This window comes from Gigantopelta aegis, chromosome 10, assembly GCF_016097555.1.
Source record: "Gigantopelta aegis isolate Gae_Host chromosome 10, Gae_host_genome, whole genome shotgun sequence".
NCBI classification, from domain to species: domain Eukaryota; kingdom Metazoa; phylum Mollusca; class Gastropoda; order Neomphalida; family Peltospiridae; genus Gigantopelta; species Gigantopelta aegis.
In genome coordinates this window covers 66,884,473-66,939,433 of record NC_054708.1, presented here as the reverse complement: position 1 = coordinate 66,939,433, position 54,961 = coordinate 66,884,473, and the positions used below count along the sequence as shown (strand labels likewise).

At 36.9% G+C, this 54,961-nt stretch overlaps 2 protein-coding genes across 7 annotated transcripts; one reads left to right on the top strand and one right to left on the bottom strand.

The window, feature by feature from the left end:
* Positions 1-6,117: 6,117 nt before the first annotated feature.
* Positions 6,118-28,812, bottom strand: LOC121384481 (transcription termination factor 1-like). Of its 2 annotated transcripts, XM_041514889.1 has the most exons (10): positions 27,203-28,812; positions 25,498-25,574; positions 24,997-25,111; positions 20,062-20,140; positions 14,760-14,896; positions 13,199-13,361; positions 12,303-12,386; positions 8,166-8,234; positions 7,118-7,203; positions 6,118-6,252 (listed from the first exon to the last, which is right to left on the bottom strand). In XM_041514889.1, exons 1-10 carry the CDS (start codon positions 28,635-28,637, stop codon positions 6,197-6,199), a joined length of 2,301 nt encoding a protein of 766 aa, XP_041370823.1. In that variant the 5' UTR covers positions 28,638-28,812; the 3' UTR covers positions 6,118-6,196. The 2 variants fall into 2 exon arrangements, 1 of the variants encoding a protein (XP_041370823.1); XR_005959393.1 differs by lacking the exons at positions 6,118-6,252; positions 7,118-7,203 and having other exon boundaries at positions 13,207-13,361.
* Positions 28,813-33,117: 4,305 nt separating this feature from the next.
* LOC121384373 (F-box/LRR-repeat protein 6-like) lies at positions 33,118-51,506 on the top strand. Of its 5 annotated transcripts, none has more exons than XM_041514744.1 (11): positions 33,118-33,314; positions 34,890-35,085; positions 39,932-40,171; positions 40,602-40,791; positions 41,761-41,892; positions 44,586-44,708; positions 45,308-45,466; positions 46,698-46,807; positions 47,686-47,857; positions 48,604-48,758; positions 49,149-51,506. In XM_041514744.1, exons 2-11 carry the CDS (start codon positions 34,907-34,909, stop codon positions 49,276-49,278), a joined length of 1,590 nt encoding a protein of 529 aa, XP_041370678.1. In that variant the 5' UTR covers positions 33,118-33,314; positions 34,890-34,906; the 3' UTR covers positions 49,279-51,506. The 5 variants fall into 5 exon arrangements, with proteins under 5 accessions (XP_041370678.1, XP_041370677.1, XP_041370679.1 ...); XM_041514743.1 differs by having other exon boundaries at positions 33,118-33,521; XM_041514745.1 differs by lacking the exon at positions 33,118-33,314 and adding an exon at positions 34,082-34,253.
* Positions 51,507-54,961: the final 3,455 nt, after the last annotated feature.

The following is a 54,961-nucleotide window of genomic DNA, read 5'->3' as shown; positions in this document are numbered from 1 at the left end:
GCCACGGTTACCTAGTAATAGTTCGTGACACACCTCCATCCCAAGTTGTTCCTATATGTGAGGTTTGATGGTCCTGCATGCAAGATATGGTCCGGACAAGGATTTACTGTTATGTACTGTAGACCGTGAAAAATAGGCCATGGTGACCTAGTAATAGTACGTGACACACCTCCATTCCAAGTTTTTCCTATATGTGAGGTTTGATGGTCCTGCATGCAAGATATGGTCCGGACAATGATTTACTGTTATGTACTGTAGACCGTGAAAAGTAGGCTACGGTTACCTAGTAATAGTACGTGACACACCTCCATCCCAAGTTGTTCCTATGTGTGAGGTTTGATGGTCCTGCATGCAAGATATGGTCCGGACAAGGATTTACTGTTGTGTACTGTAGACCGTGAAAAGTAGGCCATGGTGACCTAGTAATAGTATGTGACACATGGTGCCATCCCAAGTTGTTCCTATATGTGAGGTTTGATGGTCCTGCATGCAAGATATGGTCCGGACAATGATTTACTGTTATGTACTGTAGACCATGAAAAGTAGGCCACGGTGACCTAGTAATAGTACGTGACACACCTCCATCCCAAGTTGTTCCTATATGTGAGGTTTGATGGTCCTGCATGCAAGATATGGTCCGGACAAGGATTTACTGTTATGTACTGTAGACCGTGAAAAGTAGGCCATGGTGACCTAGTAATAGTACGTGACACACCTCCATTCCAAGTTTTTCCTATATGTGAGGTTTGATGGTCCTGCATGCAAGATATGGTCCGGACAAGGATTTACTGTTATGTACTGTAGACCGTGAAAAGTAGGCCACGGTGACCTAGTAATAGTATGTGACACATGGGGTGATCCCAAGTTGTTCCTATATGTGAGGTTTGATGGTCCTGCATGCAAGATATGGTCCGGACAAGGATTTACTGTTATATACTGTAGACCGTGAAAAGTAGGCCATGGTGACCTAGTAATAGTACGTGACACACCTCCATTCCAAGTTTTTCCTATATGTGAGGTTTGATGGTCCTGTATGCAAGATATGGTCCGGACAAGGATTTACTGTTATGTACTGTAGACCGTGAAAAGTAGGCCACAGTGACCTAGTAATAGTACGTGACACACCTCCATCCCAAGTTGTTCCTATATGTGAGGTTTGATGGTCCTGCATGCAAGATATGGTCTGGACAAGGATTTACTGTTATGTACTGTAGACCGTGAAAAGTAGGCCATGGTGACCTAGTAATAGTACGTGACACACCTCTATCCCAAGTTGTTCCTATATGTGAGGTTTGATGGTCCTGCATGCAAGATATGGTCCGGACAAGGATTTACTGTTATGTACTGTAGACCGTGAAAAGTAGGCCATGGTGACCTAGTAATAGTACGTGACACACCTCTATCCCAAGTTGTTCCTATATGTGAGGTTTGATGGTCCTGCATGCAAGATATGGTCCGGACAAGGATTTACTGTTATGTACTGTAGACCGTGAAAAGTAGGCCATGGTGACCTAGTAATAGTACGTGACACACCTCCATTCCAAGTTTTTCCTATATGCGAGGTTTGATGGTCCTGCATGCAAGATATGGTCCGGACAAGGATTTACTGTTATGTACTGTAGACCGTGAAAAGTAGGCCATGGTGACCTAGTAATAGTACGTGACACACCTCCATTCCAAGTTTTTCCTATATGTGAGGTTTGATGGTCCTGCATGCAAGATATGGTCCGGACAAGGATTTACTGTTATGTACTGTAGACCGTGAAAAGTAGGCCATGGTGACCTAGTAATAGTATGTGACACATGGTGTGATCCCAAGTTGTTCCTATATGTGAGGTTTGATGGTCCTGCATGCAAGATATGGTCCGGACAAGGATTTACTGTTATATACTGTAGACCGTGAAAAGTAGGCCATGGTGACCTAGTAATAGTACGTGACACACCTCCATTCCAAGTTTTTCCTATATGTGAGGTTTGATGGTCCTGCATGCAAGATATGGTCCGGACAAGGATTTACTGTTATGTACTGTAGACCATGAAAAGTAGGCCACGGTGACCTAGTAATAGTACGTGACACACCTCCATCCCAAGTTGTTCCTATATGTGAGGTTTGATGGTCCTGTATGCAAGATATGGTCAGGACAAGGATTTACTGTTATGTACTGTAGACTGAAAAGTAGGCCACAGTGACCTAGTAATAGTATGTGACACATGGTGCCATCCCAAGTTGTTCCTATATGTGAGGTTTGATGGTCCTGTATGCAAGATATGGTCCGGACAAGGATTTACTGTTATGTACTGTAGACCGTGAAAAGTAGGCCACAGTGACCTAGTAATAGTATGTGACACACCTCCATCCCAAGTTGTTCCTACGTGTGAGGTTTGATGGTCCTGCATGCAAGATATGGTCCGGACAAGGATTTACTGTTATGTACTGTAGACCGTGAAAAGTAGGCCACAGTGACCTAGTAATAGTACGTGACACACCTCCATCCCAAGTTGTTCCTATATGTGAGGTTTGATGGTCCTGCATGCAAGATATGGTCCGGACAAGGATTTACTGTTATGTACTGTAGACCGTGAAAAGTAGGCCATGGTGACCTAGTAATAGTACGTGACACACCTCCATCCCAAGTTGTTCCTATATGTGAGGTTTGATGGTCCTGCATGCAAGATATGGTCCGGACAAGGATTTACTGTTATGTACTGTAGACCGTGAAAAGTAGGCCACGGTGACCTAGTAATAGTACGTGACACACCTCCATCCCAAGTTGTTCCTATATGTGAGGTTTGATGGTCCTGCATGCAAGATATGGTCCGGACAAGGATTTACTGTTATGTACTGTAGACCGTGAAAAGTAGGCCACGGTGACCTAGTAATAGTACGTGACACACCTCCATCCCAAGTTGTTCCTACTTGCGAGGTTTGATGGTCCTGTATGCAAGATGTGATCTGGACAAGAAAAAGTTAACGGACAATGCCATACCATAATATGACCCATCATAAGACGGGCATATAAAAACCCTAATCCCTACAGAATTCAATAAAATTTGCAAAATATTTCATGGCAAAAATGTTTTTCAAAATATACAATATACTTTTGGACGTCAAGACAAAACACGAACATAAAATATATAATAGTCCAGCTACAGATTTTCAAAGCTATCTCAGATAGATCGTAAAACTGTCTTAAGCTATGTTGTCACCAACGCATCTAATAGCTTACGTCAGTTTTACAATATCCTAGTGCTAAGATAGCTTAGAAAATCTGACCCCTGGGGTCTAAAATATTTCAAAATAAAAAGGCAATATTTTAACTAGGCATTGAAAATATGATAACATCAGTTGCACAAATAAAAAAGATCATTTGATGAAAATGTCGGTGAGAAAAGTATAAAAGGAAATGGAATATCGGGGAACATTTTGTTCAGTATCGCATTACAATTCGCTACACACTTTTCAGAGATCATTACACAATTTTAAAACTTTAAAATTGACTAGAAATATCTCTAATCAAGATTTTGAAAACAAAATGTTTCCTGAATATAGCAGTCTAACAATCCGTAGGAATCCATCAATACTACAGATCGTTTTTTGTAACTGTGGTAAGAGAAATTCCACACAACTATAGTGTTTTCCCTAGAAATTTGGCAAGGCATGGTAGACACAACACGTTGGGGGCATTTTCACCATTTTCAGGGTACTTATTTTGCATTAAAAACAAAAAAATAATTGAATTAAACAAATGTAATTAATGTTGTTGCTTTAATAAATGAATGGCAAGTAAGTTTACAGGTGTTTCATCGGCGGAATTTTTCTCGGAAAAAAGCCATTTAGCCTCCGAGGTCAACTCCGGAGCGAGGGGGGGTAGTTTGAGGTGGGCGGAATTTGGATTTAGTAGACAGCTTCGCAACACTTGAAGTACACCGAGTGGGAGCCGTGTTCTGATTGGCTGAATTTCAATTCCTCGGTGAAGCCTGTTTTTTTACCTAAGTCTACAAAGAGTAACTGCCTCCAAAAACATGTCTGGACTCTAAAATTTGACCCAAAATAGTTAAGACTACTCGGCCAAAAGATTTTAAGGTGATTTTGAGCAATTGATCGGGCGCCAAAATAAAATGCGTTAGACTATTTATAAAAAAATAAACATAAGAATTTTGAACTGCTTCTAAAACGTTTAAAGTCTAACTAGCCCAAAAAGGAGGATACCTGTCCTAGGTAAAGTTGGCCTACTTCGGGGAGCTTGGAGTGTCTCGGAGTGACGGCAGCTGTTTCCTAAGTTGTTGGAGATGTTTGACCACCAGGGAATAGTCGGGGCCGCAGACCGCTTTGAGCATCCTGTGGATCGATCTGTTGTCAAGTTCCCAAAACAGGATGCACTGTCTGTAGGTCTGGTCCCTTCTGTGTGTGACGACTATTCCCTTGGTTCCACCGAAGATCTTGGAGTGGAGCTCAAAACTGCTGCCGTCCTCCATTGGTTTCCAGTTGGCGTTAAGAAATCCTCCCCGAAGTAGGCGTGGTTTGAGCGTGTCCCCCTGCATGTGGTGATGGAGGTGACGGCGAAGTCCACTGATGGCAATGGTCCATTCGTCGTCAGCAGGGGGAGCGGATTCCGGCGGCGGCTTTGTCTTGGCTGGCTGGGTGGTCGGTGATGTCGCCTTCCTTTTCGCCGTTGGAACAACAAGTCCATGGGGCGACTCGACGGGAGCGGTCGTTATTGACCGCTGCACCGGAGTCGTCGTCTTTGGGGTGGAGGTAGAAGTCGGTGGTGGCAAACTCGTCCGTTTGAACATCTGGATGTCCTGGGTGGTGTACGGCCGTTCCGGGGGTGCAGGGTCCACAAGTGGTTGCTTCCTCTCCGGAGGACTCGGTGGGGGCGGTGTCACAGAAGGGAGCGCCACTGGCGGTTGAGCCGCCAGCTTTGTACCCCCCTGGGCCGTCCCTAACACCGGTTTCTTCCTTCTTCTTCCTCTTCCAGTCCCCCCTTTCCTCTTCTGTGGAGGCGGGTCGCCGTACACCAAAGTCACGGTCGCCCGTGACCCGGTATACGTGACCCGAAACTCCAACATAAGGCCGAAGCTGGCAATCAGTCCCCCCAGGTGGGGGGGGGGGGGGGGGGCAGCTCGAGAGCGCAGGTAGATACGTCCACCTTCATTGATAGACAGCTGGAGGATGAGTGTTTCATCAAAGCAATTTTAGAATTAATTACTGAAAAAGGCTTTTTTTAATCTCAGTGCAGCATGGCACAGGTTAAGGCAAGATGGTGCTAGACTACTGAGGCATGGTGCAGCACCATGCTAAAACAAGCTAGGGAAAACACTAAACTGTCTCGGGTTGCAGTGAACTCAACTTAAAGGGACACGCCCTAGTTACGGCTAGTTGTTAACCATTATGGCGTTGTTTTTCGCTATTAAACCCATTTTTTCACAAATAAAATTGCACTTTACTTACATTTTATTATTTAGAATACACATTTCCATTCACCTGAAGTGCTTTTTGGTAATCCTGCTAATCCTGATGTTTGTAAAACCACGAAATGCATTTTTTGTACTTCTTAAAATGCCATGCGCACTCGAGAAAAAACAGTTAAGCGAGGTCCAAACTATTTTTAGAGGGAATCTTCCTGTGTAAACGTCACAGACGTTGGTATACCACGTGACCGTTATCATTTTGGTTCGGTTTGTTTTATCATGCACGGTTCGCGCAATCAACATCCGATTTGTTGTTGTTTGCTTGTTGTTCATTTGTGAGATATTTCTTCACAGTTCGTGAACATTTTCAGTAACAAAAAGTTCAGACAAGTAAGTGTCTCAATACAAAATGTTACAAAGCCTTAAAACCAATAATTTTGCTAAGTCTTACAATATCTGGAGAGGTAATACAACCAGGACAGAACAGTTGGAATTGTTGTGCTTTGAGCGTCCAGGAGAGTCAGAAAAACTCATTATGTGATTTGCCCAATGTAAAATTTGTAAAAACGTGATCAAGTCACAGGTTTACACATATTTTTTTCGCTGGATGATAGTAACTTGAAAACATATACTCTCATTATGTGATTTGCCCAATGTATTGCCCAATGTAACAGTTTATATTTTCACACTCAAATCCATGGATGATATGAAAATTTGTTTTTTTATCTGATTTTCACACTGACAAACATTCTGTTGAATGAATATGTAAATACACAATTTATTCTCAAACACACTTTGAAGATGATGCATGGAACTTGTTAAACAGGAATTCACGTAATTCTGTAAAAAAGATAAAATAAAATTTAAATAATGCATGTTATCAGGTTATTCTTCAAAAAAGAAACTATAATTACTATGGTAACTTTTTTTTCCCATTTTTTCTTTTCTTTTTTTAACAATTTAATGGTTTATGCCCTTTTTTTTGCCAAATTTGAGGCCTGTGCCTGTGCTTATAAAACTTTTAGAGTCCAGACATCACACGCATACAATTTAGTCTCGAATCTATACTCAAAAGGTTTTATAAGCACGGGGCCAGGTGTGCTTCCCCTCTAGCTCTAAGTGTCGTAACTACCATATGTTAGACACTTAATAAGACAGTTTAAAATATGCTGGAGTGATGTTAAACATTCCTTGTCCTTCCTCCACAATACAAATCAGACCCGGTGCTTATAAAACGTTTAGTACTCAAGACTGATAGTCCAAGACTATCGTCATGACAACACAAATTGTATGATGTCATTAAAGATTTGAGTCTAGACTAATTTTTTATATGGAAAGGGCTCTGATCCAAATTGTTAAAGGGGTTTATTACTATGGTTCAAAATATCTTAATACATATTAAAAATAATACATCCTAATGGGAAGTGATAAGTCACACTACACCTTTTTAAAATGTTGTTACCTGTCAGTTGACGTCAGTGGATCATATGTGACATAAACCTTTTCTTGTAATCATTTCACCATTTAAAACATAATTATTTTAATGACTGTCTTTTTATTTCTTTTACATTTATTGAGGCACGAATGAAAATAAAAAAACAACCCAAAGATATGTTAATTAGCAAAGCGTATTCTGTTTATAATGTACACTCAGTCTGGTGGAATCTAATTCACCTGGCAACATGTTGAAGAACAATATTCTTACCATCAAAGGACATGAAACTGTAATCAGGAACATAGGTTTTCTTCATCCTCGTCCAGTAATATTGAAGAAACTGTGGTGTCAGCTTGCTAAAAATTACATTTCCACTTTAGTCTTTTAATAAAAATACAGCTGAAACACAGCAGATAATAAATAATTCTAGTAATATTAAAATATTTAATGTTTAATATCAGCAAACTGTGCTTCATTAGGCCCGCTTTTCATCAGCGTGATTCTGTATGTGGAAATGTGTTTTTCCATATCTGCATTTTTGCAAGCAGATTACTATACAAATGTGACATCGTCGAAGTGTACTTTTGTTAGTTTTAAGCTCAAAGTAAATACTTCAAGTTATAACAGTTAAAGTTTGTTTTGTTTAACAACACCACCAAAGCACATTTATTAATCATTGGCTATTGGATGTCAAACATTTGGTAATTCTGACACAGCCATCGGAGGAAACCCACTACATTTTTCTTAATCCATCAAGGGATCTTTTATATGCACATTCCACGGCCTTTGACCAGTTGTGGTGCACTGGTTGGAATGAGAAAAAATCCAATCAGTTGAATGGATCCACCAATGTGGTTTGATTCTGCGATGCAAGCACCTCAACAGACTGACCTAAATCCTGACCCCTTCATGTTATAAATTCATCATGCTGAAAATCTTGTGCATGCTATCGCGTATATGGAAAAGATACTATGTAAATGTATTGTATTGATAAACTCGTACACTCATTGATAAACTCGTACATGAAATGTGCACACTATCACTTTAATGGAAAGCAGGCCTAATGAATAATCTAACATAGCTACTATATCTGTATAAAAAGCAAAAATAAAAACTTTGGAACTATTAAGTTTCAGCAGGTTTGATATAACTGAATTTTTTGACATTCGAGAATGCTGCCGAAATGTAGAGTGCAAATTGTATAAAAAAAAACAATTTCTGTTTGAATTTTGTACATTTGGATGTTAGTACCAATAATGGTGTGAATTGTTTACACTAATGACTAAGCATGGTAATAAAACAAAGTTACTTTACACACCTGCTAATTTGCTTTGCAATATTTGTCCAATTGATGTCATATTCATGAGCGATTTCAGCATTATATATTCTGAAAAACAAATAATTATAGACCTACACTGAATTAGAACTACAAGCTAATGATGTACATTTATCAATGTGTACATTTTATTTTTTCATGCAAATAATAAACAAACCTCACAGAATAATGAATTAAATGAATTGACCAGTGATACCTACCCGGTATGTAGATACACCTGAATCACAGCCATGTAACAAAACTAAATATTAGTTAACATTTTAAATATAGGTGGCTACACTCATTTATAGAGTTTAGGGAGTTATTGAATGAAAGAATGAAAGTAGAAATTTACAAATGTTTAACATATTCCAGCATAAAGCATAAACACTAACAGAGTATCAAATAAATTAAGACTGCAAAAATCAAAACGTAAATTGGTTAAAACTTGACTGTAAGTTTTGGTCATTACTTCCAGAAATGTTCATGGTCATGTTCATGTATCCAGAGACTAAAAACTGTTATTATATACTACTCAAAAGAATTTAAGGGTAAAAAATTTATAACCAAATAAGTTTCAGAGTGTATTAGATTGATGATATAAACTACACCAAATTTTTATTTTTATTGTTCCATATTTACAAAAAACCACAAATAAACGTCACTGTATACAAGAAAGTCACATGACATGCTGTCAAAATTGAAGGTTGTCAAACATGGATTTTACACATTAGAACATTCGTTTAATAGTGTGTGAATCCACCCCTGGCACGAATACACTTGACACATCGTTGCCTCATGCTGTTGATCAGACGTCTGAAGAACTCTTGGGGAATGGCCTGCCTCTCTGCCATAAGAAGTTGACCCAGATCATGAAGGTTGGCCGGAGGGGCATGGTTATCCCGAACTCTCCTGCCTAATTCGTCCCAGGCGTTCTCTATTGGGGCCAAGTCAGGCGAATATGCTGGCCAATCCATCCTGGCGATACCTTGTTGTCTGAGAAAGTCCGTTACCACCCTGGCGCGGTGGGGTCTGGCATTGTCATCCTGCAGAACTGCCCCGCCGCCAATCTGCTGAAGGCCTGGGAGAACCAACGGCCGGATAATCTCATTCAGATAGCGGATTCCATTCAGATTGCCATCCACCACATAGAGGAGGGTCCTGTGGTGGATAGAGATGCCGCCCCACACCATGACGCTGCCTCCACCGAACCGGTGACGTTGTCTAACGTTAACGTCAGCGAAGCGCTGCCCAGGACGTCTGTAGACACGAACCCGACCGTCGTTGAACTGGAGACTAAACCTGGACTCATCAGTGAACATCACTCGACCACACTGAACACGTTGCCACCGCAGATGAAGCGTGCACCAGTGACGTCTGGCCGTTCTGTGATGTGGTAGGAGTGGTGGTCGAACAGCCTGGCGACGGCAGCGTAGATTATTGGCTCTCAGACGATTGTGTATGGTTTGATCAGACACTCGAGTTCCAGTCGCAGTCCGCAGATTGTCACGTAATCGGCGTGCAGTGGCTGTGCGTTGACGTAGAGCCATATTGGTGGTGTAGCGGTCCTCTCTATTTGTAGTGCTTCGGGGTCTTCCCGAACGTGGACAATTTCGAACAGAATTCGTTGCTTGGTACCGTTGCCACAGTCGGCCAACGACACTCTGACTGACACCAAGTCTCAGAGCAACATTTCTTTGTGTATTGCCATCCTGAAGCCAAGCAATAGCCCTTCCTCGATCTTCGATAGTCAGTTGAAGTCGTACCATTGTCGAATTTGGAGTGTGCACTGTACACGAACGCAAGCTCCAATTATACGGAAAGTCAGCATTGGGAACATGGAATACACGTGCAAAGCGGGCAAATGAAGCGCTTTGTGAAAAAGCAAGTTATGGACACTTAGCAGACCTTTCGCTTTCGCCCTAATTTACGTGCAAATGTAAGCATGTTTTCGCCATTATAACTAGTCGACAGTGTCAATGACAGTGGATTTTAATTCATGTATGGGTTGCTTAGACCCACTTTCATCAAAATGGAACAATACCATGCGTGACATTATGGTCTAGCTAATATAATTGACATTCAGAAAATAATGTCGAAAATATCGTCTGACCCTTAAATTCTTTTGAGTAGTATATTTGATAACCAATTTATGGTTCATACCAAAGCTTTTTTTTAAAGGTAACACACTCTTGCATAATTTTGGAAAATTAATATGTTGTTGAACAAGCTTAGGAGATTTGAGAGAGATTGCCCCCCACCCCCCAGCAAAAAAACCCCAATCCATCTGCAAAGGTATAATTTCCACCCACACCCCCTAACAATATTTGTTAGAATTAGTTAAGTTTTAGGATTAGGGTTAGGGTTAGTTATATACCTTTTTAAACATTTTGTTCTATAAAAGCAACAAAAAGTTTATATTTCGTAATCCAGTATCACTACGTTTTGCCTTTGAAAAGTTAGACATTCTGACTATTCTGTATAAAATTTCCTTCACAAGGGTGCTTTTGTTGGTGCTTTTGGTAGAAATAGAGCACAGAAGACAAAATGAGGCATTATGGGACTAAAGTTTTGTTTTATTCCATAGACTATCCGTTCATTCCTTCAAAATACACGCTATGAGATTTATAAATCTTTCCATCTTTCCAAAAACAATTACATAGAAACATTTTGTTAGATTTTATTTTAATAGTTAAAAACAAACATGTACCGTATTTTTCGGCATATAAGCCGCTACTTTTGTACTGTGAATTGCAAGGTGTGCTTTATAACGGTGTGCTTTATTTATGAATTTTATGGTAACCGCTGTACATATAAACCAGAACTTTTTTTTTCGTTCTCATAATAATAATAATATAGCATACCAAATGACTGGGACTGAAGTATTACAATGGAATGGCTCTTTATTAATAGTCTAGTCAGGCTAGAAACAATACATCACAAAAATGGACTCGTCCGCGAACTTTCTTAGTTTCATTTCTATAACATTTATTGTTAGTAGTGCATCAGATGTGTTTGTCAGATGTTCTAAAATGAAGTAACTTTCTTCATATTATACAAAGTAGTGTTGTTATACTTTGTAGTAAACACACCCAAATTGCATGTTCGATATTGCAGATAAAAAGCCAGTGGCAGCCTGAACAATGTCACATGATACGATTACAACGTCATGGCCATTTATGGCTAATTGCAAAAGCCGGACCTTAACAAGGACATCAAAACAGTTTCTTGATATCTTTAACGCCACTGTTTCTAACCTGTTTGTATTGTTTTTAATTAATATATCAAAATTTAAGTTTAGTACAAATCTGGCAAATTAAAGTCACATAATCGGAGTACCTGTAATGTTTGTATTAAATGTCGACATTTCCAATCTAATTAGCCCGCTAATTTATACAGAGCATAACGTTGTTGTAATGTATTTCATTATATTACATGTAATTATACATATATAATTCTCGTGAAATATATATATATATATATATATATATATATATATATATATTAAAGGCCGTCGTTTAAAAGTTATAAAATAATGTTGAAACTGTAAACGATCGTAGTTTCGGTTCACTGCCACTCCAGCTTGACCCGACCTCGTTTGAATATGTAATTTTTGCACACGGCACACTAGTTAGATTACAGAGAAACGCGTGTTTTGCAATCGAGTGAGTAGATCTACTAGTAATTTTCACTTGTGCCTCTTTTTGGGGGGTTCACGCTTTGTAATCATACTGGGACAAATAAAATATTATCATGTTGTTGTTTTTTTCTTTGCAACTAATGCAAGATTACGAAATTAGCATTATCAAGTTCTTGTTCATATTTTCATAAAAATAGCAGGGTTTGTCAATGGTGTTTTGTTTACAAGACTTTCCCATTAGGTGAAATGAAACTGAAAGCAACACAATCAACAATTATTTATTGTTTGAATTTAACTGTAATTAAGATTGTGGCTTTATTTTAACTGCGGCTTATTTAAAGGTGCGGTTTATGTACGAACAAAGGTCAGAACATGGTCTAAAAACAAAGGGTGCGGTTTATACACCAGTGCGTGTAATAAGCTGGAAAATACGGTACAAATGTTATATACTGGAACTGGTCATAACAAACGTTTTAAATTAAAAACAATGTGTTACTCACAGTTCAACCAGTAGTTTTTTCTTAGCCACCTTGCTGAATACTCTCTCACTTTTACTTGGGTCAGACGTTAGGATTCTGCGCAACCTGTAAAAAGTACAAATAAAAATAGACCAAAAAAAAGGGGAAAGGTTAATCATGTATCATTCAGTCTTGTATTTAGTTTTGTGTGAGTAGTCAACAAAATATCACCAAGGTAATCAATTAATGCATGTAGTCATGTAAGTACAGTTCATATATGTTCAAAAAAGGACAAATAAGTTGGCACATAAAAATGTTTAAAATAAGTTTAAAATGAAGCATACGGATGAATTATGTTTGATCATGTTTTTCCAAATTTAGGATTTTTTAAAGCAAAAATGAATCGGCATTTAATAGAGCTAAACATAAACAGACAAAATATTCTTTTTGCAACTTAATTAAATAAGAAATGAAGTAACTTAAGCTAGTGTTAAGCAGTTTGACAAATGATCGTTTATACCCCAATATTTTGTCTCCAAGATGAAAGAGTGATGAATTTAACTTAATTTTTTTTCAAACTTAAATATTTTACAACTTAATTTCATTAATATCTTTATTTAAATATGTGGGCCACAGAGGCAGATTATGGGGGGTTTCCCAGTTGCACGGACCCCCTATCAACTAAAAAAACCCCAACCCCACCACATAGATTTAAATTGATGTCCACATGTGTGTACCCTCTTGTGCCCCTCATTCACGCACAACAACTGAGAAAAAAAGCTTGCCTACCTACCCCTAACCCTCAGTGTTACTGGAAACATGATTTTTCACATTATATACATTTACATATTGTTTCGGAAACCCCCCTTACCTAAAGCATAATCCGCTCCTGGGCCAAAGGTCTGTCAAGAAATCTGTTATAAGGAAAATGAACAAACCAGTGAACCTTGCATTGCATAACCGATCTTGTGGGGACCCTGCGAGCAATTTCTGCCCATGGGATGTTTTGATGCTGGTCATTGGGAATGCCATACTCTTTCTTGACATCCCTTACAGCATCTGCCAGCTGTTGCTGTTCCAGTGGAGTAAATGGCCCTTTTCCTGTTCACAAAAGTAAACACAGGTTACCATAACATATCCTGCAACCACCGTCAGAAAAATTCTGATTTTAAATCAACAGCATTTTAATGGCTAGTTTGATTGGTCAGTTAAACCGGTATTGAATCGCACTGAATATATAACGAGAAATATTATGCACTAAACATAAGCACAAGGATGTAATTGGTATACATGCATGTACTCCCATTAAAGGGGAAGTAAACTCAAACATGAGCCGTATGTGTTGGAAAGATGCATACCTGGACCACCAACATATATTGACAATTTAAGAACTGAAAAACATGTAATTTTAGTTTTAATAAATAAATGGGACTATTCCTGCGAACTGGGGACAGCCATTTTGTTTTGTTTTCGTCGCATCCGGTAGTCTAGCTTGGGATGAAATGACAGCAACTCTTATTAACTCCTGTATGCACAGTGTAAACAAATTTAACCATACCCTGTGATGTTCATATCTGTACGTATTTTTTGGTCTAGACGGCGGTAATCAATTACCTCGTCTGGTTACCTGCCAAACATACACCTGCCAATCAGGAATCACAGGTGGAGGCAACTACACAATAGACCAATTAACTAAGAAAACACTCCGAATATCATTTTAGTACTTAGGTTACTGCATGGACAAAACATGATAGTTACTTCGACCACTTTGACAATGGTGATTTATTTTGTATTGAAAAATAATATGTACTTATTGCTGGCTTACTGGGATATTATTACAGAACATTGAGATGCATGTTTGTTTTATCATCACTTAAAAATCAGATATGTTTGTTTCTTTAGTTCCTACACTAATTCCTGATGTGATGCATTAAGTATTACGTAACCACTGGCTCACCAGAAGGCTTATTCACCGCGATGGAACAAAATGGCTGCGCCAGTTATATATAATAGCCGTCACATTTAACCATCTTATTAATTAAACATAGTAATATATTTGTTGATATTAAGCAATAATGTGCATTATATATTGTTGAATATGCATACCAGTCCAATAGCCTTGCGCGAGCATTCCTTTAAAGGGAAATAAGAAATGCCCCAACCACGTCATAGTCTACTGATCTCCACTTGCTTCAGACTATATGAATGGAAACCTAATACAAAATACAGGTACCAGCCTTGATGATTAAGGCTAGAAGGTACTGGGTTCACCTCCCGGAGCGAGTTCAATGTAGGTGTAAGGCCACTACACCGACTTCCCTCTCACTAACCACTAACCCTCTGTCCTGGACAGACAGCCCATATAGCTGCTGTGTGTGCCTAGGACAGCGTGCTTCAACCTTAATTGGATATAAGCATGGAAATAACTGAATGAATGACATACAGGTGACAAGTTTCTTCTAAAGCAATATTAAATGAAGTAAAGAGTGTTCATTTCACCTCCTTTAGGTTTATGTTTGTGGAAATAGGATGTCACAGAATTTACTGATCGTCCCATGATCTTTCCTATCACCTTCCAGTTGTGACCATGTACCAACACCAGTCTATCCAATTCATTTTTCTCGGCATCAGAAAATCTAAAATCAGAGGGAATAAAGACCATACAAAATGATATTACAATGAGATAATTCACATCTGACTGTTCTTGCCCAAGACAACTAGTCCATGAGTCAGACCCTGGTTTTTTTATATTGACTACCAAAAAGGTGACCAGATTCAAGTGATTTTTGGTTAGTCTGGTACCTGAGTGGTCCAAAAAACTTTGATGGACTTTTTGGAAGTGTAGCTTAGTGCCCGTATGGCGGCCATCTTTACAGATGGCCACCAGTTTGGGACTAAAATATGATACTTCATAAAAGTGACTTTGGAGCTCTAACCACATGACCTACAGACATGGGGTTTGGAGTATTTTGTTCATCTTTGGAATACGCATCTTACGATGTATACTACTCAAAAGAATTTAAGGGTCAAAAATGTATAACCAAATAAGTTTCAGAGTGTATTAGATTGATGATGTAAACTTTGGTTTTGGTCATTACTTCCAGAAATGTTCATGGTCATGTTCATGTATCCAGAGACTAAAAACTGTTATTATATACTACTCAAAAGAATTAAAGGGTCAAAAATTTATAACCAAATAAGTTTCAGAGTGTATTAGATTGATGATGTAAACTACACCAATTTTTTTTTTTTATTGTTCCATATTTAAAAACCCCCACAAATAAACGTCACTGTATACAAGAAAGTCACATGACATGCTGTCAAAATTGAAGGTTGTCAAACATGGATTTTACACATTAGAACATTCGTTTAATAGTGTGTGAATCCACCCCTGGCGCGAATACACTCGACACATCGTTGCCTCATGCTGTTGATCAGACGTCTGAAGAACTCTTGGGGAATGGCCTGCCTCTCTGCCATAAGAAGTTGACCCAGATCATGAAGGTTGGCCAGAGGGGCATGGTTATCCCGAACTCTCCTGCCTATTTCGTCCCAGGCGTACTCTATTGGGGCCAAGTCAGGCGAATATGCTGGCCAATCCATCCTGGCGATACCTTGTTGTCTGAGAAAGTCCGTTACCACCCTGGCGCGGTGGGGTCTGGCATTGTCATCCTGCAGAACTGCCCCCCCGCCAATCTGCTGAAGGCCTGGGAGAAACAACGGCCGGATAATCTCATTCAGATAGCGGATTCCATTCAGATTGCCATCCACCACATAGAGGGGGGTCCTGTGGTGGATAGAGATGTCGCCCCACACCATGACGCTGCCACCACCGAACCGGTGACATCTAACGTTAACGTCAGCAAAGCGCTCCCCAGGACGTCTGTAGACACAACCCGACCGTCGTTGAACTGGAGACTAAACCTGGACTCATCAGTGAACATCACTTGACCACACTGAACACGTTGCCACCGCAGATGAAGTATGCACCAGTGACGTCTGGCCGTTCTGTGACGTGGTAGGAGTGGTGGTCGAACAGCCTGGCGACGGTAGCGTAGATTATTGGCTCTCAAACGATTGCGTATGGTTTGATCAGACACTCGAGTTCCAGTCGCAGTCCGCAGATTGTCACGTAATCGCCGTGCAGTGGTTGTGCGTTGAAGTAAAGCCATATTGGTGATGTAGCGGTCCTCTCTATTTGTAGTGCTTCGGGGTCTTCCTGAACGTGGACGATTTCGAACAGAATTCGTTGCTTGGTACCGTTGCCACAGTCGGCCAACGACACTCTGACTGACACCAAGTCTCAGAGCAACATTTCTTTGCATATTGCCATCCTGGAGCCAAGCAATAGCCCTTCCTCGATCTTCGATAGTCAGTTGAAGTCGTACCATTGTCGAATTTGGAGTGTGCACCGTACACGAACGCAAGCTCCAATTATACAGAAATTCAGCATTGGGAACATGGAATACACGTGCAAAGCGTGCAAATGAAGCGCTTTGTGAAAAAGCAAGTTATGGGCACTTAGCAGACCTTTCGCTTTCGCTCTAATTTACGTGCAAATGTAAGCATGTTTTCGCCATTAGAACTAGTCGACAGTGTCAATGACAGTGGATTTTAATTCATTTATGGGTTGCTTAGACCCACTTTCGTCAAAATGGAACAATACCATGCGTGACATTATGGTCTAGCTAATATAATTGACATTCAGAAAATAATGTCGAAAATATCGTCTGACCCTTAAATTCTTTTGAGTAGTATATATATAGTGTACCTTAATTACTACTGTCTGTTCCAAATTTAAGAAATAATGTAAAAAAATGTGAGGGTTTTTCCACATTTTTCTAGTAAAATGTATCACCATTCTCTATCTATACATGTTATGGTCAAATTTCCACCTAGGTCATCTCGATGTATTCATATGTCATCCATAACCACCATTACATGGTCTTGTTTGACGCGTTTTACTATAGATACCTAATTTTCGTTTTCGGCTCTTTTGGGGTAGGGGTAGTATCAGATCTTTAATAAGCTGCTATAAGGAATCATAAAGATGACTTGGGGACATGAAGTTAGGCTAATTTGATATCAAAATACATTTTGTATTCATATATTTATAATTTTACACCACTTCAACCATTATAGTCTGTTCATAGGCCTATAGGTTCCGATGGTTTAGTCGTTTTAAATAATCTACCAAAACATACATGTTGGCCAACCACAGTACCAATCACTTGCAGAGTTAGGCCTACCATGATTCATTATACACGGGCCCTACAGAATTGGCTATAACAAAAAACAACCACAACAAATACTACGTTCACTTTCATCATGGATGCCAGGAACTACAGACATGTGCATGTGTCAAAATGTTACTTTGATCTAGCTCAAATTATTGTTATCATGAAGGCCTAAAACTTCCAGTAGGCCTACAGAGATGGTGAATACTGACTTATGATATACGTTAATCCCACTTGTGCATACTTTGTGAGGGCTATTTTATGTAGGTCACCTCTGCAATGCATAGCCATTGCATGTACATTGCACACCTGTATGCTGTAGGCCAGTTTCTATTGATACTCTATACTGTGGATGGATGGATGTAGCCCCATTGTGGCGATGTAAATAAACACTGCAATGATTGTCAATGTAGCCCTAGATTAAAAGGCTAGGTATTTTCATAAATATTCCATACATTGTCCCCGATGTGTTTCACAACATTAAAGTGATTATGTCCCAGGTAGCGGAAGTGGCAACAACTGGAATTTCGTGGTAAACGAAATTCTAGTAAGACCCTCTATATTTCACATGTGTAACCTGGCTATTGTAGGTATATAGAGCCGCTCATCCAAGGCGCCATCTACATTCATTTTATAGGTGTAACCTGAACTGCACGTCCGTGGAGTCACTAGGACTATGCTCTGTGATTTCTATTACCTCCAATGCCCACTAGGTATTGCCACTTGTCTGATTCCGATTCTGATAAACGCTGTTTATTTCAGATGTGAAGCCATGGCATAGCCCCGACAGAAACGCCCCAAACTTGAACCCTGCATAATCTGTGGAAAGAACTCTCCACCTGATCAACTGGTGAGGCCAAGAGATCTGGAATCTTGGAAAATGCTTTGTGATGCTGCAGAGATACGACATTTTGAACCTATCATAAAACTGTCGACTGACAATCTAAATGTTGTACCCAATGTACTGTATCATCGTGAATGCAGATCAGGATTTACGCACAAAAAGGAACTGACACGGCTACAGAACGTGGTAAAAAGGCAGCTTATTAAAGATCTGATACTACCCCTACCCCAAAAGAACCGAAAACGAAAATTAGGTATCTATAGTAAAACACGTCACCAGAGTACAAAAATGGTCAAACAAGACCATGTAATGGTGGTTATAGATGGCATATGAATACATCTAGATGACCTCGGTGGAAATTTGATCATAACATGTATAGATAGAGAATAGTGATAAATTTTACTAGAAAAATGTGGAAGAAAACACAAATGTTTTACATTATTTCTTAAATTTGGAACAGACAATAGTAATTAAAGTACACTATATATACATCATAAGATGCGTAATCCAAAGATGAACAAAATACTCCAAACCCCATGTCTGTAGGCCATGTGGTTAGAGCTCCAAAGTCACTTTTATGAAGTATCATATTTTAGTCCCAAACTGGTGGCCATCTTTAAAGATGGCCACCATACGGCCACTAAGCTACACTTCCAAAAAGTCCATCACAGTTTCTTGGACCCCTCAGGTACCAGACTAACCAAAAATCACTGTTGGATCTGGTCACCTTTTTGGTAGTCAGATTCGGTCTGGCTCATGGACTAAACATCCAACACCAATATTTGCAATACATATTTATTATATACCACCCAGAAATGTTCAACAATTTAGGAACTTAAAAATGTCCATGCATACATATTATTGTTTGTATACTCATTGGAAAGGACACTGTGTGAAATTTATGGTACTGCACAGTGATCTCCCATGCATGTGGCATTATAATATAATATAGTTAAAGTTTGTTCTGTTTAAAGGGACATTCCTGAGTTTGCTTGCAGTGTAAGATGTTTCCGACTAATAAAATATTTCTATGATTAAACTTACATATTAAATAAATTTTCTTGTTTAGAATATCAGTGTCTGTATATTCAATGTGTTTCTGGTCGTCTTAATATTTGTAACAAGCCCAAACTAGATTTTGTCTTCAAATAATTTTGTACATACGAAAAATATATTTTAGGAAATAAATTGAAATTTAACATAGTACAAATATAAGAACGATCAGAAACATGTTTAATATACAGCCACTAATATTGTATGCAGAAAAATATATTTGATATTTAATTACAATCGTTAAAAAGTCTCTGTTAGTCGATAACATCTTACAAATTGCAGCAAACTCAGGAATGTCCCTTTTAATGACATCACTAGAGCACATTTTTCCATTAGTAGCAAGGGATTTTTTATATACACTATCCCAGACAGGACAGCACATACCATGGTCTTTGATATACCAGTCGTGGTGCATTGGCTGGATAATATAATATAGATGCTTATATAACTTTAAAAACACAGATAGAAGTTTGAGCAGTTTTTGGCTCCATGCTTTATAAACTTATGATCCTGAACGAGTCTGATATCGTAACACCATTGCAATGCCATAAACATGCGTGTGCGGTCATTAGACATTTGACTCTCTACACAAACGAGATGACTTTAACCAAAGTCATTACAAATGTATGGATTGAGATCACATACACATGTATGTATAAATACTCACACTCCTTTAACCGTACACTCATGAAAAAGGTGTTTGGCACGTTTCGAACATGATATTGGCAATCTGTTCAATCTGCGGCCTGAAATGATATCATAGAAAATGCCTAACTAAAAATGTATATCTCAGTTTATATGTAGTCAATAATTCCTTTCTTTATTTAACAGACAGATGATGGTACAATGTGTATTTAATGAACATGTTTGTGTACTAATCTAGCAGATTTCTTTTTTAGGCACACACCAAAATGTCAACAAATGTGTAATTCAGGAAACTATGTACAGTGGACTCTGTACAAACCGGCATTTGAGTAATCCGGATTTCTGTGTAAACAGGCATGATATCAAAGTCCCGTCCAGCTACCGTTAATCTATTAGGAACAAAACTCTGGCTAATCCGGAAGCTGTGTACATCGGATTACGGATGCAAATTCCAGAACAAAAGAATGATTTACATAGTAATTAGCTCTGTCTATACTGGCACACAATTTTGCAAGTTCGGTCTGCCTTTGGTCAATTGTTAAACAAAGACAACAATTTGCAAGTAATTAGGCTACCGACTGTAACTGAGTGAGATGACATAATCGCGCTTCTTTGAACGTTTAATAAACAATGATCCACACTTCTTGTAATTACAATATGCAGCTAGATCAACTGGATTAGTATTAGTGTGTGTTGAAACCTAAATGAATTCACTCATATCGACTTAGTGTCAAGCAGTCTGCATAAATACGTATGGCGCATGTTTTGCCGTGTCTTATTTAATTAGTAATGGCAGGGCGACCTAGAAAACGGCAACACACGGAACTTTCACTGCAGACTAAAGTTAAATTAATAGAAGAGTTTTCATCGAATCCACTATGTAAACAGAAGGATTTAGCAGTGAAATTTAAGATAGGAAGACAGACAGTATCTGACATTCTAAAACGTGGTGATCATTACCGGCAATTGTATGAAAGCAACATTTCGGCAGAGAGAAAACGAATATCCAGCGGAAAGTTCGAAAATCTAAATGGATTAATGCATCAGTGGTTTAAGCAGGCAAGATCCAAAACACTGCCAATTTCCGGTCCGATTTTAAAAGAAAAAGCCCTTCAGTTCGCCGAACAGCTAGGAGTACCTGACTTCAAAGCATCCGATGGCTGGCTGACGTCATGGAAAATTTGGTTCAACATAAAACAGTTAAAAGTTAGCGGGGAGTGTGCAGGTGTCAATCTTGATATTATGGATGACTTTAAGACACGCCTACCAACCATTCTTGGAGATTACGAGATGAAGGATATCTTTAACTGTCACAATCAACAGTTACAGACTTTTTCTCAGCTGACACTCGATAGACTGTGACATTCATAATAAACAATGAACTCAAATTCTAATTATTATGTGATTTTAATTATGAAAATGATATTGTTTTTATCAAGTTTGTAATTCCATTTCATGTGATTTTAATCAATAAAATAAAATTGTGTTTATTCAGTTTGTGTGTGTTTATTATTATTTTTATTGTTTTGTTTTGGTAATTTTTACAATTCAAGTCTGGTCCGAACTTCTGTCCCAGCCATGCCTGATCTCGATTGCTACTGTCGATCTTTAATTTCATTGGTTGAAAACGTAGGTCTCGGCTATTCCTGTTACTGTTAGTCAGGTTGTTGTGGATAATGACATTTTATTTACGTTGGTAATTTACGATTTTGATAATTATGGCAAGAACCATAACTGAATGAAATATTTATAAACCGGCACTCTGTCTAAACCGGCATATTTTGTTGGTCCCAATCGATGCCGGTTTGTACAGAGTCCACTGTATATACTTTTGACAAATCAAATTATTTATCAAGTTTTTCTTTACATTATTGACTGCCAAGAAAATAAAAATAACACCTAAAAGTATTCAATATTTTTTTCAAAGATTTTTTTTAATAAAAAGTTTAAGTAAATTATTTTTACAAAACCATTTACCTTTTGGTTCTGCTACATGTATAAATACTGAGAAAAATAACTAATAACATAAACATTAAACCGTACTTGCAATAAAACAAAAAGTTGAAATATGCAGTAAAAACAATATCACATCACTGGCCTCAATAGCATAGTGCCTAGGTAATTGGCCTTAAAGGGACATTCCTGAGTTTGATGCATTGTAAGATGTTTCTGACTAATAAAATATTTCTACAATTAAACTTACATATTAAATATTTTAACTTGTTTAGAATATCAGTGTCTGTATATTCAATGTGTTTCTGGTCATCTTAAATATTGTAAGAAGCCCAAACTGGAGTTTGTCTTCAAGTAATTTCATAAGTAAGAAAAAAACATATTTTAGGAAATAAAATGAAATTTAACCTAGTACAAATATTAGAACGATCAGAAACATATTTAATATACAGCCACTAATATGTTATACAGAAAAATATATTTGATATGTAATTACAATCGTTAAAAAGTCTCTGTTAGTCGATAACATCTTTAAAATTTCAGCAAACTTAGGAATGTCCCTTTAAGGCTGATGGTTGTAGGTGGTACATGTATGTCTGCATCCCAATATTAGCCTCCCTGTGTGTTTTAATAAAGTTGTTTTCTTTAACGACACCACTAGAGCACATTGATTAATTAATCATTGGCTTGTGGATATGTCAAACATTTGGTAACTGTGACACGCAGTCATCAGAGGAAACCCGTTAGATTGTTCCTGATACAGAAAGGGGTCTTGTATATGCACCATCCCACAGACAGGATAGCACATACCACAGCCTTTGACCAGTTGTGGTGCACGGGTTGGAACGAGAAAACCCCCACAATGATTTTAATGGATCCACTAAGGTGGTTCAATCCTGAGACACAAACACCTCAAGACAACACTCAACTGACTCAGCTAAATCCCGCCCCTTGAGTCTTAATAAATCAATACAACGTAAAGCTATTACACCAACGTCTCTCTCACTAAGGGGCCGGACATAGCCCAGTGGAAAAGCGTTCGCAAAATGTGCGGTCTGTCTGGGATCAATCCTAGTCGATTGGCTCATTGGGCTATTTCTCGCTCCAGCAACTGGTATATCAAAGGCTGTGGTATGTGTTATCCTGTCTGTGGGATGGTGCATATAAAAGAACCCTTGCTGCTAATTGAAAAGAGTAGCCCATGAAGTGGTGACAGCAGGTTTCCTATCTCAATATCTGTGTGGTCCATAACCATATGTCCGACGCCATATAACCGTAAATAAAATGTGTTGAGTGCATCGTTAAATAAAACATTTCCTTCTCTCTCACTAACCACTAATTGCTAACTGTACCGCTGTCCCGTACAGACAACTCAAATAGCTGAGGTATGTGCACAAGACAGAGTGGTATAGGTCTTCTTTTTATTCCATCTGGAACAATCAACATACTAGTATTGCAAATAACTTTAAGACGTCTGAAGATTATAGAGAAGAAAACCATACATTCTATATGTACAGCACTGTGCCCAGAAATAATGATCTAAATTACCCAAGTTTTGAATCAGTTAAAATCATTAGCATGGAGGGTTCCAGATAACAAGAGTACCGAGGAGGTACATGATACGCCCGTCAGAAGTTTGATGGAAAACCATATGATGTTCAGAATATAGAGAAATTATTTGATTTATTTGTATCACAGAGACCTAGTAACTGTATGTGACACACCACCATCCCAAGTTGTTGCTACATGTGAGGTTTGATGGTCCTGTATGCATCTGTATGCAAGACATGGTCTGGACAAGGATTTACTTTTATGTGCAGCAGATTATGAAAAGTAGGTCACAGTGACCTTGTAATAGTATGTGACACCCCGCCATCCCAGGTTGTTCCTAAATGTGAGGTTTGATGGTCCTGTATGCATCTGTATGCAAGATATGGTCTGGACAAGGATTTACTGTTATGTGCAGTAGACTGTGAAAAGTAGGTCACAGTGAACTAATAATAGTATGCGACACACCGCCATCCCAAGTTGTTCCTACATGTGAGGTTTGATGATCCTGTATACATATGTATGCAAGATATGGTCCGGACAGGAAAATGTTAACAGATGGATGTACATATGGATGGATGGGCGGACAATGCCATACCATAATTTACAACCCATCATAGACAGGGTGTATAATAGCCAGGATTTTATACTGAGGTATGTGTGGAACATCCCAAACTGCAAGTTGTGTTATAGGGCGAAAGGCGAATACAAAACGTGTAAAGTAAAATAATGAGGTGTGATTGGGAGGACCATGGCCCCCGTGTCTCTCCGCTTCTCTGGCTACGTGGTGTATGTGAGTAATATGAAATGGCCCTATATCACAACACACTAGTTGAGAAACACTGCAGTACAGTGTTATGACTTGTAAAGTAAAGGAACAGACTGTTTGTTTAACACCTCAGTACATTAAAAAAAAAGTAGTTTGTTTTATTTAACAATGCCACTCGAGCACATTGATTTTTTATCTTATCATCGGCTATTGGATGTCAAACATATGGTCATTCTGACACTGTTTTTTTAGAGGCTACATAGGCTACTCTTTTATGACAGGCAGCAAGAAATCTTTTATTTGCGCTTCCCACAGGCAGGATAGCACAAACCATGGCCTTTGTTGAACCAGTTATGGCTCACTGGTCAGTGCAAGTGGTTTACACCTACCAATTGAGCCTTGCGGAGCACTCACTCAGGGTTTGGAGTCGGTATCTGGATTAAAAATCCTAGGCCTCGACTGGGATCCAAACCCAGTACCTACCAGCCTGTAGACCAATGGCCTATGGGGCACTGACTGGAATAGAAAAGTGAACTCCATGTCCACTGAGGGTGGATCCTGCGATCCACTGCACCTCATCGTGTGAGCAGAACTGTACCACTGAGCTACACCCTGTCACTATTATTTCTCATTCCACGACATTCCTTTGATGGACTCATAATTTGTACTTGTGTACGTAATACTTACCAAGTGTGCTGTAAAACTTGGTGTCTATTCTCATTTTTCTAATACGATTTTTCAACTGGATCGGCAAATCATTTGATAGGACCAATATGTACTGTTGGTCGTCTTCTGGGATATCCTGTACAAGAAAAAAACATCGGTCAGCAAATATATCCTTTTTGTCATTCTAAAGTAAAAGTTTATTTTGTTTTACGACACCACTAAAGCACATTATCTATTCATCATCATCTATTGGATGGTAATTCTGACATATAGTCTGAGAGAGGAAACCCGCTAAATATTTCCATTACTATTAGTAACAAGGAATCATTTATATGCACCATCCTACATACAGGATAATACATACCAAGGCCACAGAATATATTTTTTCATGACCATTTTCTTAATTACCAGGATCATATTAGTATTTCACGATGTACAAGTAGTACCTGTATTAGTGTATACATATAGATATTTATTCACTCAATTGCTGAGCAATTATGATCTTGTCTCTGACAAACCAACCTTCAAAGCCTTTTTGTAATTCTTTCTTAAAATACGGTCTTCTTTGGGTGTCCATTTTCCTTGACGCAGACGTATGCCTATAAAATTTAAATATGATAAAAGTCAACTTAAATACACTGAATTCTGAAAGCTTGAACCTTAAATGAATATAAAAATGAATATATACAGGGCTGCAGAAAGTACTTGCCCACCAATCCGACAGTCTGTTTGTCTTTTTAATTTTGTTTGTCTCGTGATGCTGATCACTTAACAAGTGTTCTTAATAATGTTTTGTTAATATATCTACAGTCGAACCTGGCCTAATGATCACCTGTACATAACGGTCATCTGCAGATAATGGCCACTATAAACCCTCCCAATGCATTTCCTTCCTTATTTTACCTGTACATAACGGTCACCTGTCTTTAACGGCCAGCAGTCACTATTTTTCACCCAAAAGCACAGGTTTAACCTGCTATAACGGTCACAAGATGATCGTCGTGAAGATGTTTTTTGGTTTATTTTTTGACCCTGGTTATGTCTTTAATTTTTTAATCATCTTTAAAATTATAAATTAAATGTGTTTATATGGCCATATCTGTAGCTTTGGGTTTATTTTCCGTCAAAGTAAAGTTCCTTTGTAACTCTTATGATCGTAATTGAAAAACAAACGGGCACTCGATAACTTCTGTGACACGCAGTTACTAGTGATGTAATTCGATTGGGTCTCAGCATCCTCACTGAACAGTAGATGACTTTCCATTGGCTGTACATAATGTCATCTGTATGTATGGTCACTCTTTTGAGTCTCGAGAAACAAAATAAATGAGGTGTTATGCTAGGTGGCTGATTGTTTCTAGCCAGACATGATTGGTAAATAAACATGAACTGCTGAAGGTGGTGGTAATTAAAGATGCCCCGTGTTAGGATTATTTAATGACTCATGATCTTATTCAGCTGTAATCAACGGTCACACTCCACTGACAGATTAGCTGTGACATGAAACAAACAAATGAGTTACACATGCCACATGGGTAATAACCATCAATTAAACAAACTATCTTCTGCAAGTCAATGTCGGTGTTTAGGAAATGTATTAACTGTGTTTACGAAATGTATTAACGAATACATTTGCATGCAAAATGCAAGCGTAAAATCGTATTGCTTTAACATTAGAACAGAGAATCGACGTTATTAACAAATCTGAGAAAGGCAATTTAAGTGCGTGAAAGATCGCCGATCATCTTGGTATAGGACGTTCTCAGATTAATTCTATTTTAAAAAGGAAAGCTGATATTCTGGCCGATTTTGACAATAATGTTTCAGCCGAAAGAAAAAGGCAGAAGCCAGCAACAGGCAATGATGACATAAACAAGTTAGTGTAGGAATGGTTTAAAATGCGATAGTTGTGATATGTTTTAATATATGGGTTCCAATTTTGAACCTGTATATAAGGGTCACCTGTCTATAACGGCCACTTTTGTCAGGTCCCTTGGGTGGCCGTTATATACAGGTTTGACTGTATATACTTGGCAAGAGTAGGTTTATGTTTTATACCAATGGGAATAAAATTCAGAGTACAAGAAATTGAATGAAAATGGAAATGTATGGTGGATGGATCATCCAAAAAGCATTGCATATATAATTATATAACCGAAGATTACATCGTATAATTTTATTTCATTTTTATTGATACAGGACAGTATATCAACCTGATGAAACTCACCAAAGTTGTTGAGGAGAAATTCACTACTTCTTTCCTGCGTGACGGTCACCCTGCTGCTACCATGAATAATATCTGAAATAGCATCAGAAACTTTGAGTGGAATGAATGTAGAATGAGGTTCAGTTCTGGGAACAGTTGTTTTGTCAGTCACCTCTTGTTTTATGTTAAGCACCGGAGTGTCTTCTGAAATGGACCTCTCTCGAATAGCTTTTCTTGCACACGAGTCAAAATACTCCTCTATCTGTTCAGAGCTCAAGTCCGTTTTCACCAATATTTTCTTCTTTTTTTTATGTTTATTTTTACCTTCTGAAACAGAATTCGATGATGGCATCTCCAGAGTAGTGATTCTTTGACACTCTTCTAAGTGTTCTGATTCTGTTTCTACCAATATTTTCTTCTTTTTCTTATGTTTATTTTTACCTTCTGAAACAGAATTCGATGATGGCATCTCCAGAGTAGTGATTCTTTGACACTTTTCTAAGTGTTCTGATTCTGTTTCTACCAATATTTTCTTCTTCTTCTTCCTTTTTTTATGTTTGTGTTTATTTTCGTTTTCTAAAATAGAACTTGATAATGGCATCTCTAGAGTAGTGATTCTTTGACAAGAGTTAGATGGATCTGAACACTCTTCTATCCATTCTGAATCAGTATCTATCTGTTCTGAATCAGTTTCTTCTAATATTTTCTTCTTCTTCCTTTTTTTATGTTTGTGTTTATTTTCATCTTCTAAAATAGAACTTGATAATGGCATCTCTAGAGTAGTGATTCTTTGACAAGAGTTAGATGGACCTGAACACTCTTCTATCCATTCTGAATCTGTTTCTTTCATTATTTTATTCCTTTTGGCTTTTTTATGTTTATGTTTATTTTCATTTTCTGTATCACTTCTGAAAGACATCTCCTCACCAAGTAACTGCTCCTCATCATGTTTATTTCTTTTGTGTTTTTTCTTATGTTTATTTTCATTTTCTGTATCACTTCTGAAAGACATCTCCTCACCAAGTAACTGCTCCTCATCATGTTTATTTCTTTTGTGTTTTTTCTTATGTTTATTTTCATTTTCTGTATCACTTCTGAAAGACATCTCTTCACCAAGTAACTGCTCCTCATCATGTTTATTTCTTTTGTGTTTTTTCTTATGTTTATTTTCATTTTCTGTATCACTTCTGAAAGACATCTCCTCACCAAGTAACTGCTCCTCATCATGTTTATTTCTTTTGTGTTTTTTCTTATGTTTATTTTTATTTTCTGTATCACTTCTGAAAGACATCTCCTCACCAAGTAACTGCTCCTCATCATGTTTATTTCTTTTGTGTTTTTTCTTATGTTTATTATCATTTTCTGTATCACTTCTGGGAGGTATTTCCTCACCAAGTAACTGCTCCTCATAATTGTTATGTCTTTTGTGTTTTTTCTTTGAAGGTCTATTTTCCATATTCCTTAAACTCAACTAAAACTAAGATTGTTGAACAAAATTGAAAGTCTGGTTTCCTTATTTTCAGTTACAAAATATCAAGATAGTTACATTTCACATCATCCATTATTGGTGAATGTTTTTGTTCCCAAGTTGAAATAACAATATTCAACCTACAAAGTCTTGTTCTAGCTTCTCGTCCTGACCTGCAAATAAAAATAAATAGTTTGAATAAGTCCACATTAAAACAATCAATAGTTTATCATTGTCGTCACCTGTAAGGTGTGGGTTTTTTTTGTAAAAAATTTCACATATTAACCACTAATACACACACTACAGAAAGAAATCTGACAGCACCCCTTTTCAATAATGTTATGGTTAAATGTAGTGTGTGTATTTGTGATTATAATGTGAAATGTTTTTTACCTGGGAACTTGAAAATTATCACTGTAAAGGTATTTAACATCAAACATTGCATTGTTGTATTTGAGTGGGAATCTTTGACTACAGTTTGGTAGGTAGAGATTGCGCAAAACTGATATTGATTGATCTCTTCATGGTTAGAGCACTCGGACTAGGGTACTTTTTGACCGAAGTAAGAATGTTTTGACCAAAAAGTGGGTACATTATCGTTTGGGTACGTTTTGACTTGTATGTGGATATGCATTAATCATGGGGTCAACTTTTCTCATGTCTGGAATCCAATTAAAATAAAAATTGACGTGGTAGAGTCAAGTTGGGCAATTCTGTACAGGTTTGGATGGAAGTTCCTGTACAGCACTCTCTAGACAGATGGTATGCCAGAACAATACTAAAACTGAGTGATCTCCCTTTTATGAAGTGTAAAATGTTTACGAATGGTTTACAGTTTGATATTAGAAGCGGGTAATGTCATACGCATTGACAGGTGGGCTATTCAGTATTCACCTATGTGTGCATAATTTTGGTTTCTAGGTGCAGGAGTGTCGGAAGCAATTAAAAGTTGGTATGGCCGAAGCAACATTTATGATGAGATCTATACTATGCGAGTGCCATAGGAAAAGAAAAAAACCTTTCAGGGCTTTCAATGCCCCTGGGGTGTGTGTACGAAATTTGCCAGAGCTGTGAATGCATCTCAAAATAATGCAGGCTAATTCTGTACACTTTTTATGTGTAAAATTAGTTTTTTTTTATGGCAATTGAACATGTTTAACATTTATTAACTTCAAAAATATTATTAATTAATGTTTAAAATCATAATACCCGATATTCATGATTTATTCAGGATAAAAGTATTACACATACTAGTTGCTTCCCTCTATTTAGCAAATTTGAAATGGCGGGGAACTTTTTAAAGGTTGTCGTTGGAAGATTGATTTTGTTAATAATGACGCAAGTACTTCAATCAGGATTTAGAGTATTGTTGATATTACTTTTTTGGTTTGTGTGTCCATTTGTTGCACTATTTTGATTGAGAATCAGTTGAAATATGGAAATGTGTTATTTAACGACACACTCAACACATTTTATTTACGGTTATATGGCGTCGGACGCTTGAAACATGGTGCCACAAGTTTTTAATACCAGCTATTACAGGGTAATGTAACCATTTTTTGACGTAAAAAGAGCCACACTTTCTACGTCTGTTTGGACTATACACATACTAACTGATGTAGTGGATATTAACAGTTGATGCCTTTCTCATCAAGGGTGGGTTGTTTAGCTGTGTCGCAGGAAGAACTCTCAGCCAATCAGTGTGCAACACTTCCAGCTAATCGTAAATATGGATATAAATAGCTGGAAATGCCCCTGAAATTATTTTAAGATGACATAACAATATTATGGGTAATTAAAACACAAAGTAGTAGAATGTATAACATGTTTTATTTGGGTGTACAGAGTTAGCCGACAGTAAAAAAAAGAAAAAAATGTTTTATTTAACGACACACTCAACATATTTTATTTATGGTTATATGGCGTCAGACATATGGTTAAGGACCACACAGATTTTGAGAGGAAACCCACTGTCGCCACTACATGGGCTACTCTTCCGATTAGCAGCAAGGGATCTTTTATTTGCACTTCCCACGGACAGGATAGCACAAACCATGGCCTTTGTTGAACCAGTTATGAACCAGTTATGAGTCGGTATCTGGATTAAAAATCCCATGCCTCGACTGGGATTCGAACCCAGTACCTACAAGCCTGTAGACAGATAGCCTACCACGTCGCCGGTTCCGACCGTAAAGAATTACCCGACTCGACTCTTTACCAATAATCTAATTTGCCATCTGGGCCAGTACGATTAATTTTGGTTTTACAAGAAATACATGTATCTGCTTCATATATATTTTCTTGAGACAATATACAGCTAGTAGTGCTGCAACGATAAACCGGTATACCGCGATAATTGATCAGCTCGATACGAACCGTGGTACAGTTTTGCATATCGCGATTTTTATACGCTATTTTTTTTCCTTGTATTTTATTTGACTTGAAATAGGCAAATAAACAAACAAAAACCACATCATTTTATTAATTGGTGGTGACAGGAAGTGTAACTAACACGTTAAGCGTAGTCGGCTTACTTGTTGGCATACGAAGTGATAGGTCGGTTATACTTGGTTCTGACTTCTAAACAAAACGTGTTTAATGTCCATTGAAAATAACCAGTTAACGATAATTACAAATAAATGTTTTGTTACTTACACATTATCATTCACTGTTCATTTACGTTGGAATACGGCTACGGCTATCATCTTCAAAGAAATAAACCAAGAAGTGAGAATCACACTTCGCTGTTTTTCACTGAACTCGGAATACTTCAGCCGATCGTTCAAAATACCTCGGCTAATAACCTCGGCTCTGGTTTGGTCGATTTGCCGAAACATAGCGACTCAATACGTACATTTCCGTGTTAAGCGAGCAGCAACGGAAAAGCCCGATAGTAAGGATTTCCGAATGTGACAATTTATAAATAGTTTGACACCGTCACACCGGTGTTCTAGTAGACAAGTATTGTGTTAAAAAATTAAAATATGGCCTAAAACATTTAGCCTGACAGCTGAAACTAATAAAAATCATTAAAAAGTTATGCCTTCTGTTTTCATTAAAAAAAAGACCCAACCCATAAATATTAAATTTAAATAATATCAACTATATTGCAATACATATTGCAATACGGTTTCTTATATCGCAATATATCACAATACGGTTTTGACCGTATCGTTGAACCCCTAACAGCTAGGAGTTGGGTAATTACACAGGACTTCTAGAATTTTTATAAAATCCACTAGCCGTGGGATCAGTGATTTAAAACTTTTACTAGCCACAATTAAAAATTCACTAGCCCTACTTTACTTTAATTTAATACAATTTTACTAAATAATAGTAATAATCAGATATGTCACCTAAAGGGGAAGAATGAGCTTAAAACACTAACAGTGGCTGAGTAGGGGGTTGGGTGGGGGCAGGATACAATATATTCATATTCACAAAATCAATTTAACTGCAACATAATCATAATGCATTTGACTTTAAATTTTGTTCACTAGCCATTGGGCATGGCAATAGTTATTTACTAGCCCAACATTGAATATCACTAGCCATGGGAGTGGGGCTACCATAATCTAGAAGCCTTGACTACATATCCACATACATAATAACAGCACGCGTCCACATTTCAACTTAATTACGTGTCCGAAGTCATGTTTGGGTTAGCGATCTTTCGGAGCAGTTATAGAATCTGTCCGCCACTAATCCTTCTGTAAAAAGAGGGATTTTTTGGTGGGGATTCTTAAAAAGCCCCCCCAGCCCCCCTTGCTAACCCTAATCACTCTGTAGCCGTGTAGGCTATCAACATTCGTCTGTAACAATCGACCGACAAAGTTCCTAAATTAAAATAAAGTAAAACAGAAAATCACTCGACCCTATGTTCCTAAAACAAACTAAACATAACCGCTCCTGAAATAAAACACAAAATAACGCAAAGTTCCTAAAATAAAATAAAATAAAATGGAAATTAACTCGAGTTATTGGCTTTATTTTAGTAATCGTCAGAGTAGTTAAAATTATCGAAAATTACATATTCGTTATTTAGTGTATAGTAGGCCTAAATGGTTGTATTTAGGTGGCGGACATATTCTATAACCGTACCGATCTTTCGATAGTAAATACTAAAAGGCTTTAAGTTTATCATTAAACAAAAACATCAACATAGTTAGTTCATCAAGATAAACCTCGCGTGCAAAGCGAGGTTTATCTTGATGAACTACAACATAGTATGACAATTCCGGTGGGCTTTATGAAAAGTCTGTATTACAGATATCATTGATATGGGGTTTCATTGCTTGACAATTATTGGATAATTGCCTATAATAATAACAACCCAATACAATTTTTTTTACCCGAACAAGTTTAAAAACACATCAGGTAAATAGACTGACCATCCCTCAAGGTTAGTGTCTAACTATAATTGAAAGGTCTGCGTAGCAATTAACGATAAACAGTTTATCAACTTTATGTTTTCATTGTCTATTTTTGAGAACTGCGGCTACTAAACAAGACAAAAGTTGTGGTTTACGAGTCATTTGCTGGTCCTCACTGGACCTCAGTCCTACTCACACGATGCTAACTAAATATTATTTTCATTGTTCAAAAATGATGTCATAAAGCTACTAACTGCAGCATTTATAACAATTTCTACATGCCAGGCCCAAGGTGTATATTAAAAATATTAGGGCCAGCAATTTTCTGAAATACGGCCATGAAACAAAACTAATAAAATATTGCACAACATCATGAAATTTGTAATTGGCAGTTTATGATATCTTGTTAATACCAGTTGATACTAGACATAACCACTTTTTGCATTTTGTCTAAAATCAAGCAAGAAAAGAGTACATTACTTGAACTATCATTGATGCGGTATGTACAAATATTTCACTAGTTTGATAACGTTGACAACAGTCACTTTCCGCAGCCTTGTTTTAGCTTTGTACACAATATATATAACATCTTACCATAATTTCACTTGAAATCCATATTTTGTAAATAGTATTTTTTTCTTTAATTACAATGTTTTTTTCATACACAGCCAGGTGCTTTATCTGTTCTCTACAAATATTAATTTCAACAGCGTTTTTGCAAAGCCAAAACAAGGGTGACTGTCATCAACTTTCATACACATTATAATTTTATGCAGGTTAAAAATTAAATGTTAACTGATTTAATATTTGAAAGCATTGGAGGTTAGACCTGTAAAAATCTATCGACTATGCAGAAAATATAAGATATATTTTTCGGTAGATATTAATATGCAGTGAAAATCCTCTAATTTCTAAACTGAACACCCTTGTTCCTTTTAGAGGGGTGTTCTGTTTATCGAGGTTTTAAGAAATAGCCTAAAAGTTGGCTTTGCAACCATTTAAATTTGTACTATTGATACAACCAACATGAGTTAAAGTGTATTAACAAAACAACAATAACCAAATTAAAGTGTAAACCAGTGTATGTTTATTTCTGTTACAAACATAAAAGTGTTAATTGAATGATAAGTACTTTTCATGGGATACCGGCCTCAGTGATGTTGTGGTTAAGCCATCGGACATAAGGATGGTAGGTACTGGGTTCGCAGCCTGGTACCGGCTCCGACCCAGAGTGAGTTTTAACAACTCAGTGGGTAGGTGTAAGACCACTACACCCTCTTTTTTTTTTTTCTCACTAACCACTAACAACTTAACCAACTGTCCTAGACAGACAGCCCAGATAACTGAGGTGTGTGCCCAGGACAGTGTGCTTGAACTTCATTGGATATAAGCATGAAAATAAGTTGAAATAAAAAATTATATATTTCATGGGATAACTGAACTCTAGATACCGTAACAGAGACTAATTAGAGCATTGTTCAACAAATGTCCACGCTACACTGAGCATGTGCATATATACACATATATCATCTTTTATTATCAGTAAGACTGTGACTTTGACAACTGGATCAAGACGGGCGACACTCCTTGAATGTTTTTGATGTTTGGTTTTCAGGGGTAAAATTTATATTAAATAAACATAATGGGACCATGTAGTTGATTTGGTATTCAGAGTAGAGGGTTTTCCATTTTTTAGAGGTTAATTTTGAGTAATTAAAGCTGCATAAAACACAGGACCGAGAAATAAGTTTGGTTTTGATGGAATTCTGGTTTACTGAGGGTCTGGGTTAGAAACGTTTCACTGTATATATGTATATATATACCGGTATACACACGTGTATATTAATATCAAATTTATATTTGTCAGACCATCCACTGGTGAACATGCCAAGAAAACCAGAGCGTGGAATCCTTGGATACAAAAAGGATCCGAAAAATCAGATATTGTTTTCATTTAATGTTCGTACGGGTGATGAGTGGCCATCGGATGATTCAGATGATTCTGACTACGTCCCAGATGATGGGCTGTATTGTGTGTCAGATGGACAAGCCATGAAACACAGGTACATATATATTATATATTTCTTTATTTGCTGGCAGTTTTCTTTTTCTTTCTAGTACTGTCTTTCCTTTGTTCTGTTTTAGGGCCATCCTTTGTTTTAAACAATATTATTTCCCTGTTTTTGTTTTATGTCAGTTGTGATTGGTTGATCTGTGAGCTTAAGCCTAAATTAGGACCTTTACCCAGAAATTTGCAAACAAATATATTCATGTATTAAAGCAAACTGATAGACATTAATAACATGCATATAGCTGATAGTAATAATGATAGCAATAATAGATCATTAAATACAAAAATAATCAATTATAATAGAAGATTGACTACAGGTTGAGCGTCAACAGAAGATAGTGACATTGAAGTTTAGTAGAAAGCAGACTTTCATTTTTAAAAAAAACAGGAGTGCTAAAAATCGCACTCCTCAAAATGCTTACGAGGGGGGTGGAAATCACACTCCTCAAAATGCAGAGGGAAAAATTGCACTCAAAATAATCGGAATTCGAAGCAAATGCAGAGGGAAAAATTGCACTCCTCAAAATAATCGGAATTAGAAGCAAATGACTGAGAGGAATTGCATCCATAAACATAATTAAGTTTGAGGAGTAATAGTTTCTAAATTAAATATCTTGAGGGTTAATGTTTTGTGTTTTCAAAATAAATATCCTAATTTAACTAATATGATGGTTGTTCTCAAACATGGAAGGAATGGGTCATTGCAGTCTTACACAAGAAAAAGAAACACCATGAACACAACATTTGTCGATTTCTTATGTATTATATGCATATCATGTTGCATTAAAATTCTGAATCATGATAATCTGTTGACTATGAATAAGGAATTAAAACTGATTTGTTTGTGCTTATTCTGTTTTATTTAAACAAGTACAATAATTTTAGTTTTCATCGCAGAATGATATTTCTCCATGGACACAAGCCTGTGAACTGAATGTAAAAGTGTAACAACCACATGGCACAAGGTTATCACATTTATCATGATATCATAATATACATGTTATGTACCTGCAAATTCTCTATTTTAAAAAAAAAATAATAATGTCATAACAGAGAAAATGTCAACATCTATTGTTTTCTACCCAAATATATCTTACTACATTTTTTATAAATATATATTTTTACAAACAGAATTAACTTTGATTATCGGTGTACTGTAGTTAACACGTCATTTATTATGCTATTAACTCGAATCATAGCAACCCATAAAACACCACCCCCCCCCCCAAAAAAAACCCAACCTAATGTAAATTTAATTTTAAAATATACATGCTTTACACTCGGTAAATTCGAATTACTGAGTTGAAGTTAAATCAGTGTAGGTTTGTTTCAGGTGCCCGTCAACCGATTACATGTACTAGAAATCTGACTCTACCAAGGTCAATGTCCCTTGGCTTTAAATCACGTGGCAGTATCGTGAAACAGAAAGTAGAAATGTCTGGAGTATGCTATTAACAAAAACAAAACCTGGTTTACTAAATTTGTTTTTTGTTGGTGTATGCGTTTAATGTGATATCAACATGTATAAAAATTATACACATAAAATTATCATACAACGCACCTACCGTATTATGTTTTCTGCACATGATCAAAACGACGACAGTGTAAAATATATTTTTCGATGTTACCTGCATTTATGAAATTAAACACAACAAAACCGACGAGATCTTAATAAAAAGTGAAATCCTAACTGATTGGTTCAGTATAAAGATAACCAACCAATCGTGTTTCTGTTTATAAAGGGTTTGTTTTGAGATATTTTATTGATAAAAAAAGAATCAAAAGGATTGCACAACAGGCAGAGCCTACCGGTATATAAGTATGTTGAGAAGAGAAAGAAAACAGATTGACAAAGAAGCTGACCAAAGAGAGAAATTTAACAGTTATTAACTTTCAAAATGTTTACTGCTTGTAATAGTCATGAACTGATTTGAAAAGGTATTTTTCTGGTTTGATAAGAGTAGATGCTATAATAATAAAATATTATATTTGAGATTAGATTTTCTGAGGTAGTTTATCAATTAATTGGCTTTGTCAACTAGTAAGACTATTTATATGGTAATTTATGCTATTCACTTGATTATTAAAATGTCACACCCAAATGTTTATGAAATTTCAACTTAGGGTCAGCTTGTTAATAACTGAGTACATATTTACAACTAAATATCAGTCTTAGGGTTTTTTCCAGACTGAATTTAACAAGCAACTTTTTTGTCCAAGTATTGATTTGCTCAAGACCTTTGTTTAAAATAATTGCACTAGCTTTAGGATTTTCAAATGAGATATGAAAAGAAGTATTGTTAGCAAAAATAAGTTAGTATGTTTGATTCAATTCGACTTTCATTGTAATTAATATGTACATGTATGTAGATAAAAAAAAAAAACAAAAAAAAAACAAGCCCAAGAACAAAATCTTGTTGGACGGCAGCAGGAATTAGTTTAGTACATGAAAGGTAACTGTTTGGGGAACACTGACATTTTATTATATGTTTTATATATAATTTTCATCACTGTTTATCACTAAGCAAAATTAATTTTAATATGTACATGTATTCCTCATGGGCTTATAAAATTTCCTTTCATAAAACACAAATTATATATTATCCTGACTAATATCAAAGTTTATCTACATATAATAACTAATATCTACATATGTGCTCTTTGAATTGTTTTTGAATAGTATATGAGCCTATATTTTAACAAATTACAAATTTTATCATTGTTATATCATTTTGTATGTTCATGTATTAATAGACCACAATACATGGCACAATTCATTTATACTGTTCACATATAAACATTTGATTTGTATTATTACACACTGTTTATAACTAAACAAATAGCTTTCAAACCATTTTGGAAGTTTGCGATTTGTTGTTGTTTTATGGTGTCCTCTCATTTTGCCTACACTCAGTTTGCTTACAGTATAAAAAGGTCACATCCCCAATTAACAGTGGAACACTCCATGTATGGTCCCTATGTATAAGAAATAACACAACAAAATAAAATGACCTAACAAATATTAAGCAAATATTTTGTACAAAATGTTTATAGTTCAAAGTCATATTTATGATTGCATTTTTAGCAAGTTTCTGGCAGAGTCTAAAAGCTGATTTTTCCACCTCACAAGGCGTATATCAATATCACGATACACCCTTTTACTGGAGCTGATTCCTCAACCTCACAAGGCATGTATCAATATCACGATACACCCTTTTACTGGAGCTGATTCCTCAACCTCACAAGGCATGTATCAATATCACGATACACCCTTTTACTGGAGCTGATTCCTCAACCTCACAAGGCATGTATCAATATCACGATACACCCTTTTACTGGAGCTGCTTCCTCAACCTCACAAGGCGTATATCAGTATCACGATACACCCTTTTACTGCAGCTGCTTCCTCAACCTCACAAGGCGTGTATCAATATCACGATACACCCTTTTACTGGAGCTGATTCCTCAACCTCACAAGGCGTGTATCAATATCACGATACACCCTTTTACTGGAGCTGATTCCTCAACCTCACAAGGCGTATATCAATATCACGATACACCCTTTTACTGGAGCTGCTTCCTCAACCTCACAAGGCATGTATCAATATCACGATACACCCTTTTACTGGAGCTGCTTCCTCAACCTCACAAGGCATGTATCAATATCACGATACACCCTTTTACTGGAGCTGCTTCCTCAACCTCACAAGGCGTGTATCAATATCACGATACACCCTTTTACTGGAGCTGCTTCCTCAACCTCACAAGGCATGTATCAGTATCACGATACACCCTTTTACTGCAGCTGCTTCCTCAACCTCACAAGGCGTGTATCAATATCACGATACACCCTTTTACTGGAGCTGCTTCCTCAACCTCACAAGGCGTGTATCAGTATCACGATACACCCTTTTACTGCAGCTGCTTCCTCAACCTCACAAGGCGTGTATCAATATCACGATACACCCTTTTACTGGAGCTGCTTCCTCAACCTCACAAGGCATGTATCAATATCACGATACACCCTTTTACTGGAGCTGATTCCTCAACCTCACAAGGCATGTATCAATATCACGATACACCCTTTTACTGGAGCTGCTTCCTCAACCTCACAAGGCATGTATCACTATCACGATACACCCTTTTACTGCAGCTGCTTCCTCAACCTCACAAGGCATGTATCAATATCACGATACACCCTTTTACTGGAGCTGCTTCCTCAACCTCACAAGGCATGTATCAATATCACGATACACCCTTTTACTGGAGCTGATTCCTCAACCTCACAAGGCATGTATCAATATCACGATACACCCTTTTACTGGAGCTGATTCCTCAACCTCACAAGGCGTGTATCAATATCACGATACACCCATTTGCATGTTACTGGAGCTGCCCCATGGTCAAGTTGGACCAGTGTTCTGTTTTTCTCTTCAAGAGCCTTCAGTTTATTTATGAACTCATAAATGTTACGGTGAGCTTTTGCAAGAGAACGGTTCAGCTTGGAATGCCACTCTTCAAGGTGTATGTATCTCCTGCTCTTCCCACTTTACATCCCAGTCCTTATCTTTTGAACTGTAATGTGTCTTTCTCATGTGGCCATTCCTGCCACCTGTTATTCTCCCATCAGAATATTTATTTACCATACTGAATGAAAAGTAAATGTGGCAACAACTTCCTTATATATAGTGTAACATCTATATTTAAGTTGCACTCTTCTGTTATACTACCCTTTTAATATCCATTAGTGTTTACCATTTGTAATATTTATATTATAGATAATTTATAAAACAATCTTCCTTCCTGTACCTGTATTGGCAAAGTTTTTTTTTTTACAGTGTAAATGCTGAGACAAAAAAGAAACAACTCCTTATTAAGAATAGAAAGCGCAAGAAAAATGGCAGTACTGCTACGAAATACAACGAAACATCTGCATCTAAGAAAAGCAAATGTACATCTCAGACTGAGTCTATTGTGGCTGAGCAGCATGATAATGTTCCACCTCTTCCTCCTGAAATCTGGTTGAAGATTTTTGGTTTTGTCGTCGACAGAATAGGAGCATTACCTTTTCTTTGCAGGTAATGGTTACTGGGGTCAATTTTGGACAGGTATTTTGAACTTGAAGATGTTTGAATTAATGTATAAAATGATTAAGTTTTAAGTTGGTTTTGTGTTTTAGTAAATTATTAAATTAGCTGAAATATTATTTTAGCTGTTGGTTGATTAGCTGCCCAAAGATTATTCATCTGGGAGCGTACCAAACAAATTAGATAGGTTGGGTTTTTCATTTCTTTTGTACTACATTTACCGTACATTGACACATATTAACCCTCTCCCCCATAACAAACCCTCACTTTAAAAATTATGGTCATCCCTTTTTTTTCTAGTTGTTTGTAGATTAAGTCATGGATTACACAAAACAAAAACTTTGGAAACAGTAATGGAAAATGCCTTGGGGGAAAAATTAATGGAAAATCTTGGAATTTATTATATTAATTTTGTTGTCAGGGCTGCAAAGGTTTGTCATATGTGGCATGAACTGTCCTGTCACCATTCCCTGTGGCAGAAAGTGGATTTGTCCTATGGGTGGATCAAAGCTCGGGATCAAACCCTCCTATGGCTGTGCAACAATAGACTCTCACAGTGTAGAAGTATCAACTTGACATCTTGGAAGAATGTTACCAGCTCTGCAATTAAGGCATGTAATGATATGTGCTTTAAGTAAAATTTCTGTTCTGTTTTGATTCATTTCAATTGAAAGTACAAACTATTTCCACAACCATACTCCTTTAAAGATGTGCCACATTAAGCATTAAAGGGACAGGACGTAGTAGTCCAGTGGTAAAGTGCTCACCTGATGGTCAGTCAGTCAGTCAGTCAGTCAGTCAGTCAGTCTGGGCTTGATCCCCATTGGTTGGCACATTGGGCCATTTCATGGTCCAGCCAGTGCACCACAACTGTTATATCAAAGGCTGTGATATGTGCTATCCTGACTGTAATGGTGCATATAAAAGATATCTTGCTACTAATGGAAAAATGTAGCAGGTTTTCTCGCTAAGACTATATGTCAAAATTACCAAATGTTTGATATCCAATAGCCGATAATTAATCAATCAACATGCTTTAGCAGTGCCATTAAACACAATAAACTTTACCCCGTTATAATATTTAAGTTTATATGTGTCTGAAATAAATAAGATTGATTAAATACAAAAATATATAAATCGGATAGGTTCGTATTTTTAAGGATAATTTCAAAATAGATTTGCCTGATGTCCTTTAAAAACCAATTGTTGAATGTTAAATACTTTTGAGTATATTCAAACCTTTAAGAAATATGATCTACATATATTTAACTATGTAAGCTTTTAATGTAGGCATATCATTTCTATAATAATGAATTTGATAAATCATTAATTCACAATAAAAGAAAATGCCTATATAAAAACAACTTAATAAAGTAAATTTTACATTTTTCGATTCCTTTAATTTTAGTTGCATAGTTTACAAACTGAAGTCATAAATACTTAATTTATAGTACTAATTTTCTTTAATTTTTCTAGTATTTTCATAGTGTTATCTAACAGTATACTAATGTAAGTATTGGTAGTATAATTAATAATAATTTTGCTGCTAACAATGTTTTTAAATATTTTCTCTTTTTCAGCAATTGGCTGAAAAGTGCCCTCTTTTGGAGAGTGTGAACCTGTCGTATTGCAAGAAACTAAGTAGTGAGGCTGTGACCATGTTGGTTGATAGCTGTCCACATCTAGCCGAGATTGATGTGTCGTTCACTTCAGTGTGTACCAGTTTTCATCTAGTTTCTTATTGTGGCAGTGTTAAACTTTCACTGCAGTGTGTACCAGTTTTCGTCTACTTTCTTATTGTGGCAGTATCAAACTTTCACTTCAGTGTGTACCAGTTTTCATCTAGTTTCTTTTGTGACAGTGTCAAAATAATATGTGAACATTGTCTGTTCTGTTTTATTGATTTTTGATAAACTACCAGTGAATGAAAACAAGTTGGAGGTAGTAACATCTCATTGCATAAGGTATCGTTTGGACATTTTTGATGTTTCGTCATTGGGTTGACACACGCACATATTCACACTTTATTTAAACTAATATACTGTAAATCAGGAAATGTTAGTGAGCATAAAACTTTTGCGAATTTAGCAAGGTCATACAAGACAATAATATTTTGGGACTCGTAAATTAAAAAAGACGTACAATAGACTGTTTGTGTGACTGAATTGTCGATAATTAACTGAACACACAACAATGGTTATATGCCATTGATTAAACCAAAATGGATAGTGAACAACAACAGTTTGTTAGCATGCACATTCTGCAATGTTCTACTAAATTTCAGCTGTTTGTAAGCTGCATAACATCAAAATAGATCAACAGTATTATTTCACCTGATCCTACAGCTTGAGGTTTTTCTTTTTTTTCAGTTTCTGATATGACGACCTTGCTAAAATGTTATGTTGCTAATATATCACTTATTTGGATTTTGCTAAATTTTAAGATCGCTAATATTTTATGATTTACAATATTTGGTCATTTGGAATAAAAATGTAATCCTAGTGCGTACATTATATTTAGTGACATTAATTTTTGATGTATATATACTCTTCAAAAAAAGAAACGCAAAAGGGTACAAATGGGTTATAACTCCGATTTTATGTTTCCTACCGGTTCATGCTTTGTGAATATAAGGTCATTGCATGTCCCAAACACATTCCCACGGTTACATTCGATAAAACGCAGCTACTGTACAATAAAGTTCCAAAATGTGAATATTCGCAAAAACGCAGCCACGTGCAAACCATGTCACCACTGCACGTGCGTTGTCTGCACGTGCAACATGAACACCGACAGTATAAAAGTGCAGGGTGTTCGCTTGCCTGGCCTCTGTATCTGGCCGACAGTTGACAATCCAGGACATGCCACGTCTCAGTGAACCGCAGAGAAACAATGCCATCGGCCGACTAGACGCAGGTGAATCCAGAACGGCCGTTGCCAGGGCATTCCATGTGTCCCCAAGCACCATCTCCAGACTGTGGGACCGTTACCAGCAACATGGATCAACACGTGACCTCCCTAGATCCGGTCGACCACAGGTCACTACCCCCGGGCAGGACCGCTACATCCGGGTACGCCACCTTCGGGAACGATTGACTACTGCCACCTCCACAGCCGCAGCAATACCAGGTTTGCGCAGGATATCCGACCAGACCGTACGGAACCGCCTACGTGAGGTAGGAATTCGTGCCAGACGTCCAGTTCGAGGTGTCATCTTAACACCACAACACCGTCGACTCCGACTGCAGTGGTGCCAGATTCATCGACAATGGCCTCAACTGCGATGGAGACAGGTGTGGTTCAGTGACGAGTCCCGATTTCTGCTCCGACGTCATGATGGAAGATGTCGCGTGTATAGGCATCGTGGTGAACGTTATGCGGCAAACTCGTGCAGGAAGTGGACAGATTCGGCGGGGGTAGTGTCATGGTGTGGGCAGCCATCTCGCACACTGGCAGAACTGACCGGTCCACGTGCAGGGCAACCTGAATGCACAGGGCTTTGACCAGATCCTTCGGCCACACATCGTTCCAGTTATGGCCAACGCCAACGCAGTGTTCCAACATGACAACGCCAGGCCTCACACAGCACGTACAACGGCTTTCCTACAGAACAACAACATTAATGTCCTTCCTTGATCGATATCACCGGATTTGAACCCAATTGAGCATCTATGGGACGAGTTGGACCGACGCCTCCGACAGCGACAACCACAGCCCCAGACCCTGCCCGAGCTGGCAGCAGCCTTGCAGGCCGAGTGGGCCACCATCCCCCGGGACGTCATCCGTACTCTGGTTGCTTCAATGGGCAGGCGGTGCCAGGCAGTTGTCAACACACGCGGAGGCCACACCCGGTATTGACTCCAGATGACCTTGACCTTTGTGGTGTGTCCTATCACTTACTCACAATGGACTAGAGTGAATTGTGAACAATCCTGCAACATTTGGTAATTATCGGACTTACCATTCAATAATTAAATCAATTCTCCAAATGTTACGACAATGTGGTTTTGCGTTTCTTCTTTTGAAGAGTGTATATATCCTTTATTATATAACCTTTTAAGACTCATATACAACATCAAGCTTTCTGCGAGAAAATTATTTGAGGATATGTCATTAAAACAAAACTGATTGTAAGTGCCCCTACTAGTTGGTTATGGGGTTGAGATATTGTAAAATTGGACACTGCATCTCATGTATTTTGACAAATTTTAAACAGCAGTTTTCTAACTATAATCTTTCAAAAAATTATAAAAATGTATCATTTAATTTCCAAGAGTTTATAGGGTACATAATTTTACCCTCCATACCATCTGGCAGAAACCCTGTACATAAAATTACTCTACCTGTATTTAAAATATATACATTACAATAATATTTAAAAAATATTTTTTCTTTGTTTTCTTAGCCAGATGCTGTTTCTCCAATGTGTCTAGGACATCTTATAGGCACTATGAATTCTCGCCTGCGACTGTTAAATATTGCAGGAAATCATTTCAAAGCCTTTGGCACCTTAGTCACCTATTTAATGGTAATACAACTATTTTACTTTTATACTAATACACTGATAGTTACAGGTTAGTACATTGGTTATAGACCTCTGTTTATATGGTGTATTTTATTCTCTAATTTTTGAAGGTTTTTGCAATGGAAAGAAAGAAATGTTTTATTAAATGATGCACTCGACACATTTTATTTATGGTTATATGGTGTCGGACATATGGTTAAGGACTACACAAATATTGAGAGAGGAGTTTTTGCAATGGTTACAGTTTACTGTCAGTTTATAAAGTTTTGGTATTGGTTACAGATTGCCTGATTGTAGATTAGTACAATAGCTTTGTGTTTTTTTGTAATACCGTTCACCATCATTAATGTGGTTTTTATAATATGCTCATCTGTGATGGGTCATACTGTAGGTTGGCATTGTCCATCTGTCCATCCATCTGTCTGTTAACCTTTCTTGTCCGGTGCATATCTTCCTTTTCAGTTAATATAAGATTATCAAACATTTGATGCAAGTACAACTTTGTATTGCAGTATGTGGCATAATTATAATAAAAATAATTTAAAAAATACTAGGATAGTGTGACCTAATTTTTATGTTCTCTTCTCTTCTCTTTTTTACAGACGTCTTGTTCTAATCTGGAGCATTTGGATATCTCCAATGCCAACTTTTCTTCAGACTTTGTGTCACTCAATATTGAGAAATTTCAAATAGGCTGCAAGAAGCTGAAGGTGATACGTTTTGCCAATTCCAAATTCAGAGCTACAATACAGAGACAACAGGTTGGTGGTTGAAATGGTGATCATACTGAAGTACTAATCTAAATTATACCACACCATTTTTTGTTTATTCTTCACAATCCATTTAAATCCCCGATATGAAAACTTTAAAATTGTATCAGCATTATGATAACCTGTTACTTTATACAAGTAATACACATGATAAACTTTAACAGTTGCCTTTTATTAATGGAAAATTACAAATTGCATCAAAACTCTTGCAAGTTTGAAACAAACTATATGAAATTCATTGTTACTGACTCCATTATTACACATGTGAGTTGTAATGATATAATGTGCAGTGTAGTCGGTTTTAAATGATCCATGTAAATTTGCTTGGATATTACACTGTCAGTATGAACATTTTTACCTATAAAAGACAACTTTTTGGTGTTTATTACACCTGTGTTATTTGTACAGAGTAACAGGTCATCGTTCAGTTTTAAATTTTTCATTCCATGGATTTTTATAAATTACATGTAATAAGCATAAATTTGGAAGGGTCTAATTTTGATTAATACTTTTATTAATAATACTATAATCTATTCACTGTTATTGACAACATTTGCAAGTGTTTTTTGTAATGATAGTAGTCTGTAAATATTCCATCTTATTTCATGACATTAATGTATAAAAATTACAGAAAATGGTTGGATAATTATTATTCCTCAGTGTCAATAAATAACAAAATCATGCCAACTCCCACCTTTGATATACAGCAATGCATTTTAAAGTAAGCTACATTCACCGACATAACAGTTATTCATTCAATTTGTACTGAAAATCTCCTGGGTTTTTTATATGGGCAAATGATGGATCAATTAAGTTCAGTGGGTGATTTAATTTTTCAGTGCTAGCTTTGGGTGGTCAGAAAATTGCACTAGTTTTGAAAGTCACAAGTTTTCTTGTATTTAAGCTTATTTGGCAAATTGCTAAACTTTTGTTTGTCGTAGTATATTAATGTTGATATGTACTACACCACCCTCTTAGCAGCAACCTATAGTCCGTCCCACAGGGAACACCTTTTTTTCATACTATGAAATTTACTCCAAGTTATTTATTTATGAGCCGACTGATTTGTAAATTGCACACAAAAATAGTAGTTTTGTGTTATTTTCAAAACATTTTACTTTTCTTCTTACGTCAAATCAGACTAAAATTATGGATAAAAAACCCCATTTTAATAGAATGATAGGATGGACTCTAGGTTAAATTATTATCTTTGTTTCATCAGATGGAACCACACGGCTTCTCAGACTTGGAGCAGCTGAGTCTTGCTGTCAGTACTACGACAACGACTGGGTCGAACGTCGGGCTGGGAATCGATGATAATTTTATTTCAAGGTGAACACTTGTTTTGGCATGTTTTGTTTTTGAGTTCTGATTTTGTACAAGCATGTAATAAAGACACCAGGCATTTAAAAAAAATTTTTTTTTTAAAAGCATTGTTGAGATGAATGGTGAAGCCACAGTGTATAAAGTATTTCTTTAACAGGCAAATGTTAGATATTGGCTAATTGAATATGTTAGTTGCCCTGGTTGTATTTTTATCAGATCTTAGTAGGTTCTTGACCATTATAATATTGCAGGTGGTGGTAGCTTCCTGATGCTAAATTTGTACTCTGCTGCAGTATTTTCCTTTGGGTGGGGACTGCCCATCCCATGGGTTAGGCTCCATGTGTGCTGTTGAATTATATTTTGGTATTATTTGATCCCGAGGTACATGGAACCTGCAGTGTGTTTTATATAATTAACCTCTGGAGACACATTCATTATCATCACATTTGTCAAGTGGGTGAAACCTAGTATATGAACCTAGTAGTACACTGAGTTTTGGTAGGTACTAAAGGGCTGATGAATTAACGGAATTCAGGTTTTGCATTGTTGTTTTTTTTTAAATGCTTACAGTATGATCTACTTGTACTCTTCAAGACCCAGGTTTTTGTTAGTTTATTTATTTAAAACAAAAATAAAAACATTCAAGACCCTGTTAAGTGTTCTACAATATCATTTTAATTTTTCTTGCTAGAATGAATCATTATATGTTCAAGGGCCATAACTATCAAAAACAAGAGAGGATAAATCCCCATGCAAGTCAATACTATTTATTAACCATATACTACACACAGTGAAAAGAAATGCCAACGGTTCCTTCGAATACTGAACATCTTACCATGATTTCACCAGGGTGAAAATATTTCTGCTTCATGTCTCTTTCACAGGTTGTTATTAACATCAACACAGCTGCGACTGCTTGATCTCCGGGGATGTGGAAACGTCACGTGCGAGGGGCTTCTGCATCTACCCATCACCAACCTACAGCAGCTATATATATCTCAGAGTCCGATCGCCAAGTCTAATTGTTATTCAGATTTTGAACCAATGATCCAAAAGGTCAGTGTTTCAAGATTTAACACTTTGAGACTTTTTATTTATAAGCCTGTCTTGGATAGGTCGTATTATGTTGTTAATCTGTCTGTCAGTATGTACGTTCAGTCGTCCGTAAACATTTAGTTTCCGTAGCATATCTTATCAATCATACAAGATCATCAGACCTTGCAGGCAGGTACAATTTAAGATGGTAATTGTGCCGTGTACCATATTAGGTCATCATGACCTACTTTTGATGGACATATCATGTACCTCAGTAGTACTTGTTCTTGTCATTTAAAAAAAAAATGCTTTTAATTGTTTATTAATCTATATATATTTATTTCATATTTATTTAGTTGCTTAAATATTTATTAAATAAAATAATTAAAAACCATTCATCTGGAAGATAAATCTTTGCAGACATCCTCAAATTAGCATTCACAGTACGTCTGTACCTTTCAGTATTCAAAGAAATGTTAACAGAAATATATAAATCCAAATTCAGATCAAATTAATTTTTATTAAACTTTTATACCACATTCTGTCAGATTTATATTTGTCTATTTATAGGCCATTTTTAAATGGAAAAAATTAAATATTTTTGTTACAAAATATATATTTGTTAATTTGAAAATAACATTTAATATGAATTTAAAACTTTAAAATTTAAAATTTGAGAATATTTTTAAATGCAGATTTCTGTGTCTATGTCTCACTTTCTCACTCACCCACACTTATCTGTTAATAATTTAATATTGGTTATACAGTGGCGACACAGTCTGATAGAACTGGATCTCTCCTGGAACAGTTACCCCGCAGAGATTCTTCATGCGGCACTCAAAGCTCTTGCTATTGGCTGCATTAAATCTCCCTTGGAATCGATAAATCTTGCTGGAACATCTGTCAAGATGAAGTCAGTCAAGTAGGTTACATTTTGTTCATTATTACGTCTGATTCGATATGCAAGTTTCTCCGATGGTTAGTTACACCATTGTAAACTATTAAATAGAAGTTGCCACCAATATTCATATTAATTACTACGTTGATAATAATAAAAAAACAGTTTCTAATACAAGTTGATCAAATAAATTACAATCAGTTAAGTAAATTACAAGTTGATAAAGTAAGTTTCAAATCTGTTCAGTAAATGAACATACATGTAATACATGTCGTAATTTATATTGTGTAAATGGTAATCTTAAAACAGTATTCCAAACCACCGTATATTTTAAGCATGAGTTAAGTGTTCAAACAATCAATCGCAACACTTTTGACATTTTACTTTTAATGTGAAAATTACAATTGTTTTTAGGTATATTCTTCAGAATTGTCCCAGCTTGAACTCGATAAATCTTACCTCGTGTCGCGGTCTACCTCGAGGGATAAAACGTGACTTTTCAGGAAAACAGTTCCTGCAGCTTCAACGTGACCATAAAACATGATCGGATGAAGACGAATCAAATGTTGTTAATTATTCAAAGCAGGCCAGGACATTGTTTTGCTTCTGTAAGCATCACAGTAATTTGTGGATATACCGGTAAACAGGGCTCACCAATTTTCATAAAAAGTGGCTACAAAATTTTAGTCTTTGGCTGATAAAATATTCTTTAAATTAGCCACTTTTGAATAATGTTAAAGAAAATATTCTAAGTATTTGAAAATGAGCTAAAACAAAACTTGTTCCAGTGCAAGGTCAGACAATGTCTCAAGAAGTGGATAGACAGATGGTACATGGAAGAGAACAGTTAACAAGTAATGGATGTTTAACACCACCATATTTTAAACTGCTGCTGCTATTATGTGTGGAGATATAATGCTTTGGATGGCTGAGTTGTTCTCAGGAAGATTCTTTTATAATTAATGCATGTTAGTGTACTTTGAAATACTGATCATTGTGTTTTGTAGACTTCAGAGAAATCCAGCTATATCTTTTTATATGAATTTTCTCACAGATAGAACAGCACATACCATGACCTCTGAGATCCCAGTTGTGTAGCCCTAGTTTGGCTCAAATTAGTTTCAGTGTACATATAGCTTTGCTATCAGTTTTGCTCTGTATTTATTCCAATAATTGTAAAAAATCTTTGCTCTAATGTCCATGTTTTCAATTGCTCCCCCTCCTCCCTAGGAAAAATGCTGCATCTGCCCAAGATATTTGGTTTAAAAGTAAAAATAAACTTGCTGTTGCCACACAGGGTTTCATGCACCACAGCTATCTCTGGCACTTGTTACATTAGCCAGTTCAAATTTTAAAGTGACAGACCCTAGTTTTTAAACACTACAACATATTTTTCACTATTAAAGACATTTTTAATCTTTTAATTTAGAAGTACTTAAATTTTATTATTTAGAATGTTCATTTTCGTACACCTAAAGTGGTTCTGAAAATCTAGATTTTTGTAATGCCCTAAAATGCATTTTTATTCATTCTAAAAACGCATGTTTGTCCGAGAAGTAATGGTCACCGAGACAAGCTTGTTATTTTTAGACATTATTTCCCCGTTTAAACATCACATATTTTTGGCTTCTCTCTTTTATAACTTTATTCAAATATATTGCAGGTTTGTAGAGTAGCTAAACGTAAGTGTCAATTTTCATGGACTGAAACTAAGGTCTGTGCCTTTAAGAACAATTGGCAAATTTTATTTTTATTTTGCAACATAATTACATATAATATTTGATATTCTGCTAGAAAAATGGCTAGGTTTCTTCAAATTTTGAAGTTTAAAAGATAATTATGTGGAATGTTCTCTTCACTTAAAGCTACATGTAGTACTGTGTGCAGTCATGGAGCAATAACAGGAATGGGGAAACTGTAGATCCATTTTGGTGGATCAATCCAAAAGCACCTTAATTGAGCAATTTCATTTTTTTTACATCTAGTCTCTTGAACAGTGACAGAGAATTGATTTGAGTCTCAAAATTCAGAAGTAGCTGAGACCGTGCACATCAAATTAAAAAAAGATGTGAATATTCCTAAATCAGAATATAATGGAGGGTCTGGGCTACCTTTCTGGACCAATCTTGTATTTTCTCATAAAGTAGCCCAATCAATTGAGTACATTTGTATATGATGTGTGTTCTTTAGATTATATGATGCATGTTCTTCAGATTGTTTTCATATAGTGTGCTTACAGCACACCTGTTTATATTTATATTTTTGTGTGTTTTGATTCTGACAGGCAGCGAAATGCTTATTATTAGCTAAAACACATTTTTATATTAAAGTTCCTTTTCCAGAATAAACTCCTTAGGAAATTTATATGATCTAGGTTTATAATTTACAATTTACATCCATTTCCATGTACAAATTTTAGACTTGTAATTAAAAACTCTTAATTTTTATTTGCCCCTACCTGTCCCACATTTTCCGGATATTTTTTGCAGAAGGCTTTGAGATATTGAGCTGAAATTGTGTACGGTTACAAACCAAGTTTGACTTTCATGACGATTTACCCATTTTTGACGGAGTTATTGCCCTTGAACTTAGGAGATGTGAAAATTTGTTTTCAGGACTTTTGTTTTAGAAGACCTTTAGATATTGTGCTGAAATTTTGTGTATAGGTTTATCACATACTGTTACAGATCAAGGTTGACTTTCATGGCGATTTACCCATTTTTGACACAGTTATGGCCCTTGAACTTAGGAGATGTCAAAATTTGTTTTCCAGACTCTTTTTTTTCAGAAGACCTTTAGATATTGAGTTAAGTGTGTATAGGTTTATCACGTCAAAATTTGTTTTCCAGACTCTTTTTTTTCAGAAGACCTTTAGATATTGAGTTAAGTGTGTATAGGTTTATCACGTACATGAAGTTTTACTTTTATGGCGATTTACCCATTTGTAACAGACTTATGGCCCTTGAATTTAGGAGATACATGTAAAAAAAACATTTCCAGATTTTTGCAATGCTTGGAGATATCAAGATGAAATTTTGTATATAGCTTTACAGATCAAATTGAAGCTTAATGGTGATTTTGCACACTTCAGAAAAATTGTTGGGCCTGGTAGGGGACATATATTGCTTTAGCAGTACTCTCAAAATGCTTGTTTTAACAGGTGACACATTTTACCAGTTTTAGTTATTAGAGAGAAAAAAAAAAGTCATAATTATTTTCCAGTCATGAATTTTTTATTATAGGATATTTTCCATCAATATTTTTTTCCCATCCATTTCATTAGTAATTTGTTAAAACAGGATATAATGAACTGACAACATTTATTGTTTTAATAAATGTTATTCTTACTTTGTATTAAAATTTTAAAAAAAAAAATGTATTTGTAAAATAAATATTTATGTACATGTCTCTGTGTGTGTGTTTTAATTGTATATACATGTACAGTGAAACCCTCTAAACCGGACACCCTCAGGACAAAGTAAAATGACAATTTTTCGAGGTATCTGGTTTAGAGAGGTTAAGTTCCGTAGTGATTTTTAAAAAAGAACAGTGAAAAATGTCCGGTTTTGGGGGAATTTCCGTTTTCATAGGTTTCACTGTACTATTATCCTGTTCAATTATTTAGACCCAAAGTTTTTTGCAAATGTTACGTTTATTTCCTATTCGATATTTGTTTTCTTTGCATTTACATGAAAACAAACCCAAACCCCGACAGGTTTTATATACAAATCATCATATAAAATGCACGAAGTTGACTTAATTCCACTTTTTAAAAATCTCTGTCGTTTGAATGCACATTATTTCTCCTATAAATAACTAAGGTCATTTGCATATCAAAACATTGGGATCTGAGGCTACGTTAAGGCCATTATAGCTTGTTTCACTAAATCAAGGTTATTATTGTTTTGCAGTGTGTAACAGCATTGTCTAATCTTTCTGTTAAACATAGATGTAAACAAACAGAACATGTAACCCTTTCTTGTAGGTGCATTATATTTAATAAATTTAGCTAATGTAAACACAACTGAGGTGTAGCACAGTAATAAACACAAATCACCTCACACACCGCAGGAATGTGCTTTCCGAATTTATAAATAAATTCAATGCAGAGCCGGGCCCAGAAGACCGGGGGGGGGGGGGGGGGGGGGGGGGATAAAATGTCAAAGGCCACCAACATCAAATAATAATAAAAATGTTATTTAATTTGCCTCTAAATTGGGAACTCATACGTATATATATATATACTACTCAAAAGAATTTAAGGGTTTGACGAAAGTGGGTCTAAGCAACCCATAAATGAATTAAAATCCACTGTCATTGACACTGTCGACTAGTTCTAATGGCGAAAACATGCTTACATTTGCACGTAAATTAGGGCGAAAGCGAAAGGTCTGCTAAGTGCCCATAACTTGCTTTTTCACAAAGCGCATCATTTGCACGCTTTGCACGTGTATTCCATGTTCCCAATGCTGAATTTCCGTATAATTGGAGCTTACGTTCGTGTACGGTGCACACTCCAAATTCGACAATGGTACGACGTCAACTGACTATCGAAGATCGAGGAAGGGCTATTGCTTGGCTTCAGGATGGCAATACGCAAAGAAATGTTGCTCTGAGACTTGGTGTCAGTCAGAGTGTCGTTGGCCGACTGTGGCAACGGTACCAAGCAACGAATTCTGTTCGAAATCGTCCACGTTCGGGAAGACCCCGAAGCACTACAAATAGAGAGGACCGCTACACCACCAATATGGCTCTACGTCAAGGCACAACCACTGCACGCCGATTACGTGACAATCTGCGGACTGCGACTGGAACTCGAGTGTCTGATCAAACCATACGCAATCGTCTGAGAGCCAATAATCTACGCTGCCGTCGCCAGGCTGTTCGACCACCACTCCTACCACGTCACAGAACGGCCAGACGTCACTGGTGCATACTTCATCTGCGGTGGCAACGTGTTCAGCGGGGTCGAGTGATGTTCACTGATGAGTCCAGGTTTAGTCTCCAGTTCAACGACGGTCGGCAGACGTCCTGGGGAGCGCTTCGCTGACGTTCAACGTTAGACAACGTCACCGGTTCGGTGGTGGCAGCGTCATGATGTGGGGCGGCATCTCTATCCACCACAGGACCCCCCTCTATGTGGTGGATGGCAATCTGAATGGAATCCGCTATCTGAATGAGATTATCCGGCCGTTGGTTCTCCCAAGCCTTCAGCAGATTGGCGGCGGGGCAGTTCTGCAGGATGACAATGCCAGACCCCACCGCGCCAGGGTGGTAACGGACTTTCTCAGACAACAAGGTATCGCCAGGATGGATTGGCCAGCATATTCGCCTGACTTGGCCCCAATAGAGAACGCCTGGGACGAATTAGGCAGGAGAGTTCGAGATAACCATGCCCCTCCGGCCAACCTTCATGATCTGGGTCAACTTCTTATGGCAGAGTGGCAGGCCATTCCCCAAGAGTTCTTCAGACGTCTGATCAACAGCATGAGGCAACGATGTGTCGAGTGTATTCGCGCCAGGGGTGGATTCACACACTATTAAACGAATGTTCTAATGTGTAAAATCCATGTTTGACAACCTTCAACTTTGACAGCATGTCATGTGACTTTCTTGTATACAGTGACGTTTATTTGTGGTTTTTTGTAAATATGGAACAATAAATTAAGTTTTTGGTGTAGTTTTACATCATCAATCTAATACACTCTGAAACTTATTTGGTTATAAATTTTTGACCCTTAAATTCTTTGGAGTAATATATATATATATATATATATATATATATATATATATATATATATATATATTATATAATATAGGGTGGTGGTGCTAGGGGCTGGGGTTTGGGGGTAGGATGTTACATTTGTAATGCGAAAAACCAAAGGCCTATTGATCGGACTCGTATGGGTTCAATCACTTTTTCATCCCGCAGACACAGCCCTGAATGTTCAAAGTACGATAGCATTGCTTGGTCAATAACATCATTATTTCGATCTATGACTGCACGTGCTATTGTAGCAATGTGTAAACCACGTAAAATACAAGTTAGGTAGGGTATATAAATTCATTGAAAATGTAGTAGTCGACATTCTAATTATTGTTATTTGAGGAAAAATATGGGTAAATCGAAAAACACTTCAGTTGATGTAAAATTGTGTATTAAGAACGTTTTCGATTATTTTGAAGATGAATATCGGCGCGGTAGACTTAGGTATGCTTCTTATCGA

What these genes read in the sequence shown, in the direction of transcription:
- LOC121384373 (XM_041514742.1), top strand. Translation starts at nt 34,832, where the DNA reads ATGTATATATATACCGGTATACACACGTGTATATTAATATCAAATTTA. An exon ending in GGACAAGCCATGAAACACAG is followed by an intron (nt 35,086 to 39,931) that starts GTACATATATAT and finishes TTTTTTTTACAG; the next exon opens with TGTAAATGCTGAGACAAAAA. An exon ending in TTACCAGCTCTGCAATTAAG is followed by an intron (nt 40,792 to 41,760) that starts GCATGTAATGAT and finishes TCTCTTTTTCAG; the next exon opens with CAATTGGCTGAAAAGTGCCC.
- LOC121384481 (XM_041514889.1), bottom strand. Translation starts at nt 28,637, where the DNA reads ATGGAAAATAGACCTTCAAAGAAAAAACACAAAAGACATAACAATTAT. An exon ending in GAGTGTACGGTTAAAGGAGT is followed by an intron (nt 14,897 to 20,061) that starts GTGAGTATTTAT and finishes CTCTGATTTTAG; the next exon opens with ATTTTCTGATGCCGAGAAAA. An exon ending in CAAACATAAACCTAAAGGAG is followed by an intron (nt 13,362 to 14,759) that starts GTGAAATGAACA and finishes TTTTGTGAACAG; the next exon opens with GAAAAGGGCCATTTACTCCA.